The sequence below is a fragment of the Boleophthalmus pectinirostris genome, unplaced genomic scaffold (assembly GCF_026225935.1).
Source record: "Boleophthalmus pectinirostris isolate CB_2022bp ecotype Guang Dong unplaced genomic scaffold, ASM2622593v1 HiC_scaffold_5, whole genome shotgun sequence".
In the NCBI taxonomy this organism is placed as follows: domain Eukaryota; kingdom Metazoa; phylum Chordata; class Actinopteri; order Gobiiformes; family Gobiidae; genus Boleophthalmus; species Boleophthalmus pectinirostris.
The window spans coordinates 36011215-36083303 of NW_026571404.1; the positions used below are offsets into that span (position 1 = coordinate 36011215).

Genomic DNA, 72089 nt, shown 5'->3' on the forward strand with positions numbered 1-72089 from the left:
AAAAATAATTATGTCTGGGTTTTCCATTAATTTCAGTTGTTCTACAGTTTTCCTAAATTGTACAGCAGATTTCTGTTTCATAAATTTCAGAGAAGAGAATAGTCCTTTATGAAAAACACTGAAGTTTGGTCAACTCTTAAAGAATTTTTTTCTTCTATTTTTGTGTATAGTCAGTATTGTCAGCCATACATGGAGGTAGTTTGTGTAATATATTATGCTGTGGTAGATTTCAATTCAGTGTTCAAAAGCATTCCCTCTGGTCTACTTGAACTGATGAAAACAGCAACATCTACAATTACAGATCAGCTACTTATCACTGGTATCAATATCAGCAGCAACAAGTGCTCTAACAAACATGTCATAAACTGTTTTCAAACACTCAATAACACTGTTCCCAACCATAAAAGTCAAGGGAATCTCTTATTCACAGATACAAACTGGTGTAAAGCGTGGCTAAATCCTTTTAAATATTAATAGCAAGATCGAAGAATGACACTGGAGAATAATTCACAAAATCTTCCCTACCAATTTAATTATATCCACATTCAAGAAAATTGAAACATATTGCACCTTTTGTCATGGTGAAGTAGAAACCATCCCATTTCTTTTATTACTGTATATAATCAAAGGAATTCTGGTCTAATCTTGAAACACTTAACCTGCAAAAAACATCCATCAGAATTCATTTGGACTGCTCAAGCATAATAACCCACTTCTGTCATAAACAATATAAAACTGAAATATTTAGTAAACCTGTGCATTCTGTTTCATATCCATAAGTCCATATTCTCCAATTCCAGACCCCTATTTAAAACCAGTATCCTAGCCATTAAGAATTATTTTCAAACACTAAACAGTATTTTTAACAATAAAGAACAATAATAAAATATGTTATTATAGATCCATGGTCACAAGAGGCAATTTTGTGTAATATATTATGCTATAGTAGACTGTGTTAATGGAAAAAATATCAAATATTTACCATCATCAGTAAAGAGTGGGTTTGCGGATCACACAGAATTGCCACATTAACATTTGGAAGTAGGTAGGGTGACCAGATTTTCAAAATAAAAAACTGGGACAACTCTGGTTTAGGGTGGATGGTAATCATTAAATTATGAAACAAGCGCGTAATTAAGTAAAATTCTTAAGCACTTGGCATTAATGTCAGTCAGTATAGTAATATTTTCTCTGTGTTTTGGTCATTTTTAAGCAGCTTTTCTGTATTTTACCTAAACAAATGACAATTTATGCCTCTCTTTACTGTTGGCAGGGATCAGATTGGTCAAAAATAGGGACACCAGGGACATTTCTTGTATAAAATTGGGACAAATCATTGGTTTTGGATAAATCTGCTGGGACAGGAGACACAGGCCTCAAAACTGGAACTGTCCTGTGTAAACAGGGATGATTGGTGGTCACCCTACTAAAGGTAAAAAGGTGCTTTAGGGATGAAGACAACCTAATAATAATAAATGATTACTCAAACATGTGTGAATGAAACAAAGCACAACTCCATGTATGTTTTTGAGGAGGTAAGATCTCACAGGAGTTTAAAGACCAACATGGGGTGTAATAACCTTAGTAACACCCAGTAATTGGTAGCACCACAATTACAGGTTACAGTATTTTTGCAAAGGAATGCTACATTGTTAGGGTGACCAGAATTTCAAAATAAAAAACTGGGACATTCTTGGTTTAGGGCAGGTGGTAATAATTTAATTGTGAAACAAGCGCGTTCTGCACTCGGCCTATTCATGACTTATTCGATACTAACATAAGTCAATATAGTCACAGTTGGTAAATTTTACGCAGCTTTTCTGCATTTTTTTTTTTTATAAACAATGGTCAATTTATGCCTCTTTTTTGCTGTTGGCAGGCATAAAATTTGTCAAAAATAGTGACACCTGACAGTATCCTGCCTCCGCTCAATTTCATTTCTCTCCAGCGACTAGGTCAGGAATTGGAATACATTTAGATGGTTTGTAAGAACTCCGGAAGTTGTAGACCGTGCACTGGTCGATCAGTGAAGAGCTGCGAAGCCATGACGTCAAACTCGTCGCGTCTGTCTGGGTCCCTTTTGTGGAACAGCACAAGACTAAACAAAGCGGTCGAGATGGATGTAGACGAAGACAGACATTCAGTGTTGGCAACGATTCCAGAGATCAAGGATTTAAGGCAGAAACAAAAAGAATGTTTGGTGAATTTTATAAAGGGAAAAGACGTTATTGCCCTTCTTCCTACAGGATTTGGTGCATTACATACATCATGAGCAAATTGCAGCAATTGGTTAAATAAAAAAAGTACTCGTCTACCATCGCACGAACGAATCCTAATGCTGCCAGGTCAGACAGTTTCCACAAAATGAAACCAGCTGATGAATCAGGCTACATTTCTAGTATAAAGCTGGGACAAATCAGTGGTTTTAGATAAATCTGCTGGGACAGGTGACACAGGACTCAAAACTGAGATTGTCCCAGTAAATATGGACTCTGGTCACCCTAAACAAGAGTCAGTTTTGTTTAATATTCTATGCCATGGTAGATTTATTGAAAAAATATCAAACTCCACAAATGTCATATTAACATTTGGAAGTTGTTAAGTATTATCTTAAAACATAAAATAAAAATGAACTGAGTCAGAAAAAACTTAAATCTTTATTGCTGAGATTAGCATGCACACATCACACATCAATGTCACACAGTGAGGTCACTAGCTGCTGGTCAAGCTGCTTCAACATGTTTGTTTATTTATTTATTTATTTCAGTTTAAAGTCTGAATAGCATTTTATTGAACATGAATAAACATTTTGTATAAACATGTTGTCAAGTGGTTCATATGACTTTTATCCGAATCTAGGCTGTTGCACTGTCATTCCCTGATCACCAGATGGCAGTATTGTGCATGGAAAAAGTCTATTCAAATGACCGTACCAGTTATGTTTGGTTGGAACGACTGAAATTGCAATATTTCAGTGAATACCTGAGAAAACTTTCTAAACCATCTCACCATATATTTAGGAAATGCTGCCCTGGTGATTTCATAACACATAACACATTTCATTTCATTTCATAACAGCACAAAATGTAATAAGACGCTTTAACTTTTCTGGTGGAGGATACGCTGCATTTTTGTCTTTAGGGAGATGTTATTGCTTTGCTTGTTATGTTATACAGTCTTAGTTTCAATAGAGGTGATTTTATTGTTCAGACATACCCCTAAGAACATGCTTTCTTGTGTGAGCAGGCCCGCCTCTCCACAGAATTGATCTGTACTACGGGCCTGCTTGCCTCCATGGAGACAGATAAGTTTAATGTCGTACTAGACTAGCATGTGACGTACCTTCGCCAAGAAAAGTTAGGCAGTGCACCTTTAAGGCTTTAAAGTGGTTATGACAGGATTTTATTATTCTCAAATTTTGACTTAATTTCGTGAGATAATAAATGTTGTAACTATAAACTATAGTTTTGCACCAAACAAGAAGCAATTTGTGAAGAAAAGTTTAAAAATATGATGAAAATGACAGGAAGAAGAGCATTCTAAATCAAGGCTATGTCCAAATGTCCACGCTATTCTCTACTTAGAGCATTATTTAAGGTTCAGGTAATTTTTAGGGGCGTCCAAATGACCTGTGACCTTAGAACTATAATAAAACCTGAAGGTGAATCCAAGATGACGTTGTATTGTTTTCAGTGGCCTGTGCTCATTGGCTCACGGGCCCAAAAATAATTTTCTCTTCTGCACTTACTTTCTCAATAAGGGCAAGCTCCTCCCACCCATGTGACGTCTGTAACGTGCACGTCGTGGAGCGTCTGGACCAATCAGAGCGAGAGCTGCTAGAGTGGAGCTAGTGCGGGCTCAGAGCGGGGCTAGGCTAAGTCTTACAAAATGAACTTTTAGGCACTTAAAGAGTTTAAAAATGTTTAAAAGTTTATACTGTGAACATAGAAAAGAATCCCTATAAAATCCAAACACAGGCAGTTTGAATTCCCAAAAAATGCTTTGCGCTCTGTGGGAGAATTCTTTTTGGGCCCAGTCTCCTGGGAGCTGAAGAACCTGGAGCGACCACTAGTCGATCTTGAGCCGGGACAGAGGAGGAGGGGCTTATCCAGTTTTTATTATAGGTCCATGCCAGTGAGTAGTGCACAATGCACCTTGAAAAGTGGTGGGCATCGGTGGTCATTAGAGTGGTCAATATAGACCACAATGCACTGGGAGAGTCTGAAAAACAGCAGCATTCAGTGACAGGTGTTTAACTGGACACAATACTTGTGAACGAGGCAAATAGAAGCTCTGGTTTATGGTTCTGTGGTTCCTGTTCTTAAAGAAACATTATGATGTTAGAGTTGCAGTGCTAGTGTTAGCTGCTTACCTTAGCTCCAGCTGTTAAAAGATCAATATTTTCCACATCTTAGCAAATAATCCAGCCTGTTTGCATGAGCTGATTATTATTAGTCCATAAACACTAGTGTGTCAGTCTGATCTGATCATTATTTATGACAGAAATCAAGTTTTATTGGAGTTTAGTAGACTCTTTTTCACCTAGAAGCCAGAGTCACATGACCTGATTGAAGTGAACTTGGTGTCCATATCTCTCTGAAAGAGTGCACTATAGAGGGCGCTAAAGAGTGCGGGCCTATGTACCTCTGTTGGGAATGGGTGAGTGGGGTTAGGGATGAGGGTGGACTTTCAGACACACCCACTGATGATGTGTTTCCTTTTATTTTTATTTGTCAAATAAGTTCCCTAGTGTGATGTCACAATTTCCAACCAGGAAGTAAAATTTGAAACCTAAAAATTGCCAAATTGGGATTTAAAAAAAAAAAGTTTATCTTAAATATCATGTTCTTTACTGTGTTTTAGTAAAGTGAGTAGTCTAAGCTGTCATAGGCACTTTAAGTTTGTTTCAAAATATATGAAACTAAATATAATTTTATTGTTATAATATTCCCCTGAACCTGAATTAATAACGATACTCTGATTAGCCTTAATAAAGCATGAACAAAGTCTATTAGGAGTGATTCAGGATTTATTAGTAACTCCTTATTTAAAGATGAACTGTCAACAAAGCTTAAAACATGTAAAACCAGTTATGTGGCTGGAAATCTTGATTTGGTTGTTTTTAGTCTGAGCACCACTGGTGTCCAGCAGCTACTCAACATGTGTTCAGCTCACAGTGTGGAGCAGGATATAGAGTATAATGTAACCAAGAGTACGACCATGATCTGTAGGACTGAAGATAGGGCGAAGATAAAGACGAAAGATGAGATATCATGATTTTGCCTGTCCAGTGTTGTGTTGACTGTTACAACAAAAGTGAAATATCTTGGGCAGATCGTCAGTCTGGACAGATGACATGACAGGTGATGGTGATATGTACAGACAGTGTAGGACGCTCTATACTCAGGCAAACACTCTTATGACTAAGTTTGGCTCTTGTATTCATAAATTATTATTTTTTTAAGTACAAAGTTGTACATGGCCCTCTGGACTAATTATAAAAAAGCAGAGTCTGCAAAGACTGCAGGTGCCTACAATGATCCTCTGTGGGTGTTTTTGAAAAAGCCCTGATGGACGAGTGTAACTGAGATGTTTGTTACTACACGAGTGAACACTCTGCAAGATGTACTAAGAATGTTTTATTTGCAGGCTGAACAAATCAGACAATGAAATAATAATGTCACTCACAAATATAAGATTCAGTACAATATGATATCAGTCCAACATGTGGAGACACTGATCTGGCTTTTAAAAACATAAATGTTTATTGTACACTGGAATCAAAATGAACTGAATTGAATTAAAGGGTCAGGGTGAAAAGTGAGGGGATTAACTGTATAGTTATAGTTATTAAGCCTGAATCATTCTTAATGCTTTTTTTTTTTAAGGCCATTGAAGGTGCAGGTATTATAAAGTTGTCTAGGCTCTTGAGTCCTATTGACAGTACAGCTGGTACTTGAGCAGAGCCCCGATCTTGGTTCCCTCCAGTTTCTGTTTGAAGGCCTCGTCCATCTGCTGACTCTGCTCTGGAGAGAAGTGGTTCTTCCAGTCTCCAATTTCACCTGGGCACAAAAGGAAAAAAAAAATCAATCTACTAAGAGCATATTAGCAGCATATTAGCAGCATATTTGTGCACATGCTCCATTAGTGCTGTTCACATATTTACATGACATGACAATTAGGCTACATTACCCTATTTTAAAGCAATATAAACAATAATGTTAAGAAGTATAATTTGATTTATTGTATATAATTTCACATAATACAAGTCAGTGGAATGTGGTCATTGTACCCATGATGGATGGAACTGAAAGCGCCCCCATGCTCACTTCCTATTTGGAAGGCTGTATATATACAGTCCATGGATAATATAGAGCATAAAGAGGCAAAGTCTAAAAGGCCATGTCTGTCAAAGTCCCAGCACCACTATTATACTACCTAATCAAAGTGTAAGAACAAAGAGCTCACCTTTCCTGAAGAGGACGCTGCCCATTTTTTGGTGGGTTTGGGATGAATTCTTCTTCATGGCGTTGAAGGTGCTCCCCTGTGAGACCTGCTCCACCTGAGCGTCAGTCAGAGAGAAGCCAAAGAACGTGGAGATCTGACGCACTCCTTCACTTAGATCCTACAGAGAACACAAAGGACACACTGTCAACTCATACTTTGCAGCTGATGTCATCAATATTCTGATGCGAATGCGATGAGTCTGATGCTAACTGTAAGCACAGCTCTGTCTCAGGCTTTCTTAGACTTTAATCTGGGCTATATTTTTACACAATCTGACCATAAATAAATGACTTAGTTGAAACTACGAAGGTGAACTGATTTGCTCAGTTAAATAAGACCCTCTCAAATAATTTTACAGTCACAAGATAGTTAGCATTAGCTCATGGTTTTTCAGTTAGTCACTCTCACCTTTTTGTTAGAAATCCCACTTCCAAGCAGGATCATGAACACTCATATTGAGCGTTCATCACAGGTTGAACATATTTATATCCATTTTGTATTTTTTCTTGAGTTTTCAGACAGTCTTAAAACTTCTTTGACTGTGTTTGCTGTGTGTGCATTGTATCTCCATGGTAACTGTGAACAATCCACCAATACACATACATGTAGAACACCCCCAGCGTGATGTCACTGTTCATGATGGACTTGTGTTAGTGCATGTGTCAGTCTAACAGACCTTTTTGAGATCTTCATAGGTTATGAACATGACATTAGGGTCGTCCATCTTCTTCTCCCAGGCCAAAGCGTGGTCAAAGTACGAGCCCCATGGAACTGCAAAACAACACACACATTGGATTTCCATGCTTTTTGAGGACGTTATAGTATAGCAGTATTACATTCATTTCCTGGAGACTGGTCCTCACTTTTATTTGAGCAGCAGCTGAGCAATATAACATATGACTGTTTGAAGCACTGCTTTACAGGCATACAACAAATGGAACAAGTCCAAGACTGGTCCCTGGGGCACTCCTTTGAAGATGTATGAAACTTTATATCAGAACATATTGAATGTATCCAAACCACACTAATGCCTCATGCAACAGTCAATTTACATGAAATAATGTTCTACAGCCTGTGAAAATTTAGGATTTACATGGCCTTTAACTTTTAATTCTCCAAATGTCAGTGGATATAAAGTTGTGGTTTGTGGATACTTAGTTCTGATGAATTTATGGAACTGTTACTACAATATGTGTTTAATGGTGCTGAGCCTGATTTTTACTAACTTAAAGAAGACATATTGTGCTTGTGCCTGCGCTGTACTTATCTATCTATAGATATCTATAACACCCGGGATCATTAGGTTATCATTTGGATGGTTTAATATTGATCTAAAATGACTTGAATAAAAGATACAGGTCTGCTGATTTGACTGAGACAATGGAAATAAACTGTTAAAACCATGCGTTGGAACATTCTCCATGACAACAGATAGGTTTTATGCCACAAAGTGAACATTATAGTGAAAGGAAGAATATTTCCATGGAAACAAGCAGGAGGAGGCCTTCCTTCAGGTCAAAGAATAGTCAGTTTTGAGGAGATGCAAGCTCACTCACAGGAAGAATACATGTTTGTCTTTGTTTTTCAGTGCTATAAACACAGCCATCCAGAAAACATGCCTTTATGTGAGTCACACACTATATTGTTAAGAATATGATAAACAGAACTAGTCTCATTTTTTGCCACAGTCCAAATTTAATCTTCACTTTCCAAACACATTCTTAGCATCCAAATTATTCACCACAATGAGTTTATACAATGCTCAGAGGCTGCATCCACAAAAAGACCACAGATTCATCTACTGTATTCTCAAAGGACTTCCCCAGGGACCTGTCTTGGCCCCCCTCCAATTCTTGAAAAAGCACATGTGTACAGATGACAAACACACACATAAATATCCTTCTTTTTTCTTTTTTTTTTTTTAATTAACAAAATCTAAAACGACACTGAAAAGCCCAAACAACATCCACAGGTCATCTGCTATTGCATATAAACTCCCTTTCAATCTGATTTACAGGCATACTTCATCACGCCTTTCGCCCTGGTCCCTCTGATCCTTCTATTAAGCTAACACTGTAAAAACGCTTCATTTCATTTTACAGGGGCTCTGAAAGTGTGCGTAAGGTGGCTGTGGTTTGTGTTTGAGTTGCGCTGGGGGCCCGGGTTGTCAGACAGGCACATGCATTTACTCTGTGGGAACAATGAAGACTTTACACGCTTGTATTTTTGGCCCCTCTGCGATTTACAAGACTGCCTGCGTGAGGTGATTCTCGACTCACTTCTGGTTGGATTTGAGCAATTACGTATGCCCACAAGTGCGTCTGAAGCGGCCTCTGTACACATGTGGAGAACAGCAGAAAATATCACGAACATCTGTTATTCTGGGTCGTCTCAATCATCTGAGTAACACACAAATCACGAAGGGCTTGTGAAGGACTTAAAGTAACCGGTCCCAGATGAGAACTCTGCTCGGAAATATATTGCTTTGTTTATAGGAAGAATGATTGCCGGTGTTCAAAAGTAAAGCCAAGATTAAGGGCGGCAGTAGCTCAGTTGGTAGAGCGTTTGTCCTCGGATCTGAATGTTGATGGTTCAAATCCCTTCGTCATTGGTTCGGTGTGATTCTAGCTCCCACAGATGAATGATGTTGTTGGTTCTTGGGCACATTTAACCCACCTCGCCCCTTGTGTCTCGCTGGTGTATGAGTGGTTCCTTGTTGTAAAGCGCTTTGAATGCCTTGAAGGTGGAAAAGCTTTATAGAAAAGTGTGACCATTTGATACTCCGCAGCTGAGTCATCAACATTACCTGGGGTTGTGAAACTAACTGGAGGCCCTACATTGTCTGAAGCTCTGTTATTCTGTTATTTTATCTGATCTTTATTCTAACAATCTGACCATAAAGAGCGGGTTTATCTGGAACTACGACAGGTGAGAGGATTTGTGCTGCTAAACAAGTTTCTCATACATAACATTACTGTCACTCTCACCTTCTTGTTGAAAATCTAACTTCTAAACAGAACCATGAGCGCTCGTATTGATGACGTAATTTCAGATGATTTAAAAATGTTTTTGTTTGTGTTTGCTTCTGTGGCCTGTAACTTGTAACTTGAATACTGTAAACAACAGGAACATCCATCTCTCCATATGCTATTTTCTCATCTATATTATAATGTTTCCTCATGAGTCATGTTTTGTTTCATTCACACATGTCCATGACCATGACCAGACATCCCTATTTACCCGGGACAGTCCCAGTTTTGAGTCCTGTGTTCCCTGTTCCAGCAGATTTATACAAAACCCAATGACTTGTCCCAGTTTTACACAAGAAATGTCCCACGTGTCCCTATTTTTGACCAATTTGACACTTGCTGCAGTAAAGAGAGGCATCAATTGTCATTTGTTTTCCTTAATTACACGCTCATTTCACAATTTTATCATTACCAACCACCACAAACCGGGGATGTCCCAGTTTTTTGTTTTGAAAGTAATACTGGAAGAGCTTCAGTGTGTTTTGTTTTCAGTGTGTTTTTAAACTCCATGCACCTTCACTAGAATCATTCAACAATTCCGGGGCTGAAATTATTCAGTCTCTACTGAACTAATGTTAAAAGTAAGCTGTTAACATGAAAACTAACATTACATGACATGACAAGGTGGGACAGAGCATTTTGAGCTTTGGAGATGTAGACAGACTAAAAGGTTTACTCAAACATATATGAGTGTAACAAAACACAACTCAAGGTCTTTTTTTGAGGAGGTAACAACATTATAACATGACTTAAAGCTCACAAGAGTCAATTTTGTGCAATATAGGACCTTAGTTACATTTCACCTTACAATATTAGAACCAAAGTTTATCCATTCAGTAAACATTTCCATTTCTTTCCCTTGCTACTCAACTTTACAACTACAGGTTTTGGCGTTTACTTTCGCATCTCCTCTTACACTGGAAATCAACAAATGCCCCATCCAGCACTCAGTGGATTAATGAAGTTATGTCCTTTTTGAAAGTATAAGAGTAGGTGCTCCAAGAAAGGGAACATATACACATTTTTTTGAAAGTGGCAACCATTTATTGACTTCATTGACAGTCTAAGCCAATCTCACACCCCATTTTTTTGTTATTTTTTATGTGATTATTATTTGTTTTATTTGTTATTAACAATAGTAGAAGTATATTTATTATCATTCTATTATTGTTATATTGTGTGACACTACTTGCATTTCTTCATTGAGTTGGAGTGATTTGTTTTTGTTAGTTAGTTTCGTAAGTTATGTTTTCTCTGCATAAAAATGAAAAAGTGTGTGTACATGTGTTACCTGAATGACATCTCTATATCAGTTTACACATGAATAAAAATAAATGAAATCAAAACATTTTCATTTCATAAGTTGTATTCTTACCCTCTCCAGACATGAACCTTTCGAAGAAGGAGTCCCAGGACTTGACGGAGGGCAGGACCGGGTTGTTGTTAAAGAAATGGTAATAGGAGACGGCAGTGTCTTTGGGGTTTCTGAAAATCACCAGCATCTGTTTAACAAAATAACACAGAACATAAACAGTGAGATGATTGAAACTGTGGAGACTGGAATTCAAAACGTGACAAACTCATTTACCTTATGCTTTCTAAGCATCCTACAACTGAACCTGTTGTGATCATTGACGGTAGATAGAGAATATGAACAGGACATGTCTCATGTGAAAGCTCAGAACCTCCAGAATTCCCTCCCTGAGCTGCAGAGGCTGCAGTAGCACTGACTCATGTGCTGGGCTTTAGGCAGTGAGTACTGTTAGGGTTCAGATAACACCAGCAACTTGGCCATGTGCAATGTATTGTTTTTTTTTTTTATTAAGACTAAATGAGCTCTAAATGTTGGTAATAAAAAGTAAAGCACATTAATGAAGTATCCGTGGCTATACATTTGACTACTTACATACTATACCTTAGTTTTGTTTTGATAGAAGGTCGCAGGGATGTTGTCCGCATTCATGTGGAAGCCCACTAATCTTGGTGAAGGAGCATTTTCTAAATTCTAAAAATAAAGGACAATCAGCATTTCAGTGGCAGGTCCCAATGTGTGTACAGTAGGGAGCTCAACATTTTTCCATAAACTTTCAGAAAAAAATGTATATTGAGAGTTTGAAAGCCCAGGGCTAATCAGCTCTGTGGTCACTCATGACAACAATATGTATCATTTGATTTAAATCAGTCTCTGAAAATGGAAAAATCCTTTAAAAAAAACATATGTTCCCTCTGAGAATAGTGTGAATCATTCAATGCAAGCAATGACTTCTCCATGGAGACAAGCAAGTGGCAGAGCCTCTTCCAGAAAAGTTACATAGAGCACTTTAGTAACACTCAATACTTTAAAAAGATGTATGTTTGTCTTTTCTTGAAGTTTAGCTCATGCAGAACATCAGAACATGAGGCAGCTGTCTGCACAGAGAAGGCTCAGTGTGTCAGGAGAACTCTGAGATCTATTGCTCAACACCTCATCCATCACACACACACACACACACACACACACGCGCACACGCGCACACAAACACACACACACACACACAAACACACACACGCACACACAAACACATACAGACACATGTCTGGTTTCCATGAAGTTTCCTAACCTTAAAGAAGACATATTGCGCTTTTGTCTGATATATTGTTACAGTCTGTATATATATCAATGATTCTCTCATACTTCAGTTAGTGGGACTTCCCTTATGCATTCATAGCATCCTAATTATTCAACCCTATAGACCCTAAGACAAAAGTTAGAGCACAGTGCAGAGGGGTTTGCTATGACAGTAAAGCTACCATAACAACTAGCATGCTAACACACCCTTCCTTATCACACAGTGTGCATATTTTGATTACAATTATGAACTGAAAGTTTTGGTATTGTAGGTAGGGAGTATTATACATCTGTTGATATAAGCCAAGATAACAAGACTGAGCTGGCAGTGAGTGTTCTCAGTACAGCACAGAAATGACATTTCTCAAACACTTAACATAAGGAACTACAGTTCTTCATTTACTTGCATGTCAGGGTGAATGTCAGTTAGTTTGCTTCTGTATTTAAAAGTAAGTTAAAATAATGTGGGGGTTCTGAATATGAATTAATTAAAAATCTAGATTTAGTTTTCATTCAGAAAGCAGCTGAGGACAGCTGGCTAAAATGTAATATCATTCAAATTCAATGTTTTCAGACTTTGTCAACTCTGTAACACCCCCATAGTAACATAAACCTCATGAGCCCAAAGTCTGTGTTTAAGCAGAATGGCCCATTTCAGTTCTCTGTGATTCTTGGCTCCTGGGTTTTCTTTGCTCCATTAAATGAACTATGCCTGTTTAAAATGGTGCTGGACCCACCAGAGTGGAGTATGTGAGCACAGATCAGTCACACCACCCAGCGCCCTCTGCTGACATAACAAAACACACACCCACATACGAAAGTGTGGTGCACCATCATTTATTTATTTAACCTTTACTCAACCAGGAAAATATCTCACTGAGATTGAAACATGGGCAACTTTTTGATGCCCATGTTCCCCATGGATTTTAGTCAAATGTGTCTCGTCCCAGTACAGATATACTGTATTGTATAAACAGTTCTTCAGGTCAGAATAAGCCTGTGGTGTGCTGCGGGCATCTAATTACAAATTTAGTTCTATTTTCCAATTATTAGGAAGTGTGTATTAGCATGCTAGTTGTTGTTAGCTTAACTGTCACAGCAACTCCGCTCTGGTTTATGCGAGTTGTGAAAAGTGCTAAAAGGGACAGTTTGGAATTTTGCACATAGGGCCTCATTTCCTAGTGAGCCAGAGTGTTGGAGACCTGTGGAGACACTTTTTGAAATATTCCATCCAGTCCTTGTAGTTGCAGAGGTCACTGGTGCTAGGCTAGTGCATGTCAATGGCCATAGTTAGCCTGCCACTAAAAACACTTACCCACTGCACAAAACACCCAAAGTGAATCTATTATTACACCAGACTGTCCATGTAAATGTCTGTGACCATAGAATAATGTTTAAAATAAAACAAATCTTGCATCGCATGAATCGTTAAGGGACTATTTTCTCATATATAAGTCCGCCAATGCCAAGCTTTCTATCAGGAAAAACAACTCACTGCTGCTCAAACATAAATCCTTCAAATGCAAGGCTGGTTTTACTTTTAAAATGATTCTATCAACACAGACATTTACATGGACAGTCTGGTGTAATAATAGATTTGCTTCAGGTGTTTTGTGGAGTTTGTAAGACTGTTTTTAGTGGCAGGATAACTATGGCCATTGACATGCACTAGCCTAGCACCAGTGACCTCTGCAAATACAAGGACTGGATGGAATACTTAAAAAAAGTGTCTCTACACGTCTCCAACACTGGCTAATTAGAAAATGAGGTCCTATGTCCAAAATTTCGAACTGTCCCTTTAAAAAAATCGGGTGAATGATTAGGATGCTCAAGAATAACTTTAGACCAAAAAGTTACACAGTCCACCTTTAAGACAAGTGGAGGATATTGAGCTGAGAAAAAGCTTATGATCTGACAGAAAATCAACCTTTTTGAAACTTGTAGGTGTCAGACGAACATGAGCAGTATGGGATTACTTTGCCCTCCATGGTAAAAGTCCTGTCTGGTCAAGAGGGATTTTGTCGTTGTAGTACCAGTGAGTGGCCACTAGTCCAACTCGAGACAGCTCTAAGCAGTAATACCCTCTATGCATCACTAGAGTGTAAACCCGGAGCACCTTGATGCCATCAGGTCCAAAGAACTCGAGAAGCGGATGCCTGCTGGAGTCCTGTTTCACTCCCGACGCCAACTCGATGAGCTGACGCAGCACGCCCGCCACCCAGTTAAAACCTGCACACACAAACACACGCATTTCACTTTTCAGATGGTTTTAGAGGACAGTCATGGCTAAAAGAAAAGAGAAGGCAGCCGTACCACCTTAAGAATGTCTGATCTCATCTGATCTCGTTTGATCTCAGACGCTAAGGGTTGGGAGACAGCTGGGTTTACCTGGTGTATATCGCTGTCGTGTCCTTAGGCAAGACCCTTCACCCGTATTGCCTTGTGTGAATGTGGTGTGTGAGTGTTGGTGGTTGTCGCAGGGGCCTGTCTGTCCCAGGGCAGCTGTGGCTACATATTGTGAGGTTGGGCGACAGTAGCTCAGTTGGTAGAGAGTTTGTTTACTAATTTGAAGGTTGGCAGTTTGAATCCCACTCTCGACATAAACATCATTGGTTGAGCAGTGTGATTCTAACTCCCACAGATGAATGCTGTCGTTGTGCCCTTGGACAAGACACTTAACCTACCTCGCCCCCAGTGTCTGCGTACATTGATGTATGAATGTGTGTGTGAATGGGTGAGTGTTTCCTTGTTGTAAAGCGCTGTATAAAAATGTGACCGTCTAACATTTCTATGTAAAGAGAGATTAAATTGACTTTAAAGGGACAGTCCAGAATTTTGGCCTCATTTCCTAGTGAGCCAGAGTGTTGGAGACGTGTGGAGACACTTTTTAAAATATTCCATCTTGTCCTTGTATTTGCAGAGGTCACTGGTGCTAGGCTAGTGCATGTCAATGGCCATAGTTATTCTGCCATTAAAAACAGTCTTACCCACTCCACACAACACCCGAAGAAAATCTATTATTACACCAGACTGTCCATGTGAATGTTTGTGTTGATAAAATAATTTTAGAAGAAAAACCAGCCTTGCATTTGAAGGATTTATGTGTGAGCAGCAGCAGTAAGTTGTACTTCCTGATAGAAAGCTTGGCATTGGCGGACTGATATATGAGAAAATAGTCCCTCAACATGCAACGATTCATGCAATGCAAGATTAGTTTCATTTTAAACATAATTCTATCAACACAGACATTTACATGGACAGTCTGGTGTAATAATAGATTTGCTTTGGGTGTTTTGTGGAGTGGGTAAGACTGTTTTTAGTGGCAGGATAACTATGGCCATTGACATGCACTAGCCTAGCACCAGCGACCTCTGCAAATACAAGGACTGGATGGAATATTTTAAAAAGTGTCTCCACACGTCTCCAACACTCTGGCTCACTAGGAAATGAGGCCCTATGTCCAAAATTCCAGACTGTCCCTTTAAATATTAAGAAATAGAGCTGGACACAGTTGTTAGTTGTAGTTTTAGGATTAGGCTTGACACTCACTCATAAACGAAGAAAAGATGCAAATTCTACAGATTAAAACGCCATACTATCTGGGAATTGAACCCACATTTTCTGATACAACTGCACAATCCCTACAGAGCAAAAAACTAGAGGGTTACAATTTCATGGTAAAATATTTCAGAGTTGTTTTTAACTCAAAAAGTGTTATTTTAACTATTTGAAAGTTAAATGATTTTGTATTGGGGTTATTTACCAGAGTTGATACAGATGAAGTTAATTCAACATCCCTTAGTGTTAATTTGGCACCTCCCACCCACCACTTTAAACTCCCTTAAGAGTAGACCAGTTTGAACCAGTTTTGTACATAATTTCATCTTAAATTAACTCAAACAAAGAGTAAAAATAAAACAGCTCTGTGTGTTGTTTAACTAAATCAGGATAACCCTACAAAGTGTTACCTGTTGAACTCTAAAAATGTTAATATAACTCTTGATTTCGGGGGTTAAACAGGAACTTTGGACCAGTGTTACTTCCAAAAATGTTAAATTAACTCTAGAACAGATTGGACTCATATAAACTCTGAGAAAATGTTAAAAATTATTCCATGAGAGTCAGTTTTAACACTCCACTTTCTGCTGTGTTTAAGCTCTGATATGATCCAGTATTCATCCTGTCTGTGTGTGTGTGTGTGTGTGTGTGTGTGTGTGTGTGTGTGTGTGTGTGTGTGTGTGTGTGTGTGTGTGTGTGTGTGTGTGTGGCCAACACCAAAACAGAACCGCCAAAGACAACATGTCACATTCCTGCTACGCACCGCCGACCAATCCGCTCTGATCTCCTGAAGCCCCGCCCCTTTAGAGCCTCTAGCCCCGCCCACCCTATGATGACAGGTCACACACAAGTATTGGAGACATGTGTACAGACAACTTTAGAATTGTTCTCTGCTACTGCTACTGTTACTACTACTACAACTCCTGCTACTACTAATACTGCTACTACTCCTACTACCACTACTGCTGCTATTACTACTAGAACTCCTGGTACTTCTACTACTACTCCTACTTCCACTACTGCTACTGCTACTGCAACTGCTACTACTCCTACCCCTACTCCTATTACTGCTACTGCTGCTACTACTACAACTCCTGCAACTGCTACTACTCCTACCCCTACTCCTACTACCACTACTACTATTACTGCTACTGCTGGTACTACTACAACTCCTGCTACTGATACTACTTCTACTCATACTACCACCCCTACTACTTCTACTACTACTACTCCTATTACTACTACTAGTACTACTACTCCTATAACTTCTATTACTACTACAACTCCTGCTACTACTCCTACCCCTACTCCTACTACCACTACTCCTACTGCTACAACTACTACTCCTACTACTACTACTACTACTCCTACTACAACTCCTGTTACTGCTACTACTCCTACTCCTACTACCACTACTACTGCTACTACTATTGCTACTACTACTACTACAACTCCTGCTACTGCGACTGCTCCTACCTCTACTCCCACTTCCACTATTACTACAACTGCTAGTAATACTCCTACAGCTCCTCCTACTACTACAACTCCTGCTACTGCGACTAATCTTACCTCTACTTCTACTTCTACACTACTACTACTACTGTTAGTACTACTACTACTACTGTTAGTACTACACTTCTACTACTACAACTCCACTACTACTCTACAACTACTGCTACTGCGACTACTCTTAACCCTACTCCTACTACCACTGCTACCACTGCTACTACAACTCCTACTTCTACTACAATTCCTGTTACTACTACTACCACTACTACTGCTACTACTATTGCTGCTACTACTACTACTACTACTAGAACTCCTGCTACTGCGCCTGCTCCTACCCCTACTCCTACTTCCACTACTACTACAACAGCTAATAATACTCCTACAACTCCTCCTACTTCTACAACTCCTGCTACTGCGACTACTCTTACCTCTACTTCTACTACCACTTCGACTACTGTTAGTACTATTCCTACAACTCCAACTACTACTCCAACTCCTGCTACTGCGACTACTCTTACCCCTACTCCTACTACCACTGCTACTACTGCTACTACTACTCCTACAACTCCTACTACTACTAGAACTCCTGCTACTGCAACTACTGCTACTGTATTTCCAAACCTCGAGTACCCCCCGTACCCCCTTCACCCCATGCCCCCTTCACCCCGTGCCCCCTTCACCCCGTGCCCCCTTCACCCGTGCCCCCTTCACCCGTGCCCCCTTCACCCCGTGCCCCCTTCACCTCGTGCCCCCTGCCCACATACTGCAGCGTGCCAGTCTAAGCCCTGTACAATCCCACAGGAACAGCACAAGTCCCGCCTTCATTTCTCATTTCCTCTGTGTGTGCTCGGAGTGCGTAAACGCCTTGGCTGTGGTCCCATTATGACTGGTGTTTTGTGTAACCAGTCGTCCCTTTGGTCACGTTTGTGTAGAAGTGGATTAGTTCAGTTTGTGGTAACAGATGATGTTTAATGCAGGTGCGGTTATCAAAAGGTTTTTGTTTGGAAGTTTCTTTGATATTTGAAACACTGCGGAAATGTAAACATGACACAATAGAAGACATGCATGTGTAAATGCTTTGATTTATATTGCTGGTAATTTATGATAGTTTAATATTTGATTATGACCATGATTTAAACTTTTGGTTCCTTCTCCCGCTGTGAGTAATTCTACTGCGTTTTGCTGATAATATGTATAATATAATAAATATAAATATAATAATATAATATATAAATGTAAGTAAATATAATATATGATCATATGTCTACTATTGTAGCCACAGCTGCTCTAGGGCAGACTGACAGAAATGAGGCTGCCAATCTGCACCAGTGGCCTCTGCAACAATCACAAACACAAATACAACACATTCATACTATTCAATGTGGGTGAAGTGTCTTGCCTAAGGACACAATGGCAGTTTTTGTCACTGTCGTCCCACTGTGGCACTTGGTATTCCAGTGGTCTCCTGTCCAAGTACTAACCAGGCCCAGCTCTGCTTTGCCTCTGAGATCTGAGAGATTTGGCACTAACAAACTTCACCTTCAAATGAGCTTTATAAAAGTAAGAATTATTCTGGAATAATATGAGATTTAGCAAATTATTTTATGTGAAAAGTAAGAAAAATGCAACTATAAAAGATCTGAAATATTTAAAAGAATTCTTTTATAACTAAATATAATTTAAATATATTCGAATAAGTGATTCTTTTGCTGCAGAGTGCGATATAAAAGACTTTGGCAGATTGTACAGGATTGATCTTTTATGCAGAGTCATGAAATTGCCTGCCTGACGTGTTACTTTCTCACACTATCACTTTCCGTGCATAATCTGGAGTCATAATCTGAGTACACACATTATACACACGCAACCCCCCCCACACACACGCACACACACACACGCGATCTTAAATAAGTTGTTGTATAATTGTGAATGACTATAGTAAGCGTACTTTTACTGCGTGTGATTAAAGCAGTGGCTGTGACTGCGTGCCAGAGGCTCACCTGCTTTCACCTTTGCCCTGTTACTGACTCACTCTAATAACATTCTAATAGACTGGAGCAGTGCACACTTTGGAATACAATTCTCATAGGACCTGAGTCTGCTGTGATCTTTCTAATAATCAGGAAGTGTGTGTTAACATTCTAGCAAAACTCACTTATAAACTGATTGTGCTGAATAATTAGGATGCTCTAAATATATAAGGTAAGTGAGGAATCATTTTGGACCACTGCAGACTGTTTCAAATTAACTAGTTCTGTTTTTCATATTTTTAAGACTGTAAAAATCAGGTAAATCGGGCCTTTAATAAATGTATCTATCGTCATGGTAACAAGCAGCCATGTCTCAGATCAGATCTGTGGAGAGGTGAACCCGCTCACATATTTTTGTGTGTTTTTCTTTCAGCTAAGTAAATGCAAGATAAATAAATACATGTAATGCCATACAGTGAAATATTTTATGCAGGCAAAGCAATAGCATCTCCATGGAGAGGCAGATGACAGACCCTTCAATCGAAAAGTTACTTAGTGTAGCAACAAACACTTTTTTTTTTGTTTTGTTTTGTTTAAATTGCTATAATAAGGATATAATAACTGCCAAGTGAAATGATTTTAATCCCAAAAAGTAGTAAAACAAAAAGCACATGTGCTACCCATTGTAAAGTACTTTTACTTCATTACTACCTCCTCTGACATCAAAGGACCAGAGTCACTTTCACTAAAGTAAATCATTAACATGTGTACACTTCTTACTCTGTGGGTGAGGATCAGACTGTGAGTACAACAAGCTCCATTTATAACCAAACAATAAGACAACTGATACTGAGATTAATCTCCTCAAACGTGACTGGAAATTATGCTTAAAATAGTCCAATATATGTTACATATTAAAATTTTCTGGTCTATGTTATCATTTTATTAGACTTAGACTTAGACATGAGGGATTATTGATCCACAAGGGAATTGATTTGGGCACAGTAGCTCACACACAATATAATATATTATCTATAAATGGTCATAAAAGTTACAAATAAGTAGCAATAAAAAAATAACAAAAGACTGATGTCAAATAAGGCAGAAATTATACAAATGTATAGTAAGTAAAAACTAATATTGTAATATAAATACACAGTTATATACAATCTGTTCCATAAGAGTGAGTTGCTGTACAGCTGTAGGGAGTATTATGTGTTACATAAGGGTGAGTTGTACAGTTGTAGGGAGTATTATCTGTTCCATAAGAGTGAGTTGTACAGTTGTAGGGAGTATTATCTGTTCCATAAGAGTGAGTTGTACAGTTGTAGGGAGTATTATCTGTATTTGTGTTTTTTGTCATGTATGTTCACTTCAGTTTAGTCACCACAATAATCACTAACTAAGTGACTGGTTATTCAGGTGTTACGGAATGTTTACAAAGATATTTAAATGAGGATATTTAAATGTGCATTGTGTAACTTTTCTGGTGGAGGATCTGTCACCTGCTTGTTTCTATGGATATGTCATTGCTCTGCCTGGAATGTTCCACAGTATGACATTAAACACCACTACTTTACATTTATTCATTTACAGGTGGTTTTACAGCTCAAAAATACCCAGAAAAACAGGTATTCCGACTGTGAGCGGGGTCGCCTCTCCACTGATCTGACCTGTAACTTGGTCTGGTTTGGTCTCCGTGAAGATAGAAAGGTTTAATGCCATACTGTAAAACATTCTAAACAAAGCAATAACATCTCCATGGAGAGAAGCATATGACGGACACTTCACCAGAAAAGTTACACAATGCAGCTTAAAAAATAATAATAAATAAATGGTAAATACTGGAATACAAAATAAATATTAAGTCTGATGCTCGTGAAGTGACACTGGAGGTGGCTGCATGATCCCTTGGAAGTTAAAACCAAACTTAAGCACACATTTAATGCCAAATTGAGGAATAATATATCCACAAGAACAGCATGTCCATGGAAATAAACAACCAAATAAGAGTCAGGTTTGTGGACGTGCAAGCCCACTCACAGTAAGGGCACAGGTTTTCTATAAAAATGTCAGTGTAATAAAAACATCCATAATGGTGAAAAAAAAAATACATACTTTTATTTTAGTCTATTTTTGGGGGCTACATACCGTGGCTTTAATAAATATGAACAAAAATCCAGTAATTTTATGGTATTCCTTTTACTACAATGTAATCTTACTGAAGACATAATTAATAAGAGATAATAATAATTATAATCTCAAATAATAATTGAGATGAGAAACAGTTTCTACAAGATGAGACATGTCACGAGATTCGGCCCAGGAGATTTGATTCATGAGATTTGGCTCACGAGATTTGATTCACGAGATTTGGCTCACGGGATTTGGCTCACGAGATTCGGCTCACCAGATTCGGTTCATGAGATTCCGCTCACGAGATTCGGTTCATGAGATTCCGCTCGCGAGATTCGGCTCACAAGATTCCGCTCATGAGATTCAACTCACGAGAATCGGCTCACGAGATTCAGTCCATGAGATTCGGTTCACAAGATTCAGCTTACGAGATTCAACTCAAGAGATTCGGCTCACGAGAACTAGACAAGATGAGATTTTCATTCAATTTTAATGAATAAAATGTACCATTCATTTCACAGTTTTGGCTTCACAATTTTTTGATGTATTTAATTTGACAGTTTTGGTTTCATTGTAGCAGGAGTTACTCAGCAAAGTGAACCTTCTTTTATCTTAGACAAATCTGGACAAAAATCTGAGTTCTCAGTCTTGTGGCAATTTTGTCTGGCGAGATCTTGCTCCATCCCTAATAACTAATACTGAACATACAGATGCACAAATGTTGTAGAGCTATGGTATTAATTAAGACTTAGTAACAACTTAATTAAGAGGTTTGGAGTTAAAGTTTTCATTAAGAGTACTAGCAGTTACTAAACCTGAATCAATCTTAATTACAAAGTTTGAGTCATAATCAAACACGTGTATTCTCCACTCACCACATTTGGGATATGCCACCAGCATGATGTCCTCTGGCCTGGCTCTGAGACAGTCCAGGGCGTTCAGGTTTTCCTCGGGGCAGATGATGCAGGGGTACAGGACGCCTTTGTAGCGGTACAGCTTCTCCTCGTCCTTCATGGCGTTGCCCTGCTCCATGTGTCGCTTCATCACAGACTTGCTGTCACTCATTTTGGGCGAGTGTGTCTTCTCAAACCGGCTCCTGCTGATTGTGGACAAGTGAGTCCGCTCTGAGGCTTTAAGTAGCAGAGAGCCGAGGTGTGGCAGACTGGAGCGGAGCAGAGGCCCACAGAGGGAGTGTGAGCTGAAGAGTCCCATCTACAATGAGAGAGAGGAGGAGAGAGCGAGAGAAGAGGGAGGGAGAAAGGAGGAGCAGACAGCAGCGCTGAAAGAAGTACTGTTGTTGTGTTGTTACAAAAGTAAAAGTAGCCTAAAGTTATAAGAGCAACAAGTACACACACAAAATGCAGGCTGTGCAAAAGTGTCTAAGTACTCACACTGTAAAAACAATATCTAGGTAAGTGAAAGTGACTTAAATTATGAACATTTGACTTTATTTGAGCAGATTCAGCTTGACAAGTAAAATGATCTGCCATTGGAACAAGTGTGTTTTTCTTAATTCAAGCAGCATTTGATTTTGTTTCTTATTTTAAGTGCAAAAAGTGGCTGTTTTTTATTTTATTTTAAGTGCAGCAAGATGTATTTTTGTATTATAAATATAAAAAGTCTTGTTCTATGTTCTGTGCTCTGTGTGACTTAAAGGACATTGAAAGCAAAATGCATTTTCTGTTCTACTGTCCTTAGTATCATGAGCTCCTTGTTTTCTGTGTCTGATGAGGAGAGACTGGAGTATTTGTTTAAATGTAATGTTTTCAAGCTGGTTCAGTTTGTGTTAAAAGCCTGAGACACTTTATGTTTGATGTGTGATCTGTCTGCTTATTGTTTTGTGTGTCTTATAAGCCCATGCGTGTTGGGCGCCAACTAAATGGTGCATGACACTAAATAAGTAAAATAAACTAAACTAAACTCTTCCATTATTTTACTTGTCAAGTGAAATTTTGTTAAATCATGATGACACTTTCTGAATTCAAGTCATTTGCACTTGACTAGATTTTGTTTTTTTGCAGTGCATGTGTACTACAGAGTGAACCAAAATAATAATTTTGTTCCACCGTATGGAATAAACTTATAAAAATATATTTTATTTCAGAGAGAAGAATGTGCGATCACAACTGCTCATACTCAGTACAAACCAGTGCAGAGGCTGAAGTGCATTCTTGTATTTATTTGACAAGAACATTAATCACCATTACTGTAAATGTTCCAGAAAGAGCCAATACAAAATCCTGGTTTTCATCTGTTTCCCCAGACAGGAAATTTGTCCATTGATGTGATTTTTTGAGTTGGATGTTGTGAACATTCTGAGCAACAACATTGTCCATGAAAATCCAGTTGGTTTAAACATAAAAGGACCTACAGCAGGAGTCTCCAACCTGTAGCTCAGGAGATACCAGTAGCTCTCTACCCCCTTCCAAGCAGCTCGCCTAGGAACTTCTGAATTATACTTATTGTGCTGAATAACTCAAATTTGATGAATTAAATGCCTATTTCCTTTGTAAATGTATAATTTTGATGCCTAATTTTGTGCACTATCCATCCATCCATTTTCTTCCGCTTATCCGCGGCCGAGTCGCGGGGGCAGCAGTCTAAGCAGGGACTCCCAGACTTTCTTCACCCCAGACACGTCCTCCAGCTCCTCTGGGGAGACCCCGAGGTGTTCCCAGGCCAGCCCAGAGACATAGTCCCTCCAGCGTGTCCTGGGTCTTCCCCGGGGCCTCCTTCCGGTGGGACATGCCCGGAACACCTCCCGAGGGAGGCGCCCAGGAGGCATCATAACAGATGCTTGAGCCACCTCAACTGCTCCTCTCGACGTGGTGGAGCAGCGGCTCTACTCCGAGCTCCTCTCGTGTGACTGAGCCCTATCTCTAAGGGAGCGCCCAGCCACCCTGCGGAGAAAACTCATTTTGGCCGCTTGTATCCATGATCTTGTTCTTTCGGTCATTACCCAGAGCTCATGACCATGTGCACTAATAACTGGATAATGGGTTATGTTTTATAGACATCTAACTGTACCTCCTTTTCGGCATACCACGACTCTTACATTTACAACATTTCTGGCAACTGCTAAAATTTGTTAGCCAGGCTGGCACCATATAGTGCCTTTGCTCAATTTCTTTTCTCTCCAGCAACTAGGTCAGGAATCAAAATACAATAGACGGTTTGCAAGAACCCTGGAAGTATGAGTTCAGGCACCAGCCAATCAGCGAAGAGCCATATATTCTGTGTTGGCAACAATTCCTGAGATCGAGGATTTAAAGCCGGAACAAAGAGAATGTTTGGTGAATTTCATCAAGAGGAAAGACGTTATTGTCCTTCTTCCTACACGATTTGGGAAAAGCTTAATATACCAGTCAGCCCTGTTAGCGGCGCATTACATACATCACGACCAAATAACAGTGATTGGTTAAATGATAAAAAGTACCTGCCTACTGTCAAGTGAATGAATCCTAACGCTGCGAGGTCAGATGTCTGATGAATCAGGCTAAAAATGAGTAGCTCTGTGGCATTTTCGTTTGGCAAAAAGTAGCTCACAGGAGGAAAAAGATTGGGGACTCCTGACCTACAGCAGTCGTGAGTCAGTGCTAGTACTGTCTCTGCAGCTCAAGGAGGAAATTCTGGAGGTTCTGAGCTTTCACATGAGTCCGTCCATAAACTGAGAATGAGACAAACGTGTATGTGTCTCTATCTGCAGGTTTAGGCTCTGGCAACACAGCTTCAGTCGTGATTGTGGTTTTTTTTTTTTTAAAACAGTAGGAGCATGGGCTATGTACAGTTCTTTATACAGTACTTTCCTTGAGTTCCTTTTCATAACTGGCACACATGCACACGCCGGAGGTCTGCATATACGGGGGGGTGTGCGGTGGTGGGTGCCCGGCTGCTGTTCTCCAGATGGGCACTCGCTGGCACGGGGCCGCTCTGATATGGGCTTTACCGGGTTCATTACGAGAGCCTCTGTTTAAATCGTAGATCCTTAGGTAGTGTTGGGACGAACCACAACCACAGAGAGTCAGAGCGAGCGTGGAAACAGGAGGGAAGAGGTCCCAGAAAGGAGGAGAGAGAAAGAAAGAGAAAGAGAGAAAGAGAGGGAGAGGAGGGACAGAAGAAATGAGAAAGATGATGAGAGGAGTGAGAGCGAGGAAGAGGAGGGAGATGGAGGGAGGCAGGAGTGAAAAAGGAGGACAGGAGGAAGAGAGAAAGACAGAGAGAGTCGGAGGAAGAGATGAAGAGAGTGGGAAAAAAATAGAGAAGACCCATAAAGGGAGAGGGGGATGTGAAACTACAGAAGGAGAAGAAAAAGTGCACGTTCATGTGTTTCTTTACTATTGTGACAGCTATAATTTTGCAAAGAATTCCAAATTATATTCAAAAAAAGACCTGGAGTTGTGTTATGTTTCGTTCACATGTTTGAGTAACTCTTTATTATTAGTCGGTCTACATCTCCAAAGCTTAAAATGCTCTGTTCCACTTCGTGATGTCATGTAGTAGTAGTTTTTATGTTGACAGCTCATTTTACCTTTAGTAAAAATTGGCAATTCCACAGCTGAAATGATCGAAATGATTCTAGTGAAGGTGTATGGAGTTTAAAAACACACTGGAGCCCTTCTTATTTTGCACGTATAACATAACAATAAAAAAACACACTAGATTAAAAAAAAAGTAGTTACTGGAAGAGGCAAAAAACCCAAAAGGACCTTATAAATACATGCATCTTGAATTTCGGACTTCTGGTCATTGCGCAGTGCATACTGGGAAGGATCCTCCGAAAAAGTGAGCATCAAACCACCATGTTTGATGGGATGCGTCTATTCACAATCTTTTCAAGTCTTTTGAACCATATCGCTTTTGTTTCTGGTTCTGATATTGTCATTTTTTAGTTTTGGGATTCGGACATCGTAATCGTGTAGTTGTTGGATCCTAACAGCAGAAAACGGCTCAAGAAACGGGCTTCGAAACTTTACGAACTCCATAACTGCAAAAAGGAATCAGATGTGTGTAACTGCAAACCTCCTTTCAAACTGTTTCCCTTCCCAACAGAATTTAAAAATAGTTAACGGCGAAGGCGATGGGCAGGATTGACACTCTAGCCTGATTCATCAGCCGGTTTCACTTCGTAGAAAAACCGTCTGACCTCACAGTGTTAGAATTCGCTCGACGGTGGGTGGGTACTTTTTTTCATTTAACCAATTGCTGCTATATGTAATGCAGCGCTAACGGGACTAACTGGTATAATAAGACTTTTCCCAAATCCCGTAGGAAGAAGGTCAATAACGTCTTTCCCCTTGATAAAATTCACCAAACATTCTCTTTGTTCCGGCTTTAAATCCTCGATCTCGGGAATCGTTGCCAACACAGAATGTATGGCTCTTCTCTGATTGGCTGGTGCCTGAACTTGCACTTAAGGGGTTTTGGCAAACCGTCTAGTGTATTCTGATTCTTGATCTAGTCGCTGGAGAGAAATGAAATTGAGAGGAGGCAGTAGGTGGCACCAGCCTGGCTATTGATACACAGAAAGGACGAAAAAATTATCTCTGTGCATTAAAAAAAAGAAAGAAAAAAAACATTTAAACACCTTGGATTAAATTCATTTGACTCAAACATGGATTAAAACACAATGAAAGATCCACAAATGAATGACTATCAAACATTTCCTCAAACTCTTTTTAAACAATGCCTCTGACACGCCGTCACTAACCACAAGTGAAAACTGGCTCCACAGTTTACAGTTTTGTTTTCTGTATCGAAAGTAAAACTGAGCTCTTGATGTGACACATTTTGGAACATGAAAATTATTGACAAGTATGTATGACAAGTATTGTATCTATGAATCTCTGAGTTACCACATGACATCACAAGGTGGAACAGTGTTTTCTGTTTGAGAGAAGAATCAGGCTAAATACTGTATGCAGGGTTTGGGTGTTAAAAAATGAAATAAAACACAACTCCAGCAGGTGTGTTTGTGACGAGGGAACGACATTATAACACAGATGAGACAATAGCGTGATACGGGCGCTTTCATAAAACAAACTCTTACAGTATAGAGTATATTCTAACAGAGATGAGTCATGGTGGTTCAACAGGTTCAACTTGACTATAATGAATGAAAGCCAGGCATGTGTGGTGTGGTTTTCTATGGATTATGTTTACATAAGGAAAGTGTGCTGTTTTGTAACGAGCCAAATGAAAACTCTTTTTTGTTGTATTTGTTCATAAATGCATGGCAAAGCTGGCAGGTGAATGCACAGTCATCCCTGTCAGGGATGACTGTGCACAGCTCCCAGGTGAGCACTGTCATCCCCGGGAGACATGACTGTGCATCATCCACAGCATCATCCTCCACTCACCTGACCTGACCTTAAACCAACAGACAACGAGCAAAGACAAAACACCAAACTTTATGTAAGATTTTGGTTTTAAATGAACATGACCTATCTGTCCCAAGATACCAGGTCATACTAGTACTACTACTACTACTACTACTACTACTTCTAGTACTATTACTACTAATACTACTAATACTACTAAAAGTACTACTGTCAGGGATGACTGTGCACAGCTCCCAGGTGAGCACTGTCATCCCCGGGAGACATGACTGTGCGTCATCCACAGCATCATTCTCCACTCACCTTAAAACTTAAACTACTACTTCTACTACTACTGCTACTACTCTTACTACTACTACTACTACTACTGCTGATACTACTACAACTACAACTGCTACTGCTACTACTCTTACTACTACTACTACTACTATAACTACTGCTGCTACTACTACTACTACTACTACTACTACTACTACTACTACTACTACTACTACTACTACTACTACTAATAATAATAATATTACTTCTGCTACTACTTCTACTACTGCTACTACTACTACTACTACTACTACTACTACTACTACTACTACTACTACTACTACTGCTACTGCTACTGCTACTAATACTACTACTGCTACTGCTACTGCTACTACTACTACTACTGCTACTACTACTACTACTACTACTACTACTACTACTACTACTACTTCTAGTACTATTACTTCTAGTACTATTACTTCTACTAACATTTCGACTCTATAACTGCTACTGTCAGACCTGGTTCATCATTTTGGTCTTAAAATATTTGTATTAACATGTCGATTTGAGCTCCTAGTGCTACTGCACATGCGCACGACCCCCAAGTGCTGTTCCAGTTTAAATGCCGTAGATTTGAGCTCCAGAGGCAGAGGCAGAAGTGGAAGAACAAGTAACATTTTACAAGTGTATTGGTTTTATTGTATGTTAAGACCAGTTAAGCACATAAGCACTGACGTGTGCTGTTAGATTTGCGACAGAAGACCTACGTTAGATGACTGAATAGTTTAGATTTAATATTTGATTTTATTGTTATCATTTTCATTACATCGTATTTTATTTTGTTTCCATGTGTAGAAAATGTTGTAACTTTGTTTAGAAAGATGCTGTATAAAAATATCACTATATTATAATAGGAAAGTCACACTGTAGCCTATGATATTAGCTTTAAATATTAAATATTGATATTAATATATATTTTACAGTATTTAATATAAAGATTTCAGTGTCTTAATGCCTGTCGAAATGAGCTACCTCTACCCAAATTCATATAAATGAGTGAATAATGGTGATTCTACAGTGGAAGCAATGAAGTCGAGCCTGTCGATATGTGCTCCCTTTAGTCGAAGCCTATTTCATAGCTGCGCATATTCATATAAATGTGCTGAAATTTGACATGACTAAGGTATAAAGTCTGATCACTGCGTGCAAACAGCATCAAAGCCGCTGTCTCTAATCTGAAGAAATATGTTGTAAAACTGGGGAGGTCAAGGTTCGGGTTTGGTTTTATTGGATCTATATACAACTCTAAACGGACAAAAATACGGTCGCTTATTTCTACGTGGCAACGCGAATCGATAGACGTCACTGTCGATTTAGAAGCTCATTTCGTGAGAGCTCATTTTTTTACGGGGCAGCCCAGTCTGACAGAACACCGGATCAGAATATTCCTGGGGTTTTTATTTTGCTATTTTCTCTCTAGATCAAGATATAAACATTAATAACCGATCGGGTGTCCTCTTTCCTCAGGGTCACTTCTGATGGCGTTAGTAACAGGTTTGATTGCCTGGACCTGCTCCCTGCTAAACCAGCGGAACAGGAAGGGATGTTATCTTCAACAGCCTCGCTCTGGCTTGGCTCTTTAGTTGCGATGATACTCGTGGAATTCCAAATATGGAACCTATAACTGCCGGCCTCTGTGAGCTTCATTTGACTGAAGCAGAACACTAGATCAGATTAAGATGACTGTACTATACTTTACTTTATTTTAGTGCACAGGAGCAGGAGAGAGGCCCCTGCACATGTGGCAATCAAGATCAAAACTCCCCAAAACCAAAAACCACACTGAGACCAGATGGGTGAGAGACATTTACTCAAACTCGAGCCTGTATGTCTCGCTCTCCATCCCTGACCATATGTGCTCAGTCCTCCTCGTCTCTTTGTATAGATTTCAGATTCTGGGCCCCTCTGATAGAATGGGGCCCTTCTATGTCACTTAGTAAACTATATAGAGGACAAAATACCCTTTTAGAGCTGTTTGAGTGACCGTATACCTCATGGACTTTTCACCCAACTGTCTCGTACATGACAGAAGTCGAGTAGGGCCAAAGGTTTGAAATGAAGGTCTGCATGGTTCAGTGCGTCGCACTGTTGTGTATTCTCATAGGGTAAATTAGAGGGCGCACCAGTTCAATTCAGTGTTGTAGAACTTTTTCAGAACTGTAAATTATAACAGAAGTTTGTGAAAAGGCTTGTCTCAGGTTCAGGTGATTTTATTAGTACCTGTAGGTAGACTGGTTTTGCAGTTTTAAAACAATCTGAAGTTCTTTCAAAAACACTTCACAGTTACAGAGACAACGGACACACAGCCTTCGCGACTGAGGAGGGGAAAAGGTAATATGGTTTTGTTGGACAGTTGGGACTTGGAACCTTGGGCCTGAAAAGAGCAGGTGGACCTCCCATGAGAGAGGGGATAAGTCAGAGCTGCTGATGAGCTCTACACAGGAGCTGCCTCAGATGGATTCAGAGTCAGATTTCCGAACTAGACAACAAGAGAAAAGCTAAGCCAGTGGTGTCTAACAGCACCAGTTGCATAGTGTAGACGGCACACCAATGCCTATATTTTCTTAGGTGCCTCAAAAAGGCCGGTCTGGGCCTCTGTCCTGACGGCCTTTTACAGGTGTGCAGTGGAGAGCATCCTCACACCCAACATGACTGTGTGATTCAGCAGCAGCACCATGGCGTGGAGGAAAAGTCTGCAGAAGGTAGACAGAGCTGATGAGCGCATTTGCATTGCCCTGCATTCAAGACATTTACATCAGCAGGTGCAGCACAAAAGCCCACAGCATCATGGAGGACTCCACCCATCCAGAACATGGACTTTTTACAGCTCTCCCATCAGGCAGAAGACCATCTACAGGCCAGGACCACCAGACTTCGGAACAGCTTTTATCCTGATGCCATCAAGCAGATTAATTCTGTCAGAAAGCCCGTACACTAATGCACCTTATGAGACAGCAGTGACTTGGAACCTACATTAGAAAATGGGGGTGGATGAGGGCTGTTTTTAAAGACTGTATTTGACATACAATATTTTAAACTATTTATTCTTATTATTCGTATGATGTATTTGAGTTCAGTGTTTCATTTCTGTGTATTTTTATACTGAAATGACAAATAAATTCTGATTCTGATTCTGAACTTGAATGGATAAAATGCTTGCCTGGACGAATCCAGACTCATCGCTGTACCAGATATGGAGCTGTATAACAAATACAGAGGAATATCCTTCTGGATTTCCAGGCAAATAAAATGCATCATTTACCTCATTTGTGTTGTTGCAGTCCTCTATCTTGCCACCAGAGGTCAGCAAACTGCCAAATCCATATCCAGTCTGACAGCTACATCTTCAACAAATGGCAGATAATTGAGTTTTTGTTTAAATAAGTAATATGTTTGCAGAAGTTCTCTGGCAAATACAGGAGACTACAGACTTTTCACTCACACATGCTGCTGATAAGATAGAACCACAACTGCCCTGAGGCTAACTGTCACAGACAAGGCAGCTGATCTTTGTTATCAGCCTGTCCCATCACCACAATCACTAGGTGGAGTTTCTTGCCTATGGACACAACAACAGTGTTCTGGAATGACTCTGAGAGGGGGACAACATCACATTTGTCAATAATGAAAATAACAAGTTTAGCATCTTCTATTTCCACTTATAAATGTTGTTAACATACCTGAACTGTTAGTACCATTCATTTAATTTTTTATTGTGAGTCCCCCTTTAAAAGCCATGTCAAAACTTTGTATTTTGTTTCATCCACACATGTCTGAGTAACTCTTATTTATTAATCTGTCTGCTTTTCCAAAGCTCAAAATGCTCTGTTCCACCTTGTGATGTCATGAACCAGAAGTTTAAGTGAACAGCTCCTTTTACCTTTTAGTTCAATAGAGATTGATAGTTCCAGGGCTGAAATTATCCAAATGATCCTAGTGAAGGTGTGTGGTGGAAAGAAGTGTTTTCAGTGTGAGAGAAGAACTAATGTAATAAATTGTGTGAATGAAACAAAACACAAATCCAGGTCTCTTTGTGATCAAGAAACAACGTTACAACATAGTCTAAAAAAAAAAAAAAAAAAGTGTATAATATGGGGCTTTTAATATATTACTATATTTTTGCTCTTCTGTTAACCGGAAGCTAGTGCTGTCACGCCCCTGCCTTTATTTTGAAAAACCGGAAACGCGCTTGAGTTCCAGCAGCTGCAGCTTGACGTGGTCCTGAGTCTGAGCTGAATGAATGACATCATGCGGACTGCTGCTGCTGCTGGTGTGTGAATCGTGTGTGAGCCGAGTGTGAGCCGAGCGCGTACCGTGTGTGCTCCGTGTGTGCGCCCGCCTCCAGCTGCGACATGCCCCTCTCACGGTGAGTCAGTCCGGCCATGCACACCGAGCTCCGGCCGCTAACACACGCACATGGGCCCGGACCGTGCTGCTCCGTGCTGCAGATGAGCACGTATGGCCCGTGTGGAGGTGCCGCTGTCGGAGGAGGGCCAGCGCGGGCGGCTGGTGCGCGCGGACTGGACCTGTTACGCCGTCGGTATCGGCGGATATAAAGCACGCGTTTTGGTTTGGGTTTAAAGGCTGTATTCGCGGAGCTCGTATGTTCCGTGGACAACGTGTTCGCGTTACCTGGCGTGAGTCATACGGCCATTTGCCTGTTACGTCTGCTCCGGGATTATTGCATGATTATTTATGTAACGTTTATTCCTCCTGCAGAAAAGGTTTTTTGTGTATCGTTACAATGAGCTACTAAAATGTCACGTGCCATGGTAGGTTGGCACGAGCCTTTGTGAGCTATTCACTCTGATAGTGCTCATTTGCAATTAACACAATTACTGGCCAAATGTATCTGTATTTATTTTATTGCAGCGTTAGATGTCGATAGTTAATGGAAAGGCCGAGGCTAGAGGACTATTACCTTCTATTATTATTATGCTAAATGTGATGTAACCTGTGTCAGAGGAGACATGACCTTTGACCTGTTTATTAAATGAGACGCTTTCTCATAACGCTGTAGTTAATAATGGCATGTGTGGTGCACATGCACATTTGGCCTGGTAATTGGTCTCTTGGAGGGAACACTGTGAACTATTGCAGTCAGTCACATGCAGTGCATGTTATTAACCATTTCAATATCTTTGTATTCACTCCATCACATCTGAGTCTCATCTGGCTCATGCTACTGGAGAATATAAGAATACAGAATATTATTATATCTTATATATGATTCAGATCAGAGACAGTCCTTTTAGATTTAAACAACTGGATTTTGGCATTGAAACTGACAACTCAAATGAGAGACTAAGGCTCATTCTGCGTTTTAAGAACCAAAACAACAAATTATAACATTAATAAATGGCACGTCATTTCCAATGTTTTTGTAATTACATTAAGAATAAATCAGCATTGCCACTGTTACCAGTAAAAGCTATATTTGATTCAAACTTGTTTTTAACTCAGATCTGGGGACAAAGAAAAGACAGGTTTATGTTATTTAAAATCTAAAATTTACATACAGTTCCTTTAATATTAGCTACTGTATTCTGTGACTGCACTGGAATAGACCGTGGTGTTAGTTGCTACAAGAAAGCAAGATATTCAGGTAATGTTAGATACTGGAGTTAATCCATCATATTAATAAAAGCCATAAAATCCACATGACTGGAAAGTGCCACTCCAGATGAATCTGTTTTCTACCCATTTAGTAAGTTCTTAAAGATGGCCATGGAGTGACCATTTAGATTTACTTCTGATTCATTAGTTTATCATTAACTGCAAGTGACAATCATATCAAACATTATTACACATTTGCTGTATCATTGCCGTCTTATAATAACAAGGTGCAGCTCTCTCTCTTTATATATCTTTCTTTATGAACATATGAAATTGACCTAGAAACCAGTCTAACGTTTCCAAAAATAACTTGAGCTATTATTAGACAGAGGTGCTATAAAAAGCCTCATGTTGTAGTAACTCTCTCCTCTTCTCTCCTCTCTCCTTTCCTCTCTTCTCTCCTCTCCTCTCTCGTCTCCTCAGTTGAGTGGTGATGCAGCCGGAGTTGTGTTCTCGTGGCACTGGTTCCTTGTTCCAGGACAGGACGGGGCCGGCTGCCTCCGACCCGCCCGCTGCCCCGCCCTCCCAGCCTGCCCCGCCACCCTACCACCCATCCTGCTCCTCCCATGTGTCCTCTCTGAGCAACTTCAGCATCACAGGGACCCTCCCAGACCCCAGCACGACTGCAGCCATCCCCTGGTACGACATGAGCCTCCCCACGCGCAGGTAAGAGAGCACTGTGGTTCAGATAGAGTTGCTGGGCTATGGGCACAGACTGTATACTTAAGTGGACATAATTAGCCCGCTAGACGCCGCGTTCCAAATAGGAAGTGACCATGGCTCCATCGACTGTTTCCAGTTGACTTCTTGCTCCTCTCTCTGTAACTGCTGCAGTGAGTTTTGTCATTTTGTCCATAAATAAATTCCTATTCCTAATATGGAACTCGGCTCCTCTGACTTCTAGCCTCTGTAAGCTTCATTTGAAGCCAAACGCTGTTGGTGACACTCCCTTAGTCCACTTCTTTATACAGTCTATGCTCACAATACAGCACACATCCTGGTACAGGGTTCCCAGTATGATACAGTTTTGAGCACAGTACCCACACCTTGTTACGATATGTGTCCTGATATGTGGATATCTATTAAAACTGCTGTTAAAAGTTCACAATTCATTGATTATGTAGAGTAACAAAGTGCCAAATGCACTTTGTTTCATGTCCACAAAGCCTTTACTCTCAGAAAACAATTGCCCTATGAATAAGACACCCTTTTGAGGCCAGCAGATTGAGGCTTAATGCAGTAGTGAGCCATTTAATAAGTGTATAACAATGTTACTATAATTGCTTTATGTGGTTCAAAGTATCACAGTACACATCTCTCTGTCAGTATCTGTATTGCCAAGTCTGTAACAATATATTTCCGTATCTTGAGTACAGCTCCAATAGCAGGAGAAGACATGGAGAGGACCATAGACTGTATAAAAAAGTGGACTAAGTGAGTGTGACGTCACCCATAGCGTTCAACGCTGCTCAAATGAGGCTCGTGAGGCTCACGGTTACAGGAGTCAATCTGGAGCCAGGTTCTATTTTATGAATATGATTTTTTGACGGACAAAATAGTGAAAAAAAAATTCAGGATCATGTGTTGCGCGTTAATATCAACATTTTAAGACCAAAATGATGAGGCTCACAGCAGCAGTTACAGAGAGAGGGGTGACAAGATCCTCATGTAAGTCAGTTGGAGCCAGAGTCAGAAGGAGCCGGAAGAGCCTCTTGGCGAACTTCCTATTTGGCATGCAGCAGCTAGCACGTTAGCTATGTCCACTCATATATATGGCCTAGGTTTGGGACACAGGAAAAGCCAGTTTAATATAACAGTATAATTTTAAAGTTTAATATAACTTCTTTGTATATGTGGCGCCCTGGACACATTTGCTATAAAAATAAGAAATATGCAATAACTATTAATTTTGTAATGTTCTGTCTATATTTTGGTTTATTTGTGAGGCACATTTAATCAATGATCAGTTACAGATCTAATACCATATTAGTCCAGTAGGTGTCAGTAAAGGCTCAGTCTATGATGTAAACTGGTGTTTACAGAGGTTTACACATGGATCTATTATAGTTCTATGGGTTATATGTGAGTATGGATGTTTGGCCTGTCTCTGCAGGGGTCCCACAGGCTGCACGGGGCGGCCCCCTCACATCCGCTCCCTCAGCGACAGCAGGGACAGTGGGTACCCACACTCCTACGCCTCGGTCAGGTACGCGGGAGAAATAAAAGTTAATAAATAGATACACTGATATATTTCTAAACCTTAGGGGAAACATGTGACGGAAATCTACTTTTACCCTTATACCATATATGTCTGTCTGTGGTCAACAACAACAATCATTTTAGTGATCATGAAATTTGTTTTGCTGCAATGAATATTTTGTAAGAGCAGCTTTGGCTCAAGACCACTTCCTGCTGTCAAATAATAAAGCATTTTTATTGGCTGTGAACCAGGAAGTAATGGTGGTGAAATGTTAGCATGCTAACTGTCATTAACAGTGGTGTCTGTTTAGTCTCTGAAAGTTGTGAAGCATGGTTATAAACTCACTGTGGTGAATTAGAATGTGATGAGCACACACGAGACTGTATAGATTTGACTTACTAACTGCAAAATGCTGCACAGCCAAAGTAAATCATTAAATTCAGAGTTTGATTTGAGTATGTCTTTCGTAATCTTTCTGTACATTTTTGGTGACAGGAGGAGAACACAGAGTGTGGGGGTGGGGACGCACGCTGATGAAGAGGACGAAGAGGAGGACGAAGACGAGGACGGAGGCTCGGAAGAGGAAGGAGCAGAGGAGGAGGACGAGGACGAGGCAGAGGAGAGGGACAGAGAGAGGGACACACATAAAAAGTCTTCAGCAGGACACCACCATCATCATCATCACTATACCACCGGCACTTCCTCTACCCCCCACCCTCTCCCCTGGGACCCCCGCCCGACCCCGACCAAGACCTGGATCTCATTGGTGAGTACATTTGTGCACACAGAAATCATCTTTGAGTAGTTGTGTGTTATTGTTTAGACCATTTTTAGTTTGGGGCATGAGGGCTGGGTGTTGTTTATCTGGGTAATGCCCAGAGTTTCAAACAAAGAACTGAAGGGTCATGTGTAGCATTTTACTGCTCAATAACAGGAGTCAAGTGTATGGTACCTGCATAGTGACAACAGGACACCTCTGTCTTTGATTTGTATTTCATGTCCTCCTTAGACCAGGGCTCATACTGCGGTGTGGAGACTGCCGCGGCGTCAGCGGCCGTGCGCCGGCGTCTGGCTCACTTCTTGCGTGCGGCGGACAGCAGTATGCAGCGGCGTTTGGCCAAAGTGAGCACGGAGCTGGCCCAGACGGACACAGAACTACTGTGTGAACGCGCTCACTCCCAGCACCTGGCCCAGGAGCGACGCGAGGTGGCCCAGAGGCAGCGCTCCCTCAGCAGGCAGGTGGACGTGGCTGTCATGGTGATCGCCGCACTGAGGGAGCAGATCAACGCCTCCGAGAATGAACTCGAGCGGAGAGAGAGGTACACGAATAAAGGGGCAGTATGTGATAACATTGTTCTGCCTGCAATTTTCCACAGTGTGACATTAAAAGTGCACTATGAAACTATGACCTCCTCCTCATCCTACATCCTCTGATCCACCTGACCTTCTCTTCTGCATCCTCTGCTTCATCTGGCTCTCTTCTCTGCATCCTCCACTCCAGCTCACCCACTCCTCCGCATCCTCTGCTCCATTTGATCCTCTTTTCTGCTCCATCTGACCCTCTTCTCTGTATCCTTCACTCAGTCTGACCCTCTCCTCTGTTCCATCTGACTCTCTCTTCAGTATCCTCCACATCCTCTGACCCTCCCCTCTCCTCTCCTCTGCTTCTCTGACCTTCTCCTCTCATATGTCCAGGGAGGTGATCACCATACAGAAATTCTTGGAGGCAGCAGCGAGGCAGGAGACGAGTGGCAAAGTCCGAATACAGCACTTTATCGAGAACTTGCTCAGTCGCATTGCTCTGGCAGAGAAACTAGTAGAGTATTACCAGGTGAACGGCAGCCCTCCACAGTACAACCACTACCAGGTACGCACACGAATACATCAGGACATAATAATGTTCTTTAGACCGGTTTTCATCATTTCACTGTGCACATGTCCCTCTCAGCAGCACCAACCAGCTACGAGTAATGGACCTCATAGAATCACTAAAAGCAAGTAAGTACCAATTTACTCAATTTACTGTTCAATGTTATGTTTTTGCATCATTTTTTCCGCTGAGAGTCTATTCCTACCGGATGCCAAAGCCCAACAGAGGTCTCCCTTTAATAAATGAATAGTTATGACGTGAACACGTGGTCTGGAGCGTGCAGCTTCAAAGGCGGTGACACAGCAGCAGCTACACCAGCCCCACTGGAGTCACAGCTGGACCGGGGGCAGTCTGAGCGGGCAGTAATTGTCTTCTGTGTTGCCTGCAGAGGGACAACAGATGGAAATTAGCACCTATAATGTGTCATGTTTACACTGTAACTGTTACTGATGGTTATGAAAGCTCAGTCCCAGAGCAGAGTCTTAGTTAAATTTACACCACAGTGTTAAAATTACACCATGTGTAATCTTAATCTGCCATATTTACAGTGGACCAGTTTTGGTGACCTTTCCCACTTTGAGTAAATCTACAAGTGACAACATCACATCCTTCAGATATGATGTTTCTGTGAACATTAAAACTAAATGATTAAACATATTATGCTTTGGTCTGCTTTATAGTTTTAATCTGTGACACCTCATGGAGGTTATATTTTGCACATTGTAATTCCCAATATTGATCTAAATAATCAGAACAAAGTGCCACCCTGGCGGCCTGCTGCCAATCCAGTAGATTACTATAGATGTTAAATCACAGTAGCCAATAGCTAATTTTTTAACATTTGGGCCCAAATTGTTACTCAGTGCTGCTAAACTGCTGCACAGAACACAGAAATGGTGAATTTCTGGAGCTATGGCATCTTGCAGAACTGATCTGTCAAGATGTGTGAATCAAATATCTCAAATGAGAAGGGAAAATATTGATAATATGGTTAAAAGCTCTGAAGCCTCCTTGAACTGTAACTAACTGTGTGTGCAGGTCTGCCGGGGGCCCTCTGTCCTCGGGCTTCCCTGACAGCAGGAGCCAGTGCCAGGGGCACATGTGCAGAGGGCCTGGGCCTAAAGCCTGTGTGGAGAGGGACCTGGAGAGAGAGCACCGTGAGAGGCTCGCCCACTCCTCCAGGCTCTTCTGCAGACCCGAGCACAGGGACGGCATCTGGAACTACCAGAGGAGGCGCTCTGCCGGGTATGAGGCGTAGAGCTGCACAGGGGACTGATCTGTGCTGTGAGTAACCGGCACATGCTCCGTTTGGCCGGGTTTGGTCCGGTTTGGTCCAGTTTGGCCTGGATCTGCCGGCCTCTGTGGTCCTGTCCACACAAACTCTGTCTGCGCTTTCAAATCTGTCATGTACCTGTCTAAAGGATGTCTCTGTGATAGCTGGGAGTTTAGAGTTTGAAGTGGAGTTGGTGTCTTAAATATGCCTCCAAAAAGTGACGGCATCAAATAGAAGTCTGTTTGGTGATGATTATGATCAAACCAGATGGATAAATACAACCAGCAAAAATATTACAAGACAGGGTCAACTCAAGTAAGAGATGAAAAAATACAAGCTTTTGAATAATATTAAGAAATGATAAAGTTCCAGAGACATTGTATGAGAGGCTTACAGTTTTAACATTATGAGCTGGTAATTGATCATTTGCAGTGACATCATTCTTGGGGGATAGTGTGTACGTTTATGGTGGTCTGTGAAGATATATTCAGCATTAACCATGATGACACTGTATACACATTAGCAAACACCACCTGATACATCTGAAAACTACTAAATTTACAGACAAATGAAAAAACAAAGATATAAATATATACATTATTATTTAAACAACCCATTTTCAGGAGTGTGTGATCAATATAAACCATTTAGGTGTTAGGTCAAATTGTATTAAAACAAAGCTCAGATTAATGTCTAACTTGAGCAACAGAGCTTCAGACAGTGCAGTGCCTCCGGTTAACATCACCCCCCAGAAAATGTTGATGACATCAGCTGCAAAGTATCAAGAGGGCAGCGTAAAAAGTAAACAAAACATCTAACTGTGATTTGAGAATTACAATTGCAGTTTATGTTTTGAAACCGTAAATACTAAATACAAAGATCCCATGCGTTTCAGAACATGTTTGTAGCGGCGTAAAGTACAGGGACAGGACATTTTGTTGTTTGTAGAGGAAATGAATCGTAGCCTTTGTGATTTCATACTTGTGGAACTTTGTCATCTTGGAAAAAAATTGGAAAATACACATTCTCCTCTGCACATAATACAGAAAGCATATAGTCATACGATAAAAACTACAGATATACGATATATAATTTTGCCGATATATGCCCTTTATAGCGTATCAACGATCTGCCCTAAATCTCCAGCACAGGCCGATATTTTGTTTTGGTCGACCAACTGCCTAAAAAATACCCATAAAGCTTTATTTTTACACTTGAGTACAAACTGAGATAATTACACGAAATGTGACTCCACAGCTTGAGGTTAAAGGTGTATTGTGTAACTTTTTGGTTAGGGGTCTGTCATTTGCTTGTTTCTAAGATTACGTCATTGTTCTGCCCGGAATGTTCCACTGTAGGGCTGTGCCAAAAATAGATTGCGATCTCTACTTTGGTCGATCTCGGTGATAAGGCAAGCGCATTTTAATCGACAGGTCTGCAGCCTTCTCATCTTCTCATCAAGTTATGGAAAGTAAAAAACTATTTTCTCACCATTTATGGGTGAAACTTAAGTCCTTGTTTAGCGCACGGACATCGAACATGATTTTGTTGATATTGATAGCGTGTATTAGGTTTAGGTTTTAGGTATTAGGTATTTATTTATTTTAGGTATTATTTTATGTATTTTAGATATTTTTGGTATTTATGTATTTTAGGTGTTATTTATTTTAGGTATTTTAGGTATTAGGTTTAATATATTGTACAAACTCATTCCAGCTTCTAAATGTGAATTTCTCTGGAATGATTGGTCCCATCAACACGGAATAAAACCTGTAATGATCCTGATACACTGCCCTTTATGCCTGATGTCCACATGGCTATGTTTTTAATAAGATGGAAGAAGATCTAATCAAAAATTGAGATAGATCAATACGGGGGGGAAAAAATCTTGATTCTTTTTTTCCCATATTGCCCAGTCCTATTCCACAGTCTGACATTAAACAGCTCTGCCTTATGTTTATTCAGTTACAGGTGGTTGTATAGCTCAATATAAAATATGTAATATAAAAATATCTAGAATAACTGGCGTTCTGACTTTGTGTGGGGTCGCCTTCTCACAGATCTGACCTGTAACTTAGTCTGGTTTGGTCTCCATGAAGATAGAAAGGTTTAATCCCATCCTGTGAAATATTCCAGACATTGCAATAACATTTCCATGGAGAAACGTTACACAATGCATTTTTAAACAAAAGAGTTGTGGGAAGAGTTTTTTGCAAAGCTTACTTCGATTATTAGGGGAAATCTAATCTAAATCATCCCAAAAATATCGGCAGTGTTTATTGGCCATCAGTTGACCTGGATTCTAAATAATCGGTACTGTATTGGCTATGAAAAACAAAACAAAACAGCAAATCGATCTCTAATAAAAGTTTAATGCATTTGTAAGCACAGACAGAGATGGTAGAACTCAGACCTGGATCCAGCCCAGACTGCTCCTGCTTTTACGTTAGCTGTAGGTTTAGCTGAAAGAGAGCCATGGAGTACTACTGGAACTTGTAAATACGACTTATAGTACTATGTGTATAATGGTTTTAGCGTCACGTTTTAGGTATTCTTTTACCGTCAGCGGCCAAGGCTTTAAAGCAGGTACAGTCTGAACGCAGCAGGGCCTGTCACAAACTTTTCCAAATAATACATGAGCAGTGGTTTGGGGTCGTGAAGCAAAAACTGGAACAAAGCTCGATTTCTTTTCTGTCTGTATAGAATCAATAATCAGTAATCTCTTCAAAAGGTGGTGACATTATTAAATCAAAAACATGTACCGGTAATCATTGGCAGCTATAAAGACTAAGAATTAATATGGTAAAATTGTGGAGCCAAAAACCAAAAAATCATAAGGTAAAATTTGAGTTGGATATGTCGTTAAAATATAGTGAATTTATGACAACAAATTCTAAAATGTTGTGAGCCACGTCTACAGTAAAAGAATGACTTGATATAAACTACTTAAAGCAGCATTATGTAACTTTTCTAGTGGAAGGTCTGCCGCCTACTTGTCTCCACGGCAATGCTTTTGCTTTGCCTGGAATGTTCCACAGTATGACACTAAACTTGTCTTTCCAATTTTATTTTCTAATGTTATAGCAAATATTTAGAGGTGGGACCAAGTCGTCGTTTTGCAAGTCTCAGCTAAGTCTCAATGATCTCAAGTCCGAGTCAAGTCCAAGTCGAGTCTCGAGTCACTGGCCCATAAGTCCAAGTCAAGTCCAAGTCGTCTTCTTTGAGATTCAAGTCATTTCAAGTCTTTAAAACAAAGTACCAAATATAGCTTAGATTTTTGCAATTTATATAAATTTTAAACTAAATTGTACTTTTAAAAAAATCATAGTATATTATATATGAGTATTTATAGAGTATATAAGAATTGTAGAAATGCTATTTTTTTCTTTTTAAATGTCTTGACCAGATCTTAAAGTGAATCATTACTGTCAGAATAAAACACATTCAGATTTAAAAGTGCTTCTCAAGTCTTCTCAAGTCACAGACCTCAAGTTCGAGTCAAGTCCCAAGTCATTGACCTTCAAATTCAAGTCGAGTCCCAAGTCTTAGTCCATTTTATCAAGTCAAGTCTCAAGTCCTAAAAATAGTGACTGACTCGAGTCCAAGTTGCACGTCCCCATTTCTGGTATTTACATTTCTTTACATCTTTTTTTTTTATTGCTCAGAGGTTTCCTTGAAAAACCTGCATTCGCATTTGCCTCTCCACAGATCTGACTTGGAATAGTTGCGCTGCCTGCTCTCCTTCATGGAGACTGAAAAGTTTAAGGCCAAACTGAGGAACATTCCAGCAAAACAATCACATCTCTGTAGGGACAAGCAGAAAAGTTACTGTACGTAGAAAAGCTTTAACTGTTCCATTTAGCCTTTTATTATTTTTCAGCTTGTTTATTTCAGATACTGCTCATTTTACAGGAATTTAATCAGTTTTCAGGTTAATTTATCAATGCCATAAACTGGTCTTCTATATGTTAACTCATATTTCACAGTAAAATGTCATTTCAAAATGAGTCCTCATGACAGGCCTTGTGAACAGTCCAGGTTCGATCCAGGTCTGACCCTCTTATAGAATGTACTCTGAGACGCCACGCTCTCCGTCGTGGTCGTCGCGGACACAAAAACGGGTGGAGCTTCTGCAGTAGACTCCTCATCTTTGCACTCATCCCCGATCTGAATGTACATGTAAGCAGCGGTACTAGTTTTACAGTGTAACCCAGTGTTGTTGGCTTAGGTTTGTGGACAGTGTGAATAGATATTTTGTATACAAATCTATGCTGTGTAAATGTCACGTGGAAGTAGTAGTAACATCTTTTTTTTTGTCATAAATGCTCAAAAAAAAAAAAGATTTCAGTTACATTTTATGAATTTTCACATAAGCAAGGCACACTAAAAAAGTATGGTACAAAGGCGGGCTGCAAATAGGAATAATTGTGGCATATTTACTACTAAAATAATCTTATTTTTACTGTCTTAAAACCATGAAAAACAAAACTAGTTCATTGTAAACAGTTTGCAGTGGTCCAAAGTTATTCCTCATTTACCTTATGAATCCTGAACATCATAATTATTCGCCCTAATGAGTTTATAAGCGTTAACTCTAACTCTAGTTTTACTTCTTGACAAGAGAAATTTTACTTTATTACATATGTGGATACCTCACTTGCGACAGATGATTTGTATGCCTGTAAGAACCCATGTTGAAGGTGCCAGTTTCCTCCTACATACCTCTCCTGGTTGGTCTCGTAGTTGTCATGGATGTACATAGGGCCCCTGACTTTTGGGGGGGTAGAACTCTTGAGATTCTTGCGGCTGGATGTTGGTCCCCTGGGTGCAGGAGGGACATGAGCAATTTCTAGCCTGATTCATCAGCTGGTTTTAGTTTGTGGAAACCGTCTGACCTCGCAGCATTAGGATTAATTCACTCAACAATAGGCGGGTACTTTTTTTATTAACCAGTCGCTGCTATTTGGTCGTGACGTATGCAATGCGCCAAATCCTGTAGGAAGACGGGCAATAACATCTTTCCCCTTGATAAAATTCTCGGGAATCGTTGCCAACACAGAATGTCTGTCTTCATCTACATCCATCTCGACGCTTTGTTTACTGTTGTGCTGTACCACAAAACAGACCCAGACAGGAGCGACAAGTTTGACGTCATGGCTTCACTGCTCTTTGCTGATTGGCTGGCACGTGGTCTACGACTTCCGGGGTTCTTGCAAAGTGTATTCCAATTCCTGACCTAGTTGCTGGAGAGAAATTAAATTGAGCAGAGGCACTAGGTAGCGCCAGCCTGGTTAGGCAAGTTCTACATTGTCTGCTACTTTTTGTGCAGCGTCTCATTTTCTGTGTTTCCCAAACTCTTTCCAAGCCCTCGTTTGGACCGTTCTTTGCCCTGATCAGCTGCACTTGAGGTGGAGGGTAAGGTGATGAGATTTTCAAAATAAAAAACTGGGACATCTCTGGTTTGGGTTGGTTGGTAATAATAAAATTGTGAAGCGAGTGTGGAATTAAGTAAAATTGTTCTGCACTTGGCACTAATGTGAGTCAGTACAGTCACATTTTCTTTGTGTTTTGGTCATTTTTAAGCAGCTTTTCTGTATTTTACCTAAACAAATGACAATGTAGGCCTCTCTTTACTGTTGGCAGGGATCAGATTGGTCAAAAATAGGGACACCTGGAACTTTTATTGTATAAAACTGGGACAAATCAGTGGTTTTGGATAAATCTGCTGGGACAGAGGACACAGAGCGCAAAACTGGGACTGTCCTGGGTAAATACATCCTGTCTGGTCACCCTGGTGGAGGGGTCTAAAGATTTTAGAGATGGAACAGTACGTCTCCTGCTTTGACTCCTCAGCTGTCTTCGTCAGGCTCAGGAACCTGCACAGATGTTTCTATTTAGGCCCTCGTCCATCTTTTCAGGACCTTGGTCTGGGGTCTGGGGTCTTCACTTAGCTTAGCTCTGTTTCTCTCATGGTTTCTCGTCATTTCAGTATCATCAGATTATCAGAAATCGTGATAATTAAAAGTATAGTGTTAGCTATTGGTTTTGTTTAAAAAGTGGTCAACAGGTGAGACTTCTGGTGGTCTGTTCATGTCTGTACTCGTGTGCTGAAAATATTGAATGACTGATCTCTGCTCCCGTGTTCTCCCCGTAGAAAAACTTTTGGAATATCTGTATGAGACAATAGCATTCTAATATAGATCCAGACCATTCTTAGGGCGCATACACAGAGATACGCAATAGTTTTAATAGTTTTGAGAGCTTTTGCCATGCCCCCTTTTTAATTGATTAACCAATCAGCAGGACAGGTCGACAGGAGGTTTTCTTTTCTCTATTTCAGCCTAAAAACTTTGACAACATTAAACCATAATCACTTTGTTTCAGCCCAAACCTCCATCATCAAATCTGTATTCAGGTGTAGGCGATGGGAGAAAAATGATCCAATCAAATCAGGCCGATTATCCAACAGGTGCCAGTTTCCATGGTAACACACATGAGCCCCAAATATTCCTCAGCGTCAGTAGTGAGGACCTAAGTTTTAAATATAGGAACAAGTCCATGTGAGCCAATTGCAGTCTAGTGTATGATTTATTATTATGTAAGATCTGTTGATTACACCTGGCCCCGCTAATGCACTTTTAATGAGCAGACACAACAGAGCTTAATGTCACTGTAAGTAACAATACTGTTACACCAGATTCTGTTTTGTAGTTATTTCACCCCTTATATTACGACTAAAAATAGCAGTAACAAAAGACATACTTGAGATTAAACTTGTTTTATCACAATCTATCATTTTCAAGTTATTATTATTGTGCTTGTGTCTGCAATATACTTCTAATCTATGACACTCATGGATCATTACGTTATAATTTGTGCATTTTAAATCAGTGTTTCCCAAACTTTTTTTCTGGAGACCCATATTTTAAAAGTCACAAACCTTTGCCACCCAAGACAATAGACATTATTTGTTTATTATTGTTGTCTGAGTGATCGTGTCTCTCTGAACATTTAGTATTAATCAAGTTTTAAACAATGAAAAACAGTCACTGAAGCAGCAATAAAAGGATCCATAAGTTGCCTATTTGGACATTAAATGTAGAACAATCAGTCAATGAACCTGCCCAGGGACTACAGGTGGAAATTACCACTGATGCTACAACCTGGTACAAAGCATCTCTCCTGTTAAGGTTAATGCAAATATTGTGCACTGTCCCTGTCTCATTAAATAAATAAATAAATAAACATTTCTTTTTCTTTTCAACATTCAATTAAACCAGCAATTGGAACAAATATTCTGTAGAAATGTATATTGCAGAGCCACATGCAGATCATGACAAAGCGACCCCCCCCCCCAAAAAAAAAAAAAAAAACTCTTGCGACCAACCTGAGGGTCACAACCCAGTCTTTGGGAAACAGTGCTTTAAATCACAGTATTGATCTAAAATGATTTAATAAAACAAACAACTTTGCAGACTTGTGTAAGAAAACTGTTGCACCCAGTGGGAGCTGACGTCGCCGTGAACGTCTTCAAAACAAAGAGCCACAACGTCATAAGCCCCTCCGATGGATATCTGCACATCACGCCAACAAGAAGCAGATTTTATTTTCATTTGCACCAAAGAGACTACACCAATTAAGAAAATACAGTTTTAGAACAAAGCAAGTGCAGTGCAAAACAAGAGTAGACTGGCAAAATGACGTCTTAAATAATCGATTAAAGACTGTTCAAACATGCATGAATCACTCCAAATTAGGCTGACCAGAATTTCAAAATAAAAAAAAAACTGGGACATCCCTGTTTTGTTTTTTTTGTTGGTTGTTGGTAATAATAAAATTGTGAAATGAGTGCGTAGTTAAGGAAAATAGTTATGCAGAGACCATTCATGACGAACATGAGTCAGTATAGTTACTTTTTTGTTGTGTGTTTTGGTCATTTTTAAGCATCTTTTCTGTATTTTACCTAAACAAATGACGATTTATGCCTCTCTTTACTTTTGGCAGGTAACAAATTGGTCAAAAATAGGGACACCTGGGACATTTCTTGTATAAAACTGGAACAAATCTCTGGTTTTAGATAAATCTGCTGGGACAGGGGACACAGGATCAAAACTGGGACTGTCCCGTGTAAATTGGGACGTCCGGTCACCCTACTCCAAATACAACTTTGAGAAGGTAAATGAGATGGAGAAACAACTATAACTTAGTCAGTTTTGCATTATAAGTCTGTTTTTTTTTCCTCGTAAGCAGTGATATTTGTCTAATCCACCTGTTAGTAAAGTACTGGAGAAGTATATCTTCTGGATCCTAGTCTAGAATTTCAGCCCTAAATATTTGCAAAAAGTTAAAGTGCCAAGATCTTGAAGTGTGCCCTGCTCTTGGTTTATATTCTTATCATACACATGTAAAAGATGCAGTCCTACCACCACTACTACTACTTCTACTGCATACTGTATGTAACTATTGTGTTACTGTGGACGCATGCTTCATGTAGCAAATATACTCTCCTGTTCTCTTGTACTCCTGCGTGTACTTGTGTAGCAGAGGGGAGCGTGTACAGGTGAAGGGGGAGATGCACTCGAGGCCAGAGCACTTTGAAGTAACACAAGTACGAGAGGACAATCAGTGTGAAATGTGATTCTCAAATTTACTACACAGGAACCAGGACTGAACCAGGACTAAACCAGGACTGAATCAGGACTGAATCAGGACTAAACCAGGACTAAAACCAGGACTAAACCAAGACTAAAACCAGGAATAAACCAGGACTAAACCAAGACTAAAACCAGGTCTGAACCAGGACTAAACCAGGACTGAAACCAGGACTAAACCAAGACTAAACCAAGACTAAAACTAGGACTGAACCAGGACTAAACCAGGACTAAAAGCAGGACTACACCAAGACTAAAACCAGGACTGAACCAGGACTGAAACAGGACTACAACCAGGACTAAACCAAGACTAAAACCAGGACTGAATCAGGACTAAACCAGGACTAAAACCAGGACTAAACCAAGACTAAAACCAGGACTGAACCAGGTCTAAACCAGGACTAAACCAGGACTGAATAAGGACTAAACCAGGACTAAAACCACGACTAAACCAAGACTAAAACCAGGACTGAACCAGGACTGAAACAGGACTAGAACCAGGACTAGAACCACAACTAAACTAGGACTAAAACCAGGACTGAACCAGGACTGAACCAGGACTGAACCAGGACTAGAACCAGGACTAGAACCAGGACTAAAACCAGGACTAAAACCACAACTAAACCAGGACTAGAACCACAACTAAACCAGGACTAAACAGGGTCGACAACAGAATTGAGGCCTAAAACAGGACTAACCAGGGTCTAGAACAGGACACCAGTGAAGTTCTTCTGAAACTTGCATCTGTGGGTTTCAGAATGACTGTTGCCATAACGATTAACAATTTTAAATTAAATATTGTATCGTTTTAATGGTATTAAGTCCTCGAAATGTTGCATCAAAGGAAACTGAAAGCCAGGAATAAAACAGGACGAATCAAGGTATAAAAGGACCTAACCCAGACTAGACCAAGTCTGGAACCAGGACCAAGTCTTAAAGGGAGGGTCTGTAGCCTGTCCTCTTACGGATTTAAAAAGAATATTACAGGCTACTACAATCACAACTGAACCTGATGCCAGAGCCTTAACCTGCAGATAGAGGATACATCCATCACATCACATTTGATGTGAAAGCTCCTCCTGATTGGCTGTGGGTGCTCAGGTTTAGGCAGTGCATTCAGATCAGAGTCCTTTTTGGTAATAACTGTAATGCTGATTTATTCTTAATTACAAAAATATGAGATATGATGGTCAAGATGTTTGTTATAATTTGGTGTATAGGCTCTATTCACACTTACGTCACAAACCAGGAAGACATTTGGAAACCTGCAATGACAACTTTCGATGTAGTTCCCGACACTGGGCTCATCAACCCAGTGTCTGTGATCAAACCCAGTGAATTAATGAACACTGTACACATATGTGCTATTTGGAATCATCTTGAATTTAGTCCAATGAGCTTCATTTGGTCTTATGATATTTTATGTTATTAAGTACTTTTTTCACTCTGAGGAAGACTGAAACAGTTAGGTATGAAAAACAAACTCTTGGTCTGAAAAAAATAACATAATAACATAAATCATCCTGAATTTGGTGCCTCGTCTCTTCTAATCGCATGTACCCAGTGTGCTTGGAGTTGTGCGTCAGTGGGGAAATGATGAAAACTGAGGTATGGTTGTAATTGTTGATTAGCTGAACATAATAGGACACTACAATGACATGGAGATGAAGAAAAGTGGGAAATTTTCACATTTTTTTTTAGATTTTGTCCGACTTACTATCGCGAACAGAGCCCGCCAGAAGTTGTTGTTTCCAAACGTCAGGAAGAGTCCTTTTTGGTATTAACTGTAAAGCTGATTTATTCTTAATTACAAAAATATAGGATATGATCGCCAAGATGTTTGTTATAATTTGGTGTATTGAATTTCTCGATGATTACTTTTATCCAATCAGAAATCAGAATGAGCCTCACATCTGAATGATCTGAAGGGTCACTACTTAAACCCCAATACCAGCAGACAATCATGAGTCAATGTTAGTGCAGCCTCTGCAGCTCAGGGAAGGAATTCTGGAGGTTCTGAGCATCACATGAGGCCTGTCAGTAAAACGGAGAATGAGGAAATCTTGTTTGTGTCCTCGGTCTACAGGTGAAGGCTCTGACACCAGGCTCAGTTGTGATTGTAGTACCTTTTTGTTTTAAACTGTAAGAGGACGTAGGACTAAACCAGGACTAAATGAAGACTGCACCTGTATTAAGTTTGACAAAAACATGACACTATCTGTATAAATGGTTATTGAACACATACCTTGACTATACCACCAGATGGCGCCCATGTCCCCCAGTTGGAGAATCCATGGTTGAAGCAGACTTTTCTGTGCCTCTTGCAGTGTGTAGTGTGAGTGCGTGGAGGAGCGTTCAGATTTCTCTTGTGTTTTTGCTGTGTTCTCTCTCTCTTCTCCTCATGTTTGTCCGTTAGGTTCAAAGGTCATCTGGAGTTTGGTGCCTTTCACTTTAAACCCGGTCATCTGTTTAACACTGTGCAAAACGCAGAACTGTCAACACGTGTGAACGCAGTGACATTAAACATCTCATCAGCTGTACACTGCTCTCATGTTGTTTGTGCTTTTATTCATTTAATGTATTGTTTTAAAGGGGCACTGTGGAACTTTTCTGGTGGCTGTAGTGGTGGGTTTTACTCTTCGCACTACACTACTTTCTGATCTGTTATAATGTTGATTTCTCATCATGTTTCATTCACACAAACAGAAACAAACCCAGCAATATTTAGTTCTTCTCTCAAATGAAAAATGCTCTATTCCACCTTGTGATGTCATGTGGTAATTCAGGAAGTGTTCCACTGTGTTTTTAAACTCTATACACCTTTGCTAGAATCATTTGGATATTTCAGGCCTTGAACTGTCTGAAATTACTTCTGCTGAACCAAAAGTAGCTGTTAACTTGAAAACTACCACTTCATTACATCACAAGCTGGAACAAAGGATTTTTAGCTTTGGAAATGTAGACAGACTAATAATGAAGGGGTTACTCAAACATGTGAATGAAATAAAACACAATACCTCATACCAGAAAAGCTACATAACGCACCTTTATTGCACCTACAAATACACACACTAACGAGTTTCAAGTGTTTCATCTTACAGTATATTCATTTTTTGTACAGAATTGAATAAACATGTCATTCAATTTAAAAATACATCAAAGTAATTAACATTAGATTGCAAAAAAAATATGTGTCCTACTAGTACTAGTATTACCACATCTCTGACATGGAAAAAGTTGAATATATTTTCAACACTTTATAATGTACTTGTTGCTATGGAAGCTGTATATAATGCCTATATGTCCAAATACTTGTTGTGCTCAGATGTTGTATTTTTCATAGCACAGTGGCGCAGTGACCACAGATGAGCACAGTGTGTCGCTCTTGTCTCAGGATTTGGCGAATTTGGAATTCCATCAGCAGATTCACTGTTTATGTTCACTGGGTGAGTATATATTTATGTATAGTGTGCTTAATTTAATAGGTCTGCTTTTATGTTCACTATTTAAAAAAATATATCCAAGGTGAAGGAAATAAGAGTCAGGGTTGTGGAGATGCAAGCCCGCTCACAGTCAGGACGCATGTTTTTCATTGCAATACAAACATTCAAAAGAAAAACAAAAAAAGCTTTTATGTTAGTTTATTTTTTGCCTATAACATGGTTACTTATAAAGCAGTCTGGTTAATTTCATACCCAGCCTTACACAAAATTCTGACCAGACCTGTTCTGAACAAACATATGAAATGACATTTAAAAATGCCAAAACAATCGTCTGTAAAGCTGCCTCTGACTCAGAGCTCATGTTGTGTAAGACTGACATATGACAGTGAAGACAATGTTGCACCATAATCTAACAATGACTCAAATTAAACCCTTATCCCAAAGCTGAGGCATGTCTTAGTAATAATTGGATTTAGGGACTATAAATTAAACAAATACAAATGAAAATAAAAGTCTTGGCAAAAGTAAAATTGTGGGAGTTTTTGTTTCATTCTGTATTATTATTTGTGGATTTGGAGAACAAACTGGTCCAGATTCAGCCCAGAAAGGTTGATTTAACAGAAAATAAGAGGGTTACAGCTTTCCATACACTGTAGTGTTGTTGCAATACTAAAATTTCACACTCAGTACTTGATAACGATTCTGACACCACAAAGAGGGTGACAGTAGTTCACTTTGTCCACTGTTTGTCCACTGATCAGAAGGTTGGAGTTGATTCAAATCCCGATCTTAACATAAACATCATGGATTGAGTGGTCCAATCCACTAACTCACAGGTTGGCAGTGTGATTCCAGCTCCCACAAATGGCGGCAATTGTGTTCCTGGGCAAGACACTTACCCCACCTTGCCCCCAGTGTCTGTGTACACTGGTGTATGAGTGTGTGTGTGTGAATGGGTGAGTGGTTTCTTGTTGTAAAGCTTTTTCAGTGTCTTGAAGGTGGAAAAGCACTGTATAAAAATGTAACCATTTATTTACCGATGATCATTTAAAAAATGTATTTCTTACTTATTTGGACAATAGAATGTGATTTTCAACATTAAATCATAGTACTTTACCATGAGCCTTTATATCCCTCAGTGGTCCAGGTAGGTTCCATAGTGGTTCATGGGTGTATACAAGTCTATGTGCTCTTATACTTCTAAAACAGAGGTGTCCAAACTTTTTTCATCAAGGGTCACATATCTACACACAGACGAAGCAGAGGGCTGATCGAGGGCTGTAGACTGGTGCTCAATACAGTGAATAATTGAAATATGTGCATGTTTAACACGTTAGAATGAGCCATCAGTCTTTATTCATGCTAAGATCCTTAAAGCCACACACTAAAAATTCAATATTAGCTTTGCCAAGGTACATTTCCAAAAAAAAACTTGCAGTAAAAAGTTAATTTTTAATTGATGCATTTGGGCCAATTCACCTGGAAGCCTGAGGGACAAGAAAAATGTGTCTGAGGGCCGCATTTGACCCCTGGGCCATAGTTTGGACATGCCTGGTCTAGAGATTCTTAAGCCATTCAGGAAAGCTTCATTTCTGTCCTGTGACTTTTTTAGTATTGATACGTGCAAAAAATGAGTATCTAGTTTCAATACAAGTTTTAGTATCGATTAATATCAGATTTACGATACTTTTGACAACCCAACTCTAGACCCAAGTCAACCAACTCAACCCAACTAAGAGATTAAAGTGGACATGTAAAATTGTAGTTAATAGCTGCAATGTGATACTAATGATAAGACAATGACACATAGCTGTTGTCCTAACCTCCTCCTTCGCTGGTATACTAAATTTACTCTAGTTACTCTGGTCTGTGCACTGGAATTTGGGGTCTTCAGTTTGTCCCTGAGTCATTTATAATAAAAGATAAGGATTTGCCAGAAACGCATTACTGGTCTGTATTTTCTGTAAACTGGCCTCATTGGATAAGACCAAATATGGCTTTGTACTCTAGACCTTGTTTACAGTAATTTAACATCTTATATTTTCACTTTAAAGATCCCATATTACTCAAAACTGACGCTTGAGAGCTTTACATCATGTTAGAATGTTGTCACGTCATCAGAAACAGACCTGGAGTCGTGTTTTGTTTCATTCATACATGTTTGAGTAATCCTTTATTATTAGTCTGTCTACATCTTCGAAGCTCAAAATACTCTGTTCCACCTTGTGATGTCATGTGATAATACAGGAAGTGCTCCACTGTGTTTTTAGAAAGTAGCGTAATATGGGCCTGTTAAGTATTGATAATTTTTGGAAGAGAATCTATACTTCTACACCAGCTATAATTAAAGACAGTTTAGTTAAATGGCTAACAGTTCCATGCATTCTTGACATTACACATCATTTCTCTTTAAAGGGACAGTTTGAAATTTTGGACATAGGGCCTCATTTCCTAGTGAGCCAGAGTGTTGGAGACGTGTGGAGACACTTTTTGAAATATTCCATCCAGTCCTTGTAGTTGCAGAGGTCACTGGTGCTAGGCTAGTGCATGTCAATGGCCATAGTTATCCTGCCACTAAAAACTTACCCACTCCACAAAACACCCAAAACAAATCTGTTACACCAGACTGTCCATGTAAATGTCTGTGTTGATAGAATAATGTTTGAAAACTAACCTTGCATCACATGAATCGTCGCATGTTGAGGGACTATTTTCTCATATATCAGTCCGTCGCTGCCGAGCTTTCTATCAGGAAGTACAACTCACTGCTGCTGCTCAGACATAAATCCTTCAAATGCAAGGTTGGTTTTACTTCTAAAATGATTCTATCGACACAAACATGGACAATCACAAACATGGACAGTCTGGTGTAATAACAGATTTACTTTGAGTGTTTTGTGGAGTGGGTAAGACTGTTTTTAGTGGCAGGATAACTATGGCCATTGACATGCACTAGCCTAGCATCAGCGACCTCTGCAAATACAAGGACTGGATGGAATAATTAAAAAAGTGTCTCCACACGTCTCCAACACTCTGGCTCACTAAGAAATGAGGTCCTATGTGAAAAATTTTGGAATGTCTCTTGGGGTGTAACATTAACCAAAATATCGTGATCATATTGTCAAACGTCTTGCAATAATATCATGGACCATCACAATATATTAAATTACAAGTTTCAAATAAAAAAAACAGAACTAGATAGACCATGATCCTTTGGCTCTGTCTACATGATGAAACAATTGTTATTAAGTGCTTTTAAATCTCATTATTTTTTGATTATGACAGAAAAGTTGCATATACACAATTTGGTTTGGCTCTACAAAATATCGCAATAAATACTGTACCGTGTTTGTGCTTGTGTTTGTTAATGTACTGTTTTAAAGGGGCACTGTGTAACTTTCCTGGTGCCAGTGGTGTTTTTTTTTTTCCTTACCCATTATTGTTCTACAGTTTAAAGGTATAAAAGGCCCATATTACCTTATTTTCTGATCATAAACAGACCTGGAGTTGTGTTTTTTTTTTTTTCATGTTTAACACACGAACCCTGCATAGTTAGGTTGAGTTCTTCTCTCAAACTCTGTTCCACCTTGTGATGTCATGTGGTAATACAGGAATGGCTCCTCTGTGTTTTCAAAATCTACACACCTCCACTAGAATCATTTGGATATTTTCAGCCCTGGAATTGGCTGAAATGATCTCTACTGAACAAACATTATCTCTTTTGAGCAAAAAGTAAAAGTTAGTTGTTATATTTGTTGACATCACAAGGTGGAACAGAGCATTTTGAGCTTTGGAGATGTACACAGACATAATAAATGTGTGAATAAAGCACAAAATATCGCAATAAAGATTCTAACATAAGAGCAAAATCGTGAAAATATCGTTTCGAGAGAATTGGATATTGTTGCATGTACTCAGTGACAGTGGGTGTAAACAGAGTCATCAGTTTAATGCCCAGAGCAGCTCTTTAACCCGCCCACATCCCATAATACCACATCAGCAGCAGCCGTTACGTGAATGAACATAAATTCTGTAGTTTTATCTGCCCCTGTGAATATGTATAATAAAAGTCATGGTTTAAAGTGTAAAGAGATAGCAAGACAGTGGGTGGAACTCTACTAAACAGAGGAACAGAGGCGTTTCAGTTATATGGAAATGTCATTGCTCTGCCTGGAATGTTCCACAGTATGACCTTAAACAGTTCTACATTATTATACAGCTCTACTTTTATTCAATTACATGTTGTTTTATCGCACAAAAATACTTAGAAAGATAGATCTGACCTGTAACTTGGTCTGGTTTGGTCTCCATACTGCGAAACATTCCAAACAAATCAACAACATCTCCACGAAGAAATGCATTTGACTCACCCTCCACCAGAAAATATTCACAATGCATCTTTCAGTCTATAGTAGAGTGCTTTTTTTTTTTTTTACACACCATGCTTTTATACTTTAACTCAGAGGTGGGTAGAATTGTACTCAAGTAAGAGTCATGTTACTTCAAAATAAAAGCCCTGTCATGATAACTTTTTAAAAAATTTGTGTGTGGTATATATAATGAAGCAGAATTATCCCAAAAAAGTATTCTAAATGTACAATACTGTGAGCTGCAATGCATAAATAGCAGAATGAAACTCTTAGTAGTTAGTTTGTATCTATAATGATTTTTTTATTCAACCTTCTACAGCTCAAAGTCTTATTATAATACAGAAAAATACACACTTCCCACTAGAACAAAGAAAAGGTACATACAATAAATACTGACCTTCAAAATATACAGTTTTAGGTTTCATATATAGAACCATAAGTTAATATAGTAATTATCGTGACAGGCCAACAAAATAATATTATGAAGTACAAAGTATTTGGACAAACAACTACTCAAGTAATTGTATCTGTCAGGATGTAACATTTGTTTTACCATATGAAGTTAAAGGTGTGTTGAGTAACTTTTCTGGTGGAGGGTCCATCAAATGCTTTTATCTGTAAAGATGTTATTGCTTTGTCTGGAATGTGGGCTCTTCATGGAGACCAAACTAGACCAAGTTACAGGTCAGATCTGTGGAGAGGTGACCCCACTCACAGTCAGAGTCTTTGTTTTTCTAGGTATTTTTGAGCTTTAAAACCACCTGTAATTGAATAAATGTAACGCAGAGTTGTTTAATGCCATACTGTGGAACATTCCAGGCAGAGCAATGACATAACCATAGAAACAAGCAAGCAAAAAGTCACTTTGGAAAAACAAAAACATCAAATTATACAAAACATTTTCAAAGTATAGACACTAGAATAGAAACTAAATCATATCTGAAAGAGCGTTGCAAGAAGCATAAATGTTCAGATCATTTCATATTGTAAACATTGTCACTTTATATGCTCTAATTTTTGATTATTTGTATTATATAATCTGCGAAAATCTTAGAATGTGAGCATTTTAATCTAATTACATCAAAGCGTAAATGGTAGGGATGGGACAAGATCTCGTGCCACAAGATCTCGTGAGACAAAATTACCACAAGATGATGCACACAAGAGAAAAATTATCTCGTGAGACTTTTTTCCATCTGTTTACATTTAGATTGAACAAAAAAGGCTTACCTGTTAGTGAGTTACATCTTTTACAGTTCCAAAAAGCAGTATTAGATTGGAAACAAAACTATGAAATGAAATAAATTACAAAATTGAGAGGCCAAAATTGGACCGTGAAATGTTTATATTTGAAATGATGTTATTATAAAATCTTGTCTTGTCTCGTATCTCATCGTGTCTCGTGGAAATTTTGTCTCGTCTCATCCCTAGTAAATATTTATCCATCAAAACTGTTGTTACTAGTTGCCTCATATACAAAGGACACGTCATATCCTCGAGAGCCCTTTGGGGTCTATTTTAGTCATACAATCTGGCAACCCAAAATCAAGACCTCATTCTACTCTGTTTGGATAATCTACTTGAGAAGCAAAACACAAAATGTAAACATAACTTTATTTAAGGACACAGTACTTACAAAATCTTGCATATACTACCTTTAAAGAGGGATATTACACTTGTATGGGGTTTTAATTGTTTACACATCACACATTTAGATCACTATGTTACCTCTTATTGTTTGGAAAATGTTTTATTTGTATTAGTAGTAACATGTTTCGTAAGACTCACCTTCCCTCCCCTGTCTTTGCTTCCTGTACTTAGGTCACTCCCCATTCAGAGCGCTGTCACAACACAATCCAGCTAACAAAACTATTGCAAATCACATCAGGTTTGTCAAGTTGTAGTATATAGTTTTGTATAATGCTTTTGTATATTTATGAAGAATTGTCATGTGGGTGCATGTGGGCGGAACATTTCACCGAATCTTAACGCTAAATAGACAATCCATCCTTGAACAGAAATGGAGAGCTCAGACATCATCTGTCTCCCATTTATAACTCCATCCTCAGACCTACATCAAAACAAAGAGAACAATAAGGATATCCAGGTCAGGTCCAGAGTTGTAAAAGCTCTCATTATGGTCCTGAATGATGACGGTAATATGACCCCACACTTCAGTTCAACAGGCCGAGCTAACAAACAAAAACTGTAAACAAGTAGGTGTGTTCGTTTCAGAGTAGTTTCAGTGTAGTTAGCTCCTCCTTTCAGACAGATATAAGGCAGTGTCCACCAGCGTCTGACCAGAACTGAAGAAGCAGCTTGGATGAGCTGTGAAATGTTTTTGACCTAAATAAACTTTTGTCCAGTTAACAAATAAAATTCCGCCTTTGCTGTGGATTCTACCTGGATGACTGAGACAGTAGCTCAGTTGGTAGAGAGTGTAAATGGGTGAGTGGTTCCTTGTTGTAAAGTGCTTCGGGTGTGAGTTTGAAGGTGGAAAAGCGCTTTATAAAAATGTCACCATTTTACAAATAGGGAACAGTGTGATTGGTCTAACAGGTATCCACGCTTCAAACTCTGCCCCTGCAGCCAGATGTTTGTATCAGAAACTCCTGGTTGTAAGCAGGGCAGTGCTGTGTGATGTTACATTGTAAGTGAAATGAAACTGTTAATTTACTCTGTTTGCAGAAAAGTTGCCCAAAAAGACTAGAAAGGCAAGGCAAGGCAAGGGAAGTTTATTTGTATAGCACAATTCGTACACAAAGTAATTCAAAGTGCTTTACAGAATAAGAAATACATTAAAATCATAATAAAAACAAATAAAAACATAAATAATCATGAAGATTAAAATTAAAAAAGAGAGACATAAATTGGAGAGAAAAGTGCGGAATGAAAACCTTTCAGTCATATGCACAGTTAAACAGAAATGTTTTGAGCCTGGATTTAAACAGCGTCACAGAAGAGGCCTGTCTCACATGTTCAGGAAGACTGTTCCAGGTTTTAGGTTTTAGGTTTTAGAAACAGTACATGATGTTATTAAATCCCCATACACACAGTTTAGTAGCCAAAAAAGTGAATTTAGTGTTTAGTTCCACTTTAAAAGCCTCGGATTACACTATTTTCCTGACCTTATAATGTAATTATAATGTTTTCTCATCACAAACAGACCTGGAGTTGTGTTTTGTTTCATTCACATACACCTCAAACATGCGTGAATGAAACAAAACACAACTCCAGGTCTGTTTTTGAAGAGGTAACAATATTCTAACATGACTTAAATCTCACAAGAGTCCATTTTGCGTACTATAGGCACATTAATGGATTTTTAGCAGTAACAATATTTCAGGAAAAGCAATAATATCACTTGGAGACAAGTTTGTGACTGGATAGTAAATATTATTCGTAACTCTTATATTATATTATTCTTGTGTGTATGATGTGACTTTCTGTAGCCAGTGCTGGACCAGGGCCCCTTTAGAATGTTAAATGTTGTTATGTTGTGTTACGGTCCCCTGTCGCATCACACTAAGTCAACAAATAGTCCCTGAGGCGGCGGGTTTTTCACCGAGAGAGTAAACATGATAACACTACGCTTTGACGTCACCCACAAACACAGCGCCACCACACTGCTCCTCTGACGTCGGCCATTTTGAAAGGCGCCACACGATATCATTATCACAAATATCTCCATTCTCTCTCGCCCGGGCTGGCGGGGGTCGGCACGCACCGGGCAGGGAGACGAAAGAGGAGAGTTTTGGAGTTGTTTACTATGCTAAGTGTAAGGTAGGGCTATAAAATTAATCTAATGTTAAAAAGGTTCATTCAAAATTTTCCACATATTTAAAGTATAGTAGAGTATTATGCAAATTCTTGTTTTTTAACGCTTTCTACCATGTTATAACGTTGCTCCCTCATCAAAAACATGCCTTAAGATGTTTTAGTTGTCATTCATGTACGTTTGAGTATTTTAGTTTAGTTATTTCAAACCCTCTTTTCAGTTAGCTGTACGATTCTGTGAAAAATCTATGCCACCCGTGCTCCATAAATATACAAAACATGAAACAAAACTGTACACCAGGTTCGTTTGGTACCGGGCCGCGAAAGTGCGAACCCCCCTCCCATATGCCGCGTGGACCGTCCCACCGTACCCCTTCTCGTACGTCGCGCGGGCTGTGCCACTAAACAAAATCTAAGACAGAACTAAACCAGGTCTAAACCAGGTCTAAACCAGGTCTAAACCAGGACTAAACCAGGACTAAACCAGGACTAATACAGGTCAAAACAAGGTCTAAACCAGGTTTAAAACAGGACTAATCCAGGACTAAATCAGGTCAAAACCAGAACTAAATCAGGACTAAACCAGGTCTAAACCAGGTCTAAACCAGAACTAAATCAGGACTAAACCAGGTCTAAACCAGGAAGAAACCAGGTCTAAAACAGGTCTAAAACAAGATCTAGTCAGGACTTAACCATGCCGCTGGACCGCCCACCGCGCCTCCTCCCATACACAGTCCCCTCCTTCCCCAACTCCTTCCGGTTCGTGAAATATTCTCGGATATAAAACCGGTCTGTGGCGCAAAAAAAGGTTGGGGACCACTGCTGTACACTACAACTTCACAAACCTGATGCAATGTGCAGTAGTTTCATTAGTGGGATACAACCTGATTTCAAATGGTCAATAATCTAAATAATCTAAATTCTTAAATTCTTTATTGTTTACAGTTTGTTTTTGTAAGTCTGTATCATTCTTATTAACTTGCTTTTGATTCATATTTTATAAAATAATACAAACTTTTTTCCAGTCTGAGATCATTTATCTTCACTAGTTTTGTGGAGTTTTGTTAAAGCCGCTGCCGTCAACTCAGCGGAAATGACTACATATTATTTCTGCAAAAATAATAATTCATAATTTTAGAAATATACTCACACAAATGAAAATTGTCACAGCACAAAACAGCACAAACAAAATACAACAGTTTTGTATGGTTTTCTGTCTGTTTTGTGGCTATTTAACATTTTGAGGGGTTGGTTGACGTCACTGACCGAAAATAAAACTGCTAATATCTTAAGCACTGTAATCGCACAAATTAAACTTTTTGCAGCACAAAACAGCACAAAGAAAGCACAAACTATTGACCCCGTTTTGGGCTGTTTTAGAGCATTTTTAAACTTCCTGGGGGGCTGGGTGAACCTAATTTGACCTGTAAAAGAATCATTAATCTCAAAAACTAAAGCAGCACATACAAAACTTTTTGTAGCACAAAACAGCACAAACGAAGCACAAACGACAGACATAGTTTTAGTGTAGGTGTGCGTTTGTGGGAGGCAAACTTCATGGAGGTGAGTTTTGAGCCTTTTCTTTACTATCTAATTCTAGTTCTGGTTTTTTATTCGTCATACTGCAAATGGATTTCCTCTTGATGTTGGTGAAGGACAGAACAACAGTGTGCACTAGAGCCACTGCTCCCCCACTGTGGCACCTGGTATTCCCAACAATCTTCCATCTAAACACTGACAGCCACAGCCCTGCTCAGCTTCTGACATCATTCAAGACTTCAAGGCTTTGACAAATCTATCTAGGATTTTTAATATTGTGACAACACCATTTTAAACCAGTGCTTTCCCACTTGGTGCATGGGGCAACACTATGTAACTTTCTATAAGGGTAAGGATAGGTGAAAGGTGAAAACTGAGATTCTCAAAGCAGTAAAATATGCATAGATCCATGCAATATTGGAATACAACTTTGACTAAGATCATAGTGTAGGAAACTCATTATAATAGTAGATTTTACATAATATGTCTGTTTTAATCCACTGCACCACAACACTCACTGTCACTCCCTGTCTCTCACTATAAAAGGTTTATTAAATGAAACCTAAAGAAAAAAAATAAAGAAAAACTCAGACCCTATCACATCAAGTTTGTCAATAGTTCTGAATACATTTGCGTAAACCATAATTATTCACCCGCAAATATTAGTGTTGGACTTTCCCCGAAGCTTAAGTATGTTGTTGTCTTTCCAAAACATCGACAAATCCCCCTCCATTTACAACCCACAGGAGACCGCCGGGCCTCACCCACCCTTTGCATGGTTTCCAGGCTACAGTGTCCGCCCGTAGCCCCTCTGCGCTGGGGGAGTGTGATCTGTGCCCCCCCCCCCTTCAGACCCTTCATGACTTTGAGTGGATCCAAGTGTGTTTCGTGACAGAGGTCCACAGGGTATAGACAGGAAACCAGCCAGAGAGGCCAAGGTCCCGGCGGGGAGGTTCACACGCAGCCCCGAGTCCAGTGATCAGAGCCCAAAACCCCACGAAAGACCAGAAGACCAGGCCAAAGCCAAATGAGTCCAGTATCACGTTCAACCACCAGGGGGGTTCATGTTGTTTACGTCTATAAATATGATAATCTGGAGTGTTTTTTGTACCAAATTACTAAAAATATACAGAAAGTTTGTTCCAAAATAGTATTACTCAAAGGAGTGGTCCAAGAAATCACACAAGTAAGAGCGAAAAATGATTTGTGATGTAATCGAAGTGGAAGGAGAAAGCATTAAAGCAGCTCTATGGAATTTTTTGGAGGTGGCACATCACCTGAATAATTTAGTGGAAATAGAAAGTTAAAAGCATACAGAACATTCCCCACTGAGATAAATACATTTAAAGCCATACTGTGAAATATTATAGCCAAAGGAAAAACACTTCTATGGCAACAAACAGAGAAATAAAAGTCAGGTCTGTGGAGAAGCAAGCCTGCTCACAGTAAGGACACATCTTTTTCTGTTTTTCAGTGCAATGCTTTTATTTATTTATTTATTTATTTTGTTGGCTAAAAAGTTATAGCCTCATCAGCCAGTTTCACTTCATGGAAACCGTCTGACCTCGCAGCATTAGGATTCGTTCGCTTGACAGTAGGCAGGTACTTTTTAATTTATGTATGTAATGTGCCAAATCCCGTAGGAAGAAGGACAATAACGTCTTTCCCCTTGATAAAATTCACCAAACATTCTCTTTGTTCCGGCTTTAAATCTTCAATTTCGGGAATCGTTTTCAACACAGAATGTCTGGCTTCGTGTACATTCATCTCAGCGCTTTGTTTACGGTTGTGCTGCACCACAAAAGGGACAGGCACGACAAGTCTGGCATCATGGCTTCACAGCTCGTCGCTGATTGGCCGGTGCACAGTCTACAACTTCAGGGGTTCTTGCAAATCGTCTAGTGCAGACATGTCAAACTCAGGCCAAATTTGACCCACAATATAATTATATATGGTTCACAAGATCATATCAAATATGTATTAGAGCTGACTGCCGGCTACAGATAGACTATAGTGACATTATTTATTTAAAATTTTGTTATTATTTTATATTATACTTGTTCTGGATTCAATGTTTAAGCAAAACTATTATTAAACATTTATTTGAATAAGAAAAGGTTGAACATTACAGATCCTGAAAGAAGAGAAAACATGCAGATGTTGTTAAATTATTCAATAAATATTTACTTTGCTTAGTCCCTGTTTTTAATTTCAGCCCTGTGTGAATTTGAGTTTGACACTCCTGCTCTAGTGTATTTTGATTCCTGACCTAGTCACTGGAGAGAAATGAAACTGAGCAGAAGCACTAGGTGGCACCAGCCTGGCTAAAAAAGTTACATACTTGGGTTTTAAAAATGTAGTATTTTCAAAAGATAGACCACAAAATTTGAAAATCATACTTCAGATAATTTAATATTATCAACATAAACATTCATGACTTGCCTACAGTGAGAAACCTAAACTTTTACTCAAGTCCATTCAAATATATTACTCAAGTAGAAGTAAAAGTATGTGGTCTGGAAACTGGAAGCTTTTTCTACAGTACAGTTTTTTCCCCTCATTACGTAGTACCATTCCAACAGTGATTATAGATTAGCTAACTAGTCCAAGAATTCCATGTACTTCAGAACATGTTTGTAGAGGTCTAAACTACAGAGTTGGCTGTGTTTATGCAGAACCTGATAATCTTTCATATCTTGTTGTTTACTCTAGTCAAGGGCCAGTGTTACTCAGAACTGACTCTTGTGAGTTTTAAGCTACATTATAAAGCTGTTACCTCCTCAAAAACAGACCTGGAGTTGTGTTTGTTTCATTCACACGTTTGTGTGAGTAACCTTTTATAAATAAGGCATCTGTCTGCATCTCCAAAGCTCAAAATGCAGAAAACCTTTTACCTTTAATAGAGATTGGGAATTCCAGGGCTGAAATAATCAAAATTGTTCTTGTGAAGGTGTATGGAGTTTAAAAACACACCTTATTTTGGTAAAGAAACAACATTATAACACAGGATATAACATAAAATTTAGTAAATAAGTGAAGCTGCTGTGGTTTTGGTTCAATAGCGGTGCATTTTGCCAAACTTTTACTGCCTTTGTTGGATCGCCCCAGCATTCCTGTACTGACAATTCCCATATTTAAGTTTGGTCCAAATATGAAATAACCAAATTGTATAAAATCTTGTTTAAAATGCGTGTGTGTCTCCTTTCTTTTACCGCCGATCCCAGGCTATTGCTGTCCTCACTAACCGCAAGCTTTGTTTACAAAATTCACCCAGTCTCCCAGTGCAGTTTTATTGGGGTTACAAACTCTCAGTAGTGTCCTGCTTTAGGCTACGGCCACCCATCCACTGTGAAGGTCCGCGGATGGTAATAAAACTATATAAATAATAACTTTAATTGTGCTTGTAGAGAAACATGTCCTCTGCATTTGACCCTTCCTTGAGTGCTGACCCACAGTACAGTTCTTGGATGTCGTGAATATTTCCAAGAAGTATGGACCACTATATGTACTTTCTTTTAGGCTGTACCCGATTTTTACTGTCTTAAAACATAAAAAACAGAACTAGAACATTTTAAAAGGTTTGCCGTGGTCCAAAGTTAATCCTCACTTACGTTATGCATCCTAATTATTCACCACAATGAATTTATAATCCTTTCAGAACTTTCAGAGATCAGAGCAAGGTCAGTCCTCCCAGTGATACTAACAACAACTAGCATGCTAAGGCGCACTGTCTCAATCTTGGACAGTAAAAGACTTTATAATTAGATGCAGGCAGTACAGTACACTGGGGGCTGTTTTTACTTACAGGTCCAATATTGCGCAAAATTGACTCTTGTGAGCTTTTAGACGTGTTATAATGTTGTTACCTTCTCAAAAACCTGGAGTTGTGTTTTGTTTCATTCACATATATTTGAGTAATCCAACTCCAAAATGCTCTGTTCCAGCTTGTGATGTCATGAAGCTTTAGTTTTCAAGTTAACAGCTACCTTTTAATTTGAGTTCAGTAGAGATTGTCAGTTCCAGGCCTGAATTTATCCAAATGATTGTGTGGAGTTTAAAAGCACAGTGGAGCACTTCCTGTTTTACCACGTGACATCACAAGGTGGAACAGTCAGCCTAAATACGCAGGGTTTGTGTGTTAAACGTGTGAATGATAGTGTTGTAGTATTCAAGATCAGTCTTGGTCTCTAAAATGGCCTCAAGACCATTTTTGTGGTCTTGGTCTCGTCCCGGAATCGACTGCGTTTGGACTCGGTCTTGTCTCGGTCTTGAAGGGTCTTGGACTCGGTCTTGTCTCAGACTTGGGGTCTGAGACTCGGGGTCTGAGACTCGATCATATTTCATTACGGCTAATAATTAATTTCTTACCACGATGTGTGGCTGAAGTTTGCCTAATAAAAGTGCACAAATGCATCTGTATTTGTCACGATGTGAGTTTTGTAAATGTGCAGAGGCTGGAAAATCCCACTGCAAGACCAGTAAGAGAATGTAACTCCAGTTAGAAACTTGAAAAAACAGGGTTAAAAATCCTACCCACATTCTTCATTTTCTTCACAGTTTTGTGTAAAGTGCCAGTGTAAGTTCTCTTAAAGGGGTTCTCAAACTGTGAGTGAGGGTCCAAAGAAGGGGCTTAGAGTGTTTCAGTGTAGTACAGTTAGCTTGATGCCTAAATTAACATTAGATAAGATCAAATGGGGAGAGATCTATAAAAAAAAAATATCATTGCTATATATGTGCCAATATAACAGTAAATTACAAATAAATGGAAAAAATGACAAAGATGGTCTTGATTTGGTCTCTATGGGTCGTGATCTCAGTCTTGTCTCTTTCTTGACCCCCAGAGGTCTGGTCTCGAACAGGTCTTGGTCTCAGTTAGTGCGGTCTTGACTACAACACTAGTGAATGAAACAAAACACAACTCCAGAAAATAGCGTAATATAACCCTTTAACTTCATGAAAAACAGTATAGGCCCTTTAAGTTGCCCAAAAATGCAGATAAAACCAGTTCTAACACTTTAAACCAAGATAAAAAAGAACAATAAAAGTATAAGGTGTGGTTATGGGAAAGGTTACACAATGTTACTTTAAATAACCAAACTTATGTAAAACACTGTTAAATGCAGTGGGAGGTGTTAGAATGATATTAACACTTGTGCAGATCATCGACTCAAATAGCTGTAATCACCCACACAGAGACAGACAGTATTTACCATGAATTAACAGTACTACAGTATATTGATTGATGTCTGAGCGGAGGCCAGAAACGTGCCCTCCCATATGTTTAACACAACCAGTGTGTGTGAGCAGATGGAGCTGTATGTTTGTGATCTGTTCACTGTTCTGTATCTGCATATGTACACAGTATACATGGACTCATTTGCTTATGTTAACATTCACAGAACACAGTTATTAAGTGGACATTTTAAGTGAATGGAAAACGTGATAGTTGTGATGTGTTTTTTGTTGTTACAGCTGTGCACAGGGGTGGAAGATAAACTGAAACATCAGTGGTGGAAGAAGTACTCCATTTTGTTACTTAAGTACTAAAAGTATTAAAGTACCTGTTCAAAAATGTGAGTATTACACACAGAATTTGAGATCTAATAAAACTTTTGATTTTGATGAAACAGATTTGTGATGAAACAGAAACAACTGAACCAAGTTTTCCAAGCTATTTTTCTTAGTATATTTTTATTTCCTCAAACTACAAATGTTTTAAAAATAAATCTTCAGCCTTTTCAGTAGGTCTCGCGCAATGCTAAAAAATACTTTTACTTCTTCCAGTTCAAAAAATATAGTGGAGTAGAAAATAGACACCTTCTCTCAAATGTAGTGAAGTAAAAGTATCCACTCCACTTTACTTAAATTATACATAAGTACAATACAAAACATGGAAGATATCCAAGATGTCTGATAGATAGAGCAGCGAACAACAGCCCCGGCCCCGGCAGCGAGTGGCTCCTGGCTGCGACAGGCTCCGGCGGCGCGTGGCTCCTGGTCCCAGTGGCGGGTCTGTCCTCACGCTTTACTGTGGAGACGTTTAAGCTAATAGCTAGCCGCCATTAGCCAGTGTGCGAATCAGAATAAGAGCCGTAGTATCTCACCACAGCTCATTCCAACTTAATGCTTCTTTTCTTGTTCTTATTCCCTAAAACTGTACCTCGGACGTACTTGTACGAACTCACCATAACTGTACAGCACACAGCTCTGTTGTTATCATCATTAGCGCCTGTCGCAGTAACATGCGTCAGTGCAGAGTCCAGGCTGAGTGACAGAGCAGCTGAACCACAACAGGTCAAGATGTATGTTAATGTGATATGAGCACATTTAACGTGATAAAAATATGTCTATGCAGATACCCGTTACATTTTAAACAAAATATTAAACATACAGCCTAATACAAAAGAACAACTTTATCATTTTTTTCTTCTTTTTTTTTTAATCAAGGTCAAGTTAGGGAGCGCGGCACACTTGCCCCTATTGACCAGCCGCCACTGCACCAGACTGTAAATCCTGTAAATCAAGACGATGGGGCATACCAACTCTCTCACACCTGGGATACAGTTCTGAAGAAATTTGATTGCAACTGGCGCTGCTGTCCCACTGCTCCAAGTAGAAAGAAATCCGTCCATCTGACCACCTGTTCATAAGCCTAGAAGAATTCATACATTTTACTATATTTTAACATGACTAATTCAACGATATCCTAAAATATCCTAGCACAGTTTATCATTTCAAATTGGAAGTAAACATGAAATTATTCTATTTTCCGGGCTATAGGGTTCACTCTTAAGCCCCTAACCCCATCAAAAAATGACTACGCTCCCCGCAATCCAGAGCGCCCTATACACGAATCCACTCGGGTGTCCCAGCACGACTTCAGTAAACTACAAAGCCGCACCACCCGCAAACACGCACGGAGCAGACAGCGACCGCAGAGCAAAAAACACCCACAGCCACACTCATCACTCCACACCGACGAGGAACAGAATGAATGAAGGAGGAATGAATTTCAACTTCTAGCCACAACTGAACAACTGAGTCACTGCGAACACGCCAACAATCCGTTGGTCCCAGACAGCACCCTCCCTACACGCCACAACTGAACAAAGCCCAGAGTCACCGTGAACGCGCCAAAGAAAGTCCCACTGACCCATCCAACTGTTGTGTTTCGTTTAAAGTCCGGTGAAGTTTATTTGTGGAAAAAAGTTTGAAAATAGACCATTCTATGACAGTGCACCTTATAATCCAGAGCGACAAATAGTGCAGAAAATACGGTATATGTATGTTTCAACAGTATTGGCTCCTGTTCCTTTTTTCCTATTTGCATCTTTCTGGTCAAAAACAGTCAAAGCTGAATGAGTGCTGCCTCTGATGGCCATTTCAATCTCAAGTACTATGTGACATCACACAGCACTGCCCTGATTACAGCCCAATGTTTCTGTTTTCAAACATCTGACTGCAGGGGCGGAGTTTGAAGAGTGGATACCTGTTAGACCAATCACAGTGTTTGTTACAGCTCCAGACTCCGCCCCTCCTCCCTCTCACTCTTCCCTTTAGTCCTCCAGGTACTGCCCAGGTTAGTAGCTTTATCTGAAACATACTTGTGTGTTTTTAGTCGCTCTTTAATAGAAACATCTTATCATTTCAGCAAATTTTCACAGCCAAACATGACCTAACCCCGTGTTGGTACAGTGTTGTAAATATAGCTGTAATCATACGAGCTAGTGTTTGTATGTTAGCGTGTTGTCTCATCATCATTTCTGCCCTGTTTATTTCATTTGGAGGGAGCCAGAGCCCCTTCCATTCTGGCGAGGCATCAGGGCTAAAATTGAACGCGTGATCTATTTCCAGCAGCCCTGTACTTCCTCCTCACCAGCGAAAAACAACATGTTGCCCTGACAGGAAGACGTCACAACCCAGAGCTGAGATGTGGTATTTATATTAGGCCCAGTCACATTGTGAGTGGGCGGGTGAGGAAAGGGGGAGGGGGAGGAGAGGAGGAGGAGAGGAGGGACGGAGCTAATCGTCTCTATCTGCTTTTTAAGACTACTTCCAGGGATTTACTGAAGAGGTGGGAGAGTAGCCAAATAATGTAGCATCAAAACAATATGAAGTACAAAGAAGTGGACTGAGAAAGTACACAAGTAAAAGTATTTGTTAAAATGCTTATTCGAGGGAGAGTAATTATGAGAGTAACTGTCAGGACATGATCTGGTTTATAATCTGAAATGAATGTAACTGACATTTACCTCATCTATCAGAACTATTTAATAAAATACTTGTGTTTTATGGTTAAAAATCTTTTGCATTTTACTGTGAGTGGACTCGCCTCTCCACATATTTGACCTGGCTTCATGGGAACAGGGGCTGTGTGTACCCTACTCAAGGAAAGCTATACAATGTACCTCTAACAGTGGCATAATTTTGTAAAACAGCTCTGCTATACAGTATGTCCCGTCTGTGACTTTCCCCAGCTGCATTGTGTTGTTGTTGTTGTTGTTGTTGTGTAGTTGTCATAGCAACACTAATTTATTCAATTTAGAATTAGAAACAGTGGTCGAGAAATCAACACTGATGTGATCTGACCATTTGTGGCTGTAACAGAAGGTCCTGACTCTAACCTCACACACCCACTGTTAGAAGAGCTGATCAATACACCGATGACACAGAATGTGACCAAGCCTCATCCAGAATGAACAATGCAATCGTGTGTAATCATAGTAGGGGTTTATACCATGAACTGTACATGTACATGGACATAGATAATCACTAGCTGCCATGTCCTAATAGGAAGTGAGCATGGGCGCACTTCCAACTCTGCTGTCAGACTCATCATTTTGGTCTTAAAATGTTTATATTAACCTGCTCTACTTAATCCTGGTGTTTTTATTTAGCTATTAGTTATTTTGTCCATAAATCAATTCCTAGTTTTATTTGACTGGAGCTGAGTGCTATGGGTGATGCCACACTCCCTTAGTTGGCTTCTTTCTACAGCAGGGGTCTCCAACCTTTTTCCTCCGGTGAGCTACTTTGTCAAGATGGAAATGCCAGAGCAGTAGCAAGAAACTGAGTAAATATAAGAGCCATAGATGGGGTATGAAACATAAACCATTATCCATTCATTACTGCACAAACTTAAGCATCAAAATGACATATTTACAACAGAAATCGACATTTAACTCATCAAATTTGAGTTATTCAGTAGAGTAGGTATAATTCAGAAATCCCATGATGAGCTACTGTCAAGAGATTGGAGAGCAACTGGAAGCTCCTGAGCTACAATTTGGAGACCCCAGTTCTACAGTCTATGGATTATACATAAATTACAATCACAATTTAAATGTAAAAGTTATTCAGGCTCAAATTAATAATCATTTTGGTATTATATCTTTTTTGTATCTTATCATTTTGTACATTGTACATTTGTACTTGGTCAGTAACAGTCTCTGTATAGATTAGTTTGTATTGTGAGTTTTGTGTACGGCAATTCTCATCTACTCAATCTGTGCCATATTATCCCATCCCAAATCAACATTTTTTAACAGTCTTTGCCCACAGAGCCGTGACTCTGCAGATGGAGACCGTGGGAGAGTCAGATGTTGGTGAGATTCCGGAGAGTTCAGTTTCCTGGGTTTGTTTCTGGCTTTGGCACGGCCCGTCCAACGGTACCAGAGCACCAGAGGAGACTGCCGGAGTAACAGAGGCCTCAGTGTGTAACAGATACTCAGGTCTGCAGATGAGAACAGCACAAAAGTGAAAAGCAGTGACATAAGCGTAATATGAGAGGGAATTAAAGATGTCCAAAGTAGCACTGCACTTTTGTATCGGGCATGTGTGTTGCTCAAATTCTCAATACTTCTTTGTTCAGTCATGGGCTATCGCAAAATGGACTTTTTGAGCTTTTGAGCATGTTATAATGCTGTTCCCTTATCAGAAAACATGCCTGAAGCGTTTTTTATATCCATGCATGTTTGACTAATCTAGCAATCTCTCCCCGGCCCTATTCAAACCCTCCTTAGAAGTATGATCCTGTCCAAAGCTCCGCCCACAAGCCTATGTCATCCAGGCTCCCACACGACAATTCTCCATAAAAACATGATAGAAAACAATACACTACAAACTGATGCGATGTGCAATAATTTCATTACTGGGATGCACACCGATTTGTTGAGCATAATTTGACTGAAGTTGAACGCAATGGGTGACACAATCTCTTAGACCTTGACTAGCTCAAGAGCTGGATATATGTGTCCCTAAATACATAAAGGTTATCATTAATCTTCAGGAAAAAAGTTAAACTAATTATGCTGCTTCATCTTTAAAACTCACAAATCTTAATATTAAATCGTAAAATGACCGAAGGTGGTCTCTCATTTCCTTCCTCGTAGCTCCGTAGCTTCCACACTCGGAGGCTGACGTGTGTAAAGCTGCCCGAGCATCGTGCCTCTTTATGGGGTGTGGGGGCGGGAGTTTCCCTGTAGAGATGCTTCCATGATGGTTCTACCTCCACACACTGATCAGACCTCCTCCAGATGAGTCAGTGTGAGTCAGCCCATCTCCTCCCACACAGGGATGGGATGCTAGCACAACTTTAAAGACAAAACCGAGAAGAAATAAGATTCAGAAAGGTAAAGTGAACTGAGAAGGGTGATATCAGTGATTTTTGTTTTGATATCAAGTAGGATTGTGGCAACTATCGCAGTATTGATACCAATGAGTTTTATATTAAAATGTATTGATATTTTCACTCCACACCAGCAAGAACACATCCAAGAATTAAAATACACAGGAAATTAAAGAAAAACAATGTATTTTAAAATGTATTACTGTTTCAAAGTTGTCTTGGTTTGGTCCTGTTATAGTCTCATCCTCCAGGCTTATAGTTCTGGGTTTAGTCACGTTTTTTTATTATGCAAATATTGAGGATGCAAATGTGAAAGCTGCATTAAACTAAAAACTAAACCAATGGAACCAGGTCTAAACTAGGTTTAGTTCCAGGTCTATAGGTTAATTACAAACTTATGAAGATGTTTATTTCTTCTAAACAAAAAATAAACCAGGTTTATTGTTCATCCTTTATTTATCTGCCATTTTCGAGAGGGACCAGTTGACCATAAATCTCTTTAAACCAAGACTATATGTCTAAACTGTGCTATTGATGACTGGACAGTATTGACTTAAACCCTAAATATTGACTTTTGCTAGGACTTTAGGAATCAATTTAAAATGAATTGGATTATGAAAACAAAGGCTGTCTGTCACTGGCTGTAAAGAATCTGATTGGACTACTGTGTGTTTGACCATTTATTTAGAACACAATAGACTTTAGACTTGATGTGACAGGTGGTCACCCTAAAGCTCAGGTCAAACTTCTGCC

General features: G+C 39.6%; 2 protein-coding genes across 2 annotated transcripts; one reads left to right on the forward strand and one right to left on the reverse strand.

Moving 5' to 3' along the window:
• Positions 1–5543: 5543 nt before the first annotated feature.
• sult6b1 (sulfotransferase family, cytosolic, 6b, member 1) lies at positions 5544–31313 on the reverse strand. The gene is made up of 8 exons (XM_020917018.2): positions 31233–31313; positions 22193–22529; positions 14261–14373; positions 11452–11541; positions 10912–11038; positions 7184–7278; positions 6469–6625; positions 5544–6062 (listed from the first exon to the last, which is right to left on the reverse strand). The coding sequence occupies exons 2-8, from the start codon at positions 22527–22529 to the stop codon at positions 5935–5937; spliced, it is 1047 nt and encodes a 348-aa protein (XP_020772677.2). The 5' UTR covers positions 31233–31313; the 3' UTR covers positions 5544–5934.
• A 1115-nt stretch (positions 31314–32428) lies between these two features.
• Positions 32429–38914, forward strand: znf365 (zinc finger protein 365). The gene is made up of 9 exons (XM_055162457.1): positions 32429–32539; positions 34065–34252; positions 35700–35792; positions 36282–36430; positions 36472–36552; positions 36796–37105; positions 37482–37653; positions 37735–37784; positions 38695–38914. Exons 1-9 carry the CDS (start codon positions 32429–32431, stop codon positions 38912–38914), a joined length of 1374 nt encoding a protein of 457 aa, XP_055018432.1.
• Positions 38915–72089: the final 33175 nt, after the last annotated feature.

Coding starts and splice junctions, on each gene's coding strand:
- sult6b1 (XM_020917018.2), bottom strand. CDS start 22,529: ATGGGACTCTTCAGCTCACACTCCCTCTGTGGGCCTCTGCTCCGCTCC. Junction 11,039..11,451: donor TCTATCAAAACAAAACTAAG/GTATAGTATGTA, acceptor TTTGTTAAACAG/ATGCTGGTGATTTTCAGAAA. Junction 7,279..10,911: donor AAGGTTCATGTCTGGAGAGG/GTAAGAATACAA, acceptor GTTGTTTTGCAG/TTCCATGGGGCTCGTACTTT.
- znf365 (XM_055162457.1), top strand. CDS start 32,429: ATGGCCCGTGTGGAGGTGCCGCTGTCGGAGGAGGGCCAGCGCGGGCGG. Junction 36,431..36,471: donor GGACAGAGAGAGGGACACAC/ATAAAAAGTCTT, acceptor CATCATCATCAC/TATACCACCGGCACTTCCTC. Junction 37,785..38,694: donor CATAGAATCACTAAAAGCAA/GTAAGTACCAAT, acceptor CTGTGTGTGCAG/GTCTGCCGGGGGCCCTCTGT.